The sequence below is a fragment of the Drosophila suzukii genome, unplaced genomic scaffold, assembly GCF_043229965.1.
Source record: "Drosophila suzukii unplaced genomic scaffold, CBGP_Dsuzu_IsoJpt1.0 scf_12, whole genome shotgun sequence".
Taxonomy (NCBI): Eukaryota; Metazoa; Arthropoda; class Insecta; order Diptera; family Drosophilidae; genus Drosophila; species Drosophila suzukii.
In genome coordinates, this window is record NW_027255899.1 from 446,947 (window position 1) to 519,035 (window position 72,089).

Genomic DNA, 72,089 nt, shown 5'->3' on the forward strand with positions numbered 1-72,089 from the left:
CACCAACACCCCTCTTACACTCCTACGCTCACTTTCCCATCTAATGCTCGCTAAAGAGGGGGAGGTTACCGAACTCACGCTTGTTTCACACCACAAAAGTATGCGGTCTAATATCCCTCAAACCAACACCTTTTGACCACAAGACCGTAGCCAGGTGTCACCTACAACCCTAATTGACTTAACAAAACGCCCACGCATAACGCCTTCTAACCCAAGTTAGAAGCAACATAGTGACCTGTGTGCAACCATTGCACTCCACAAAATCCAACGCATGACAAGACACCTCCTATCACACACGCACCTTTAGCGTGAGAAAAAGACAAGACAAAACAAGACATATCAAAACACCACTCTCTCACACTCCTACACACCACTTTCTAACCTCATTAAGTGACCTGTGTGCAACCATGCTCATCTAACTAGGGTCAGCAACACCCCCCTTTTTGACTTAATTATGCTATTTAGGTCATAAGAACACCTGTGTGCAACCATGCGTGACTAATTAGGGTCACCCCCACCTCCTTTTTTGACATGATTTATTACCTAGTGAGCCAGCTCCCGTATTAATCTACTACTGATATTCTCGAAGTCTACTCGGATTCTACACTCCGGATGTTTTCGGAGTCTACGGGGTTTCTACACTCCGGATATTCTCGGAGACTACGGGGATTCTATACTCCGGATATTCTCGGAGACTACGGGGATTCTATAGTGGGAGCTCTCGGCCGAGATGCGCCGCGTGGATGCGAAACCAAAACACGCACCGTTGATCTGGGTCGAGAAAGGGTAGAAGAAGGAGGAGGGGAGTGTAGGGGTAGAAATGACACACAAGGTTTTTTTTTAAGTTTCAGGTTTGTATTTGTAATTGATAAGAATAGTGGGGGCCCCGGCTGCTGCCCTCACAATGGGTATGCTTGCTTACGTGTATTTTTGGTGCGCTGGTCGGTGTTGCGCATATCGACAAGAGCCTAAAACACTAAACGGAAAAGGTGTGGCGTCGGGCGCGGGTTTGAAAACGCGCGTCCACTCTCGGCGAAAAGTCAAAACGGAAGAGGCCGAGCTTAGCAATCAGAGATCGCACTTCACGAGTGCGATAACGCGTTAGGGGGCTTTGTCTAGGGTGCGTGTCTTGGCTCAGAATTAATACTACTTTAATTAGTTTTCCCTAGTTTCTATGAAATTCATAACGTTGAACTTCATGTCCGATCTTAAAGCTAATAGAGAAACAATGACTATGATAACAATAAACTGAATATGAATGAATGGGATTTGTGCGCCCTTGAGTAAGGGCGTTACAAATGTAATATAATTTTTTGTCACAATTGTTGATATCAGACATTTTTGTTAAAGGTGCGTTCGCTACTAATTTTTACCTCGTTAAGAGGTGTTTTGTTTGTTATCAGAAGTTTTTTTTGCACAAGAGTTTTAGTACCCCAATACCAAGACTAGGAGTTGTCCCCATGAATATTAAACTTTTTAATAACAAGTTTTATCGCTTCAATTACCTATTTTAATAGCACAAGTTTGGAATCTGTATAGTTTCAGATTCCGTTTCTTATATTTCCCTCCGAACTAGCGGGTTATTCCAAAGTGGTAGAAAAAGTAGATCAAGTTTCCTATTTCGATTAGCTTCATGCAAGTAAAGGACCCTAAAACCATAACCGATTTTCCGTTTGAAAAAATCTAATAAGAATATTTTTCATCAAATTGGTTTTTTTCTTGTTTATTCCAATAAGTATGAAATATTTCGTATACGGATCTGAAACGAGTTGCACTTTTTATCGCTTAATATCTTCCAAACGGTAATTTTTAGGGCAAGAAGTGATATAAGTCAAAAGTTGAGGAATCTCAAGGGCTATATGATTTGAAATTTAAAAAAAATCGTTCGATTCAATTTTGAGAAAATGGTCAAAAAGTGGTTTTAAAAAATAACTTTTTGTCATAACTCGAAATCTATTTTATTCAGACAACTTTACTATATGAAAAGTCGTAGAACAAACGTTTTCTAATTCAAGCTACTTTATACACCCATAGGGTTGCCAAACCCTAAAACTTAGATGGGATGCATACAAACCCACAAACAATGGGACAAACATTTTCATTTTGTGAAGCGTTTCCGACCCCATAAAGTATAAACGATCTAGATCAAGATCACTAGCCGAGTCGATCTAGCCATGTCCGTCTGTAACTATAAGAGCTAGGCTATTGAGATTTGGCGTGCAGATTCCTGAGCTTCTTACGCAGCGCAAGTTTGTAGACAGCAGAGTGCCACGCCCACTCTAACGCCCACAAGCCACCCACAGCTGTGGCTCCTTCAGTTTTGATGGTAGAATAAAAATTTTAAGTGAAATGTGTTGTTCTCATCAATACCTATCGATTGACGAAAAAGGTTGCCACGCCCCCTTTAACGCCCACAAACCGCCCAAACCTGTGACGCCCACAATTTTCGTGCTAGATAAAAAATTTAAACTGAAATGTATTGTTCTCATCAACACCTATCGATTGACCCAAATTGCCAGCCCACTCTAACGCCCATAACGCTTAGATATGTCAACCGCCGGTAGGTGTCGCATTTTAATCTCGCTTTGGTGCTTGCATATCTCCATTTCCCTTTGGTCCCTATAGCTGAGTAACGGGTATCTGATAGTCGAGGTGCTCGACTATAGCGTTCTTCCTTGTTTCTCTTAGGATGTCGTCTATTGCTCTCTGAAAAATTCTTATTGCATTTGTTAGTCCGTATGGCATTCTTAAATATTCGTATTTTTCATTATATATTGAAAAAGATGTTTTTTCCACATCAGATTCTTTCATTAATATCTGATGAAAACCTGATTCCAAATCTATTGTTGAAAAATATCTTGCTTTTTCCAAATTAGATAGAATTACTGATGGGTCATGCATTGGGTACCTGTCAGGTATGGTACTTTCATTTAATTTTTTATAGTCAATGACGAGTCCTAATTTACGGCTTCCGTCTTGATTTTCTCCTTTCTTTGGGACTACCAAAACTGATGAATTATAAAGGCTTCGGCTAGGCCTTATAATTTCTTCTGCTAACATTTTACTGATTTCGCTATTCACGAGGTCGGTGACAAATAAAGCATACGGATTGTGAGGAGTTGAATAACTCCCCAAAAATATAAGCAGCAGCAGCAGCAGATGGCCGGCCGCTTACCAGATACGCGGCGAACTAGCGTAGTAACGGCACGGCGAGGAGAGGACGGAGAACGAGAGAGTTTGGAGACCAAGGATGGAGATCGAGAGAGTTTGGAGACCAAGGATGGAGAACGAGAGAGCTTGGAGACCAAGGATGGAGAATGAGAGAATGGAGACTTGGCGGGCAGGGCAAGAGTGCCGTGTGCAAAAGCGGATAACGGAACTCCACAGGACTTTGAACTCTCCCGTGAACTTTGGACCGAGAGAAGAAGTGCCACATCTTGGCATTGGAGCGGCACACAGGCGTGCCACAAGCATCACGAGAATCAGCGGGACGGCAGCAATGGGCAGAACATCGGTTGGAAGCGGTACGTGAAGGACAAGTGGGTCAACCAGGAGTCACGGACCTTGGACCCGGAGTGGAGAGATCCAGCGGGCCGTGCGCAAAGGGAAATAACGGTTTCCGGAGGCCCGATATAAGGCCGCAGAGCGCTGGCAGCTGGATCAGTCGATCACAAGGAGTCAAACCATCAAGATCAATCAGATATCAAAGTAAACAGTTGATCAACCAGATAGTCTACAAGGGAGCAACAGCAAGTCGAGTCGTCGGAGGAGCAGCGCCGTGGGAGCCTACGAGGAGCCAGATTGCTACGTCGAGACGTTTGGGATTGGGATACCAGGAATCTCCGAATTGAAACGCAGGTAGCTGAGGTCCAGAGGGCATCACACGGCTAGGTCAAGGCGGTCGTCTTCACCCTATCAACAAAGTCCTGGCGTTACGCCTGGAGGCCAACAAGTATAACAAGCCAGAAGGGAGGTTTCGACTTGCGAGGTCCCGGAGCGGCGTGTCCGAATACCAAGTACAACAAGCCAGAAGGGAGAGCGGTCGATCGGTACGGTCTCGAGTGGAGTTGTTCAGGAGAGCCCTACGGTTTTGACTTGCGAGGTCCCGGAGCGGCGTACGCCCGAACACCAAAAGCCACGCTGCGCCCAGCCGCGCAGCCAGCACCACCAGGAGCAGTGCGCAAGATAGAGCGAGCCACGCGGAAACGTCCCAGACCACACGCAGAAGGGTGAGGTTAGGGTGGAACGTTCGTTTACACTAGGCGTAGAAGCAAAGTACAGCGCGAGGCAGCTCCCTGGCGTTCCGCCTTTACTGTCCGCGCGGGCTGAGCAGAAATCCCAGTGGGACCATCCGGGACAAAGCAAGGGACAGGCGGCGGTGCGTCGAAAGGAGTGATCCTGGAGAGCGCAGCTTCTGTTCACCCTAGTCTGAGAACGGTGACGCTTCCCTAAGCCCGTACGGCTGATCCCCTCGTGAGTCCGAGTCGTTATCAGCAGTCACCAAGTTAACGCGTCAGGGGCGAGCAGCGAGCGAGCATCTTCAGGGAGCTGCGAGGATCTTCAGGGAGCTACAGGACTCAAGCACCGAGTCATCAGGGCGAGAGGTCGTCAAGACAACCAGGACTGTCGGAAGTACTGAAGGTCACGAGTGACGAGTCAAGGCCAACCAAGCTACCAAGACATTTGTAATAATATGCCCGCAATAAACCCACTACGATCCCGTGAATTCTGTGCTTTCTCACTGAGCTACTGGGCGGTCACGTTTATATAAATTTGGTGGGACGATCACAAAATCTACTGAGCTAGCCGCACGAATCTCGTAGCCAGCAGACAACAAAAATCAGTTCGTTACAAGTACTAAGAGTCAACCTCCGAGGACTGAGTGCTGGTCAAATTGCTGACACTGCATTTGACCGGGCGCTTGTGCGTAGCCGGCAAACACAGCATATTTGCGTGGCCGCTATGAAGTTATCTTTGTTAGCTTTAAGTTGGTTCCATTTTGGCATTCATTAATTAAAGAACATTGGTTCTCAGCAAAATAACTTTGGCAACTGCCGTTAAATTTGTATTGATTTGATCTTGACAGAGTCTCTAGGCCAGCAAGAAAGGGAGGATAGTTTCCTTCCAGCCAAATCATCATAATTCTGCAATAGGTGATCTACGACCAACCGGCCCGTCTAAGAAAAAACTATAGCAAGGACAACCCTCGCGGCAAGCTACGTGTTAACGTAGTTCTCTACTAGTACATCAACTCTGCATTGGATTACCAACGGCCAGCCGGCCCTTCAGTATAGTGACTTTAGCGAGGGACTACCCCCCTCGCCCACATACGTGTATCGGCCAGCCACCCGGCTGGCCAGCCTTAACTCTAGACTGCTGCGCGGGATCACGTCAGCACCGAAAAGGAAATACTAAAGTTAATTGGCTCTCAACAAATAAGTCGGTATTCAAAAAAAAAAAAAAAAAATTTTAAATCTGCGTTATGGGCTTTGTGCCAAACTTATACGCTCGGCAGCTTCATTTTAAAATTTAAAAACAAGTAATATTTTAATAAATAATTTAAAAAAAAAAATTTACTTAGTGAAAATGAAAAATCCTCAAAGCTGGATTTAGAATTTGATTGACATATCAGTTAATTTCACTGTTACTAATGCTTAAATAAAGAAACATTTAAATATCGCACCATTCACACACGACAATATTAAATAGCATTTCTATTTAATTTATATTTAATTATACCAGTTACTCGTAGAGTAAAAGGGTATACTAGATTCGTCGGAAAGTATGTAACAGGAAGAAGGAAGCGTTTCCTACCCCATAAAGTATATATATTCTTGATCAGGATCACTAGCCGAGTCGATCTAGCCATGTCCGTCTGTCCGTCTGTCTGTCCGTCCGGATGAACGCTGAGATCTCGGAAACTATAAAAGCTAGGCTATTGAGATTTGGCGTGCAGATTCCTGAGCTTCTTACGCAACACAAGTTTGTTTCAGCAATGTGCAACGCCCACTTTAACGCCCACAAACCGCCCAAAGCTGTGGCTCCTACAGTTTTGATGTTAGAATAAAAATTTAGCTGAAATGTATTGTTCTCATAAATACCTATCAATTGACCCAAAAAAAAGTTTGCCACAACTTTTTTCATGCTAGATAAAAAATTTTAACTGAAATGTATTGGGCTCGTCAATACCTCCACTCCAACGCCCATAACGTTTAAGTCTGTCTGCCGCCGGTAGGTGGCGCATTTTAATCTCGCATTGCTGCTGGCATATCTCCATTTCCCTTTGGTCCCTTTAGCTGAGTAACGGGTATCTGATAGTCGGGGTACTCGACTATAGCGTTCTTCCTTGTTTTCATTAATTTCGATACACTTATTGGAATGCAGTGAATTCAATATAATATTTCTTGCAGCGGCGCATACATTCTTTCACGCTGCATACATGTCGTTGTTTTTGTTGCCCCGAGGAAATCTGAGCCCCACAGTCAACTTTGTCTTTGTTTTTAATAGCGTTTTCGCTGACGCACACGGGATTCTGTGCAGTTAAATTCTTCTGCCCATGAGTTCTCCGTTCAGCCAATGTAGAAATAATAAACAATACTCGAGCGACTCAGATTCCGAGAGTGAAGAGAGGATCTATACGACATATAATCCAATACAGGCAACGTTCTTCATCTTACCAGACCTAACCTTCTTTGACGCGATCATCGCCCTGGACTTATTGAAGCAGGTTGGCGTATCGCTTTGCCTAGCATCCGGTCAGCTCAAATGGGGCACCGAGGTAGAGCAAATTGACTTTCATACTTGTCCCGATTTCAATTTCACTAACGTAGATTGCTCGGACGCACCGCCCTCGGTAAAAAGCGTTTTTTAAGTTGCTAGAAAAAAGAAAGAAAGCCTTTGCAGATCCGAACGAAGCTCTTCCTTATAATACTACCGTGGTCGCCACAATCAGGACGGTTAGCGAAGACCTCATTTATGCTAAGTTATACCCATACTCTATGGGAGCAGCTGACTTCGTCAACGGCGAAATTCAGGAACTGCTTAAGAACGGCAAAATCCAAAAGTCGAAGTCCCCTTACAATAACCCAATATGGGTCGTAGATAAAAAGGGTACTGATAAAGATCCTTCTAGTACTGGACTTTCGCAAGCTTAACGAAAGGACGGTACCCGACATGTACCCCATGCCGAACATCTCAAGGATATTGGGGAACCTTGGCAAAGCCAAATACCTTACTACGCTCGATCTGAAGTCCGGCTACCATCAAAATACGCTCGCTGAACGCGACCGTGAGAAAACATAGTTCTCGGTAAACGGAGGGAAGACTTTCCGAAGACTTTCATTTTGGGCTCAGAAATGCGGCACGCATCTTACAAAGAACAATTGACGACAACCTACGAGAGCAGATCGGCAACTTCTGCTACGTCTATGTAGATGATGTAATCATCTTTTCCGAAGATGAGAATGCCCATGTGGGTTTTAAGGGACCTATATGATGCAAAAATGGGGATATCGGCGCAGAAATCTAGTTTCTTTAAGAAAAGCGTCAGCTTCCTAGGGAAAAGTAAAGGCCGTTCAAGAAATTCTAGAACCCAAAAATGTGTTTGAGGTAAGGTCATTTCTAGGTTTTGCCACCTGTTAACAATACATCATAAAAGACTTTGCATCAATAGCGAGATCCATTTCAAACATACTGAACGAAAGGTGAAAATGGATCCAGATTATAAAAAAGCGTTTGATCTAACGACAGATGCTACAGCCTACGGCATTGGCGCAGTGCTGTCCCAAGAGGGACGCTCCATCACAATGATCTCTAGGACATCAAGTGAAGGGAGGTTAACTATGGTACCAATGAAAGGGAGCTGTTAGCCATAGTATGGGCACTAGCTAAGTTACGACACTATCTATACGCGCTCAAAGATATAAACATCTTTACCGAGCATCAGCGAAAATAAAGAGGTGGAAGGAACGCATCGATGACTCCGGCACGCGAATTTTTTACAAGCCCGGCAAAGACAACCACGTTGCGGATGCTCACTCAAGACAACAACTCTATGTTGCTAGAAGCCAGGAGTCAAAATCGTGTCCAGCCACGAACACAGTGAGCTCTCCCTGACCCACAGCATTAATTCCACGGACAAGCCGCTGAATTGCTTTCAGAACCAACAAGTTCTTGACAAGGCGCGCTCCCCATTGAAACGCAGATTCATACTGTTTGCAAATGTTCCGCCCCTTCTTGGTGTTTCAAGCGGACAGATAGAGCGGTTCCACAGTACCCTATCGGAACTCAGTCAGTGCTTAAGCACCGACAGTGGAATAACCGACACCGTGGAAATAGTCCTATTAGCCGTAACAATACACAACAAGTCAATTCACTCAGTAATTGGCGACCAACCGATGTTGTGTAATCGCAACCGGACGATCCTCAGACAGACGTTCAAAACAAAATCAAAAGTGCGCAAACCGCATTCAGGTAAAAAACGCTTCCCGACAGAATAGAACATTTGAAGTCGGTGAAAAAGTTCTTGTAAACTCCAACCGAAGACTCGAAAATAAACACACACCTTTGTGTGAGGAGCGAACCGTTGAAGCGGACCTGGGGAACACAGTCCCTATTAAAGGCAGGGTGGTCCACAAAGACAACCTTAGATAGAGAAAATATTTTCTATTTAACAAGCTACTTGGCTAAATGGCGTTGGCGTACATCACAGACTACTCCCAAGCCAAATACATTCCTGTTATGGACGGTAAAATTAATTTATATTTAATTTTCATTAATTTCGATACACTTATTGGAATGCAGTGACGCAAATATTTTTCGCTTTGTATTCAATATAATTTTCATGCAGCGGCGCATACATTCTTTCAAGCTGCATACATGTCGTTGTTTTTGGTGCCCCGAGGAAATCTGAGCCCAACAGTCGACTTTGTCTTTGTTTTTAATAGCGTTAAATTAGTTAAATTCAGATGCCCATGAGTTCTTCGTTCAGCAAATATAGAAATAATAAACGAGCGACTCAGAGTCCGAGAGTGAAGAGAGGATCTATCCGACATAAAATCCAATCAGCTTACCAGACCAAACCTCCTTTGACGCGATCCTCGCCCTGGACCTATTGAAGCAGGCCGGCGTATCGCGTTGCCTAGCCTCCGTTCAGGTCAAAGGGGGCACCGAGGTAGAGCAAATTAACTTTCATACTTGTACCGATGTCAATTTCACTAACGTAGATTACTCGGACGCACCGCCCTCGGTAAAAGGCGTTTTTTTAAAAATGCTAGACAAAAGAAAGAAAGCCTTTGCAGATCCGAACGAGGCTCTTCCTTATAATATTTCCGTGGTCGCCACATACAGGTCGGTTAGCGAAGAACTCATTAATCTAAGTTATACCCATACCCTATGGGAGCAGCTGACTTCGCCAACGGCGAAATTCAGCAACTGCTTAAGAACGGCATAATCCAAAAGTCGAAGTCCACTTACAATAACCCAATATGGGTCGTAGATGAAAAGGCACTGACGTATCGGGCAAGATATAGGTGCGTTTGGTACTGGACTTTCGCAAGCTAAACGAAAGGACGGTACCCGGTACCCACCCTCGCGCCCACCTACGTGTTAACGTAGTTTTCTAGTAGTACATCAACTCTGCATTGGATTATGGGCCAGCCACCCGGCCGTCCACAATTCACTACTGCTGCTCCGGGCCTCCCCGCGCCCACGATCTCACTGCGCGCGATTAATTAGCCAGCCTTAAACCTAGACTGCTGCGCGCCATCACGTCAGCACCGATAGAGGAATACTAACGATAATTTACATGTGCTGTTTCTAAGAATTGCTTTAAACCATTAATATATTAGTTCCTGTAAGATTAGTTTAAACTCAGCAATAATAGTCCTATTAAATCTGTTTTGCTTATAATGTAATTTACATGTCGATGTAATTATTATTTCCTTTTTTGCACTTTGCCTACACTTTTCAGTTTCTTTCTAAACAAGATGGGCAAAAGCATGGAAGACATCTGTATTTTCGCTGATTCCTAGGCCGTCAACGGAGAACACACAGTGTTTTATTGTATAAAATTCGCCCAGTCACAAATATTCTGTCAAGAGCAATCGGACCGATTACGCCGGAATTTGTAGTCACCAAGAAGTGCAGAGGCATAGGGAACTGGAGGGCAGTAGCCCGATGAAAGGGTATAAAAAGGGCTGGCTGGGAGCAGACCATCAGACGGGCCTTGGTGGTCGCCTCTCCATGGGTTAAAATGGATATCTACTGTGGTATACATTGCCATTTAAGTAGAGACGAGCCTTAAAGCTTTGTATGGGGCAAGAGGAAGGGGGTCAAGAAGTGGATAAAGGCCTGATGAAGGGGGTTTTTAGTGGGTGCAAGCCCCACATACCACACCTAAGACGGTAGTGTAAGATCCATAAAGCATTTTCCCCCTCAGCCACAATAAAAAAGTTATTATTACTATTCTTAATATTGTTATTGTGATTATTAATATTGTTATGATTATTATACCCGTTACTCGTAGAGTAAAAGGGTATACTAGATTCGTCGGAAAGTATGTAACAGGCAGAAGGAAGCGTTTCCGACCCCATAAAGTATATATATTCTTAATCAGGATCACTAGCCGAGTCGATCTAGTCATGTCCGTCTGTCCGTCTGTCTGTCTGTCCGGATGAACGCTGAGATCTCGGAAACTTTAAGAGCTAGGCTATTAAGTTTTGGCGTGCAGATTCCTGAGCTTCTTACGAAGCGCAAGTTTGTTTCAGCAGCGTGCCACTCCCACTTTAACGCCCACAAGCCGCCCAAAACTGTGGCTCCTACAGTTTTGATGCTAGAATAAAAATTTTAACTGAAATGTATTGTTCTCATAAATAACTATCGAATGACCCAAAAAAAAGTTTGCCACGCCCACTTAAACGCCCACGAACAAAAAAAAAACAAACAAATTTTAACTTAAATGTATTGGCCTGTTTGTCGATTGATCCAAAAAAAAATTTGCCACGCCCACTCTAACGCCCATAACGCTTAAATCTGTCTACCGCCGGTAGGTGGCGCATTTTAATCTCGCTTTGCTGCTTGCATATCTCCATTTCCCTTCGATCCCTATAGCTGAGTAACGGGTATCTGATAGTCGAGGTACTCGACTATAGCGTTCTTCCTTGTTTTTATTATTATTTTTTATATTGGTGCTGCATTTGTTTGTCTTTTCATTCATAAGATTTTCTGCAATTACATTCAAAGGTTTTGTAATTAGCTTAGAGTTATTTTTCAACATATTAATTTGATCCATTACATTCTACTTCAAGCTCTTTAATTTTATATTTAACACTTCTCTTGTTTAAATCAGATCATTCAAGTTATTAGATTTTTTAATTTCCCCATATTTTTTTTTGTTGTTGTTTGTTTTAAATTCAATTATTTACTGCTCAAAAAGACTATATTATCATTGCAATATATATCTGATGTAGAGCTGATCAAAAGTTATTACAGAGGTGATCCAGAGCTGATCAATAGCTGGTGTAGAGCTCGTCAATAGCTGATACAGATCTGATAGTAGAGCTGATCCATAGCCCTTCATAAATGTTTAAAACTATCGAATCCTTTTCTATATCGCCTCTTGTGAATATCATTATCATTACTTATAACAACAAATTCAAATTTATTCTTCCAGCTTTCCCTGGCCGAGGGTATAATGATTTCCGTCACAAATGAAGACGTTTCTGACCCCATAAAGTATAAGTAAAGACAAGACTATTTTCCGTTTAATTTATAATTTTTATTCTTTAAAAATCCGTTTGGATAACTTTAGTTTATTTCTGTTTAAATATATAATATTTATTATTTGTAAATCCGCTTGGAAAACTATAAAATATTTATTGTTGGAATTTATCCCGGAATCCGTTTGGATTCTTTGCGAGTCTGTTTAAAACTAATTAAAGCTAACTAAGAATTATATAAGAAGCCAGGCAGAAGGCCCGACGTCGGCAGCGGCGGTCAGAATTGACGGCGGGGCTATGGGCAGAGTGCTGACCTTGTACACTTCAGTAAAAATTTTTAGCATCAAAACTGTAGAAGACACAGTTTTGTGCGGCTTGTGGGCGTTATATTGGGCGTGTCACATTTCTGAAACAAACTTGCGCTGCGCAGGAATCTCAGGAATCTGCATGCCTAATCCCAGTATTGTAGCTCTTATATTTTCCGAGATCTCAGCGTTCATACGGACAGACGGACATGGCTAGATCGACTCGGCTAGTGATCCTGATCAAGAATATATATACTTTATGGGGTCGGAAACGCTTCCTTCTGCCTGTTACATACTTTCCGACGAATCTAGTATACCCTTTTACTCTACGAGTAACGGGTATAAAAATTAGAGTTTTCGTTAAAAAGGTTTATTTTAAATTTTTTTTCCATGTTAATGGAGCCATGAAGGGATGAGACCATAAAAGGTTCCTCCACGTTTTTTATGCTTTAGGCTTACATACGGAAGCATGGACTCCGCTCTAAAAAATTGCAGTCTTCGGTTGGGAATATATCATCTTCGAATTCTCCTATATTGTCTTTAGCATGTTTGTCATAATCATCGGAGTAGTAGGATAATACGGGAGCTGGCTCACTAGGTAATAAATCATGTCAAAAAAGGGGGTGGGGGTGACCCTAATTAGTCACGCATGGTTGCGCGCAGGTGTTTTGAGGACCTAATTAGCATAATTAAAACAAGGAAGAACGCTATAGTCGAGTACCTCGGCTATCAGATACCCGTTACTCAGCTATATGGAGATATGCAAGCAGAAAAGCGATATTAAAATGCGCCACCTACCGGCGGTATACAGATTTAAGAGTTATGGGCGTTGGAGTGGGCGTGGCAAATTTTTTTTTTGGATCAATCGATAGGTATCGACGAGACCAACACATTTCAGTTAAAATTTTTTATCTAGCATGAAAATTGTGGGCGTCACAGGTTTTCGCGGTTTGTGGGCGTTAAAGTGGGCGTGGCAAACTTTTTTTTGGGTCAATCGATAGGTATTGATGAGAACAATACATTTCAGTTAAAATTTTTATTCTAGCATCACAACTGTAGGAGCCACAGTTTTGGGCGGTTTGTGGGCGTTAGAGTGGGCGTGGCACTGTGCTGAAACAAACTTGCGCTGCGTAAGAAGCTCAGGAATCTGCACGCCAAATCTCAATAGCCTAGCTCCCATAGTTTCCGAGATCTCAGCGTTCATCCGGACGGACAGACAGACGGACAGACGGACAGACGGACATGGCTAGATCGACTCGGCTAGTGATCCTGATCAAGTATATATACACTGTTGGGTGTTGGTGGTGGTGGTTCCTAACAAAAACGTTGTTTTGTTATGCATGGGCGTTTTGTTGATTCAATTAGGGATAGTTTTAATAGGGTAGATTCAATTAGGGTTGTAGATGAAATCTGTTAGTGTAACCTGTCTACGGTCTTGTGGTCACAATGGTGGTGGTGGTTGTGGTTCCTAACAGAATATACACAAAAACCAATGAGATCGTTTATTTAGTCATGTAATGAACAATATGGAAAGTGATTTCCATCCATTATTTTTAGAGAGGGAAAACCAATTTCATCAATGTTAATTACATCATCAATTTTTAAAAATTTTTGTAGGAATAACCTTTCTTGATATCCCTTACAAATTATTTCCTGTTTTCTAATTATTTCTCTTAAATACATTTGTGTTTCTTTGAAAAAGTATACTCCATCATTTCAATAAATTTTATGATGTTTTTTGTTAGCCAAGTAGCTGTTTTTCTACATTTCTTATTCAATTCAATAAAATCATGACTTTCCACATGATAAAATTATAATTCAAGATTTTCTCGTTTTTGAATACGACTCCAATTTCTTTTAGAATAAATTTATTATTATTCCCAAGAAATCCTTGAACATCAATTGCAACAATTTCTTCACTCATGATTGATTGATTGATTGTTAGACAATCCGCTGAGCTAGACCATTCAACGGGTTATATTCAACTAAACGATCATGTATGAGCACGCAATATACTTGAACATTTTCGATAGTGGGCTTGGTAAGTACCATTTCATTTTGATATGATAAGTCAAATACGATAATTGGAGCTTTAGTTTTAAGCTCTGTAGGTGATAGTAAAGGAGATTCACTTCGGTTATAGTAGCTAGATTGAAACTTGCAATACATTTCATATAGGTGAGCAAATCGATCTTTTTCAAAGTCCAAGTTTAAGTCATCGTAGGGATATGTTTCAGAGTTTAAGTAGACCTTTAGATTTCTTAAATTGTTTGTAATTAGATGGTGGTTATCTTTAAATCCAATTAAAGCAAATCGTGGACGTTCTCGGTTAGCAGCTAATTTAACATTCCAAACATGATTTGTTCCATTACATAGTTTAAGATTAATGTATGTATCCCAACTACGGAATGCAATCGGTAGATTGGTTCCACTTTTTATAATATCATACATTTTAATTTTCGTTGAATCGCTGGGTGTTATATGAGGAATTTTCCATGTAACATTAGTTATATTGAGATGATATTTTCCGACTAATTGTGCACTCTCAAATTTATCTTGCTCAAGTACATCATTAAAAGTTTTTGATATTAATAGTACTAGTTCATGTTTACAATTTAATAATACTTTTTTGAAATCTTCAGCAAATCCAAGTAGATTTTTAAGGGGTATTGAAAAGTTGAAGTTGGGGGTTAAATTGAAATCGGGTCCTCCACTCCATACAGAATTGTAAAGTCTCTTGCTTTCAAATTGATTTAAAGAAACAAAGTTTTTTATTGTAGAAGTAATACCACTAAATCTTGTTCTATCTATCTCAACACCATTTATTTCATAGCGTATTTCATTTAAAAAGTATGCCATACAATTATTTCTCATTCTCGCAATAACATTTTGAGTTTCTACCGCTCCCCCTTCCTTAATTAGGGTAATATCTCCTTGAAAATTTAGAAGACTCTCATGGGGGAGTACATATAAATCTTGATTTTGGATTGTAATTCTTATCTCATCATTTGGTTTAAATGATTGTTGATAGGGTTGATAGATGTGATATTCCTTCTTTGATATACTTTCATCAGAGAAAGGTTTTTCCCGTAATGCCAATATTTCATTCAACCCCATGACTTTAGTTAAACTCGCACTTTGAAGCCCAATGATTTAAGCATTGACTTATTTTTTAGTGTATGTGTGTCTGTTTGGTTTCGATCCTCTTCCTATAACTTTATGTTTTAAAGTGTGCTGATGATGGTAAGTATCGCCTCTTTTATTGTATATAATCATTGTATTAATCTTAAGTGTATACGTATTGTTTAGTTTTCACCGCACAAATTTATTAATTCACCGTTCCGATCAGTTATGTGTATAGAGAGTGTACTTATTTCTCTAGTGTTGACTGGTAAGTAAATAAGATTGTGTGGTGTGATATTCGTTTTATAGCCTGGTGGAACATTAATTCCAAATTCGTATAATGAATGATCTTGTCTACTATCAATATATGACCCGCTTACAATATTACATACTAAGCGTATTGTGTTTATTTTTAAAATGTTGACAGGTTGATCAGATATATATGTTTTTTTCAAGTCGGGGTAAATTATTTTTTTATTGAAACCAAGCAATTGTCCAATGGAGTTGTTTTTTTTAAAATAAATAGGTTCCTTGGTAGTTGTAATATGAACTTGAAGTATGTTATTATTACTCTCCATTTGAAATGTTTTCTCAAGATCATAATCTTTTAGTTTATTTTTTAGAAAATCATAAATATCATTGAGTTCATATGATCCAATTGGAAGTTGAATTACTTTATCACCAATATGAAATAGATTATTATTTATATCAACATTGGGTATGATTACAAATACTATAAAAACAAAACAAAAAATTCGGTATGGGTGTGAAAAAGGGAACAAAGAGAGAGTGTAAGAAAAGGAAATCAAAGGTAAAGAGTTTTTCAAATGTTATCCAAACAGGAATACGGGCATTGAAAACTCGGAAGCCACTAGATCTAATGAGTGCGATTAAGGTTGCACGTAAAGCTGTCAATAAATCAATTGGTAGAAATAAAAAAATATTAAGATTCCTCGTATTATTAATGTACCGAAAATTTGTGGTTTTTTACCTATTGTACCCATTCTGACTGCACTAAGTGCATAAAGTAGTCTCGCCTCTGGTAGTGCAGCCATTGCTAAAGCTCTCAATAATGCAAATATGGGGAAAAAACAATTAGAAGAGAGTAAACAACATAATAAGAAAATGGAAAGTATTAAGGTGGGGGTGAAGGTATGTTTCTTAAACCTTATAGAAAAGGTTATGGATTATATCTTAATCCATTTAGAGGAAATCCCAAAAACTAATTACTAAGCTATCTAAAAAACCTCTTTCAAATTTCGAAATTTTGCTCAAAAGTACATTCCACATTTCCGAGGTGTGTTTATGAGAGACTCACTACCAAAATCTCCTTGGAGAGAAGAGTCAGGAATTATAAACCTAGATGATAGTTCATCAGATGGTACACATTGGGTAGCTTATAACAAAAATAAAAAAAGTATACATTACTTTGATAGTTTTGGAAATTTATAACCTCCAAAAGAAATTGTGAAATACTTGGGGAATAACATTAACTATAACTATGAGAGAAGACAAGCCTTTAATAGTACCAACTGTGGACACCTGTCCCTCCAATTCTTACTCTCTATCCCACCCTAACTTTTTCTTTATGATCAAGTAATTTCTCTATGATTCTTGAAACCCACCCTATTTACATGATATTCACTGCTATGATTGGTCGATTCTAAATCAAGAATGAGATAGAACAGGGAAGGTTAGTTTACCTCAAGGTATAAAAACTCGATCAAAAGTTATTCTAACTCACATTTAAAAACCACCTGCAAACAGTCTTAACCTTAAAGTTTCAAGCTAAAACGTTCTCAACCTAAAGTTTCAACCTAAAAAATCTTGCAATCATCAAAATCAACAACAACAAGAACAACATCAAAAACAGTTAAAACAGTAAAACAACAAAAACAATTAAAACAGATACAACTGCTAAAAGCAGCTGAAAACAACAACAAAACAGCTATATCTGCTAAAAAACAAGTAAAATCAACAACAAAACCACACCTGCTAAAAAAACAAGTAAAATCAACAACAAAACCACACCTGCTAAAAAAACAAGTAAAATCAACAACAAAAACAGCGACAACTACTAAAAAACAGGTAAGAGCAACATCAAAAACAGCTACAACTGCTAAATATAGGTGAAAGCAACAAAATCAACGAAAAAAACTACAAGAAGAAACAACTACAAATGGTCAATCCGGGGATGATGAAAGTACTCAAGGATTTTAATGGAATCGGAGGTGTGCTACCCTATTCGATGAGCTCAACGTAAGAAAACCAGCTTTGGGATGGCCATCACTCTTGAACTTGAAGAGTATATGCTGTACTTGCCGGAACGATACTCAACTTTAGAGGATTCAACAATTGAATATATAAAAAATATTCTTTTTTGTATTATTAAAAGGAATGATAACCATTTTTATTTAGAATTAAATAAAGCTTAAAATGTATTCATTTTAAAATTTATTAATGTATCTATTTTGATAAATAAAAATAAAAATAGAAATAAAATTTCATAGAACTCAAACTCAAACCCCTTGTTATAAATATTTAAATTATACTACATTTTTTTCAGTAGCACATGAGTATCAGAGAAAACAACAACAATGAAGCGTAAGCTTTTAGAACAGTTGACGAAAAGTAGAAATTCATTAAAAAGAAAATTTGATGAATTGAAACAATTAAAAAATGAGAACGTATCAAATTTGGAGGAAACTTTTAAACCTATTACAGAACCTTTACATGAATTACTCACTGAAAATAAAAAATTGAATAAAAAAGAATATATTAATGATACACATGATATTAAAACTAAGTTCAAGAAAGTGAAAATAAGAGTACCTAAAAGTAAAAAAGAAAAAAGGGTACACGAGAGAGTAATCGAAAGTGATAGTGAGAGTGATGCTTATGTTGATGCTTTTTCACAACAGTCTCTTATAGATGAATCCGATGTTTTACAACAATCTCTTATAGATGAATCCGATGTTTCACAACACTCTCACACAGATGATTTAAATGAAAGTAAGAAACCGGATTGAAGTACAATCTCAACATTAATCAGTTAAAGCAAGAAAAGATTTTAGACAATACTTATGGACAAAGACAAGAAAATAATATTGTAATGTTGGGTAATACAACACTTAAAATTAAAAAAAATTTAATGGAATTAGGAAGTGGAAATTTATGGACTCTATCGCCAGGACTATACTCATTAATTTTTCATAATAGTCCTAAGGATTATACTAAGAATGATTTAGAATCATATAAAAACATTTTAATTGAAACAAGTGCTCACAAATGAAACTAACAACCAGATGGTCAACTAAAAGGAAATCGTTCTAAAAAATACTCTTCAATTATTAAACCATTAATATCATCTTCAGTAAATGAAGAACATACTAATTCTGGGTATATGAGACTACAAAAAATACCACCAAACTATGTATATTGGGATAATGTTAATGAACTTGTTGAAAGATTGCAACTCTTAATGGCATCAAGAGCTGCTGGTAATAATAACCATACTAATGAAATTTTTTCATTTATATAAGAATTGCGGGAACCAAAAATAATATATTAATAAAATAGAAAACATTTTCTCATTTTGTTTAATAGTAAAATGTCTATTGACAAGTTTGGTCACTTTTCAAATTATAGACATTTTTCCTCGCTTTTCGAAAGGGAAGTTGAGAGTCTTACAGGTATATATCTAGACACTGATGGTCACATAAATGTTCAGAAAAAAAGAATTAAAATCTCTTCAAAACCAATAAATGGAAATGATTTGGCTATTAAATTTTATGTTGATGATAAAATTAATGAAGCGAAATCACATCAAATGGAAACTATAACTAAATCATTTCAACTACGAAATAAAAGAGTATCAGAGCTGGAAAGTAAAGTAATAAAAATGTTAATTCAAATGGAGTATATACATAATTCAATAAAAAAGCTTGTTGATAAATTGGAAAATTTTAAAAAATTCATAAACCAACATTTAAAAAAACCTCCACCAATCATTCGTTCTGATCAGACACAAATAGATGGAATAATACTTCGGAAAAGTCCATTTGCACATCGTGTAAACGAAGAAGAAGTTTTAACAATTAATGTGGATCATACATAAATATACCACTCTTTCATTATTTATTTTATAATTAAAATGTCAGTTGATAAGTTTGTTCGTTTTTTATATGAGAAAGAGTACTCAAGAGATATAACAAAAGGTCTAGAAAAATTCCAAAGTATACTAAATGATTATGATGGACATTTAAATGTTCAGAGGAAACGATTTAAAAATTCCCTACCCCCCATTCATGAAAATGATATTGCAACAAAGATTTATATTGATGATGAAATAAGTAAACTAGTACGGAATACATCTAATAAAATTTCTAAGCAGCCGCAGAAACAAGAAATATTTAGATTAAGAACTCGAATCAATAATATTGAGGGAAAAGTGAGTAAAATTTCTAAAAAATTGGAATTTCTCATGAAAACTTTTAATAGGATAGTGGAGGATATGAATGAAATAGAAATTAACATTTTCAATTATATACTTGCACCAACCTCAGTTTTAAAAGGTGAAACCCAGATAAAATAAAGCTATGAGTAAACGAGATATTGTAAATGAGTTACATCGCCCATCATTCAAGAATTTCCCAAGACGTAGAGTTATAGTAAAGGGCTGATTTGGTTGAAATGGGGGCATATACAACATCAAATAAAGGCTATAGGTATTTGTTAACAGTAACAGATACATTTTCTAAATATGGGTGGGGTGAAGCAATAAAATCAAAAAATGCAGAAGAAGATACAAAAGCAATGGAAAAAATAATGAAATCTGGTCGTGGAGTACCAAAGAATTTACAAACAGATAATGGAAATGAATTCTATAATAAACAATTTAGAGAATTGATGAAAAGATATGAAATTAATCATTACTCAACATTTAGTACTCTTAAAGCATCTATTGTGGAACGTTTTAATAGAACGTTATAAGAACTTATGTGGCGTGAGTTTAGTTTTAATGGAAAATATACTTGGCTTCAAATATACAAAGAATTGATTAATAATTATAATAACAGGAAGCATAGAACGATTAAAATGAAGCCCATTGACGTCAATGCTAAAAATGAAAAACAAATTTTGATGAGATCATACAATCATCTAAAAATATTTACAAATGGGGACTTTAAAGAGGGGGATCATGTACGAATAAGTAAATATAAACATGTCTTTGAAAAAGGCTATACCCCAATTATTATGTGCTTGTGCGTTGGCTAGGCTTTTCAAAATCAGAAGATAGTTGGATTCATAAAAACGAAATTCTATAAAGAACAAGTGGAAGCAATTAAAATATAGGGATTGACGTCAATGCGTGAAAATAAATTATGTTTCTTCTTCACAAAAACGCAGTTTCTATTTATAAAGTGTGAAGAAAAGCATGTACAGATAAGAATTTGAATGGAACTTGATTATGAGCTTGTGCGTTGGCTAGACTAAAAGAGTATATACAGATAAGAATTTTGGAGGGAACTTGATTATGTGCTTGTGCGTTGGGTAGGCTTTTCAAAATCAGAAGATAGTTGGATTCATTAAAACGAGATTCTATAAAAAACAATTAAAATGTAGACATTGACGTCAATGCGTGAAAATAAATTATGTTTCTTCACAATCACGCAATTCCTATTTATAAAGTGTGAAGAAAAGCATGTACAGATTGTGAGGAGTTGAATAAATCCCCACAAATAGAAGCAGCAGCAGATGGCCGGCCGCTTACCAGATACGCGGCGAATTCGCGTAGTAACGGCGCGGCGAGGAGAGAGTTTGGAGACTTGGATAGAGAACGAGAGAGTTTTAAGACAAGGATGGAGAGCGAGAGAGTTTGGAGACCAAGGATGGAGAGCGAGAGAGTTTGGAGACCAAGGACGGAGAGCGAGAGAGTTTGGAGACCAAGCATGGAGATCGAGAGAGAATGGAGACTTCGCGGGCAAGGCAAGAGTGCCGTGTGCAAAAACAGGATAACGGAACTCCACCGGACTTTGGACTCTCCCGTGAACTTTGAACCGGGAGAGGAAGTGCCACATCTCGGCAGTGGAGCGGCACACAGGCGTGCCACAAGCATCAGGGGAAAACGGCGGGACTGCAGCAGTGGGCGGAGCATCGATTGGAAGCGGTACGTGAAGGACAAGTGGGTCAACTAGGAGTCACGGACTTTGGACCCAGAGTGGAGAGATACAGCGGGCCGTGCGCAAAAGGGAAATAACGGTTCCCGGAGGCCCTATATAAGGCCGCAGAGCGCTGGCAGCTGGATCAGTCGATCACGAGGAGTCAAACCTTCAAGATCAGTTAAAGTACCAAGTAAACAGTCAGTCAAGCAAATAATCTACGAGGGAGCTACAACAAAGCGAGTCGTCGGAAGCAGCGCCGTGGGAAGCACACAAGGAGCAAGATCGCCACGTCAAGTCGTTCGGGATTGAGACATCAGGAATCTCCGAATTGAGACACAGGTGGCTGAGTTCTGGCCCGGCGGGTCTGTCAGAGGCAAGCAAAAGAGTCCTACAACGAAGAACCGTCAGCTTGGGGAGGAAAGTTGTCTGCGACACAGCGTACCGATCGTATCGATTTGTGGTTTCAAGAGGCGGCCGCCTGGAGAGCCCTGCGATTACCGGCGAAGTTCCCGAACAGCAATCGCCCAACTCCCCGAGTGCCAGAACGACGAGATACTGGTCAGAAGACAGCGCAGAGAACATCGACAGCGACGCCAGCAGACATTTCCGGCAGCCACGTTACCATCGACGCGCGGAGTTCATTGGGGAGCGTAGGAGCGTCGCGGACGTCACGCATTAGGGCGAAGCCGGGTGGAACGTTCGTCTGCGCTAGGCGTAAAGCGAAGTGAACCGCTAGACAGCTTCCTGGCGGCAGCCTTGACTGTCAGCGCGAACTGAACAAGAACCTAGCGGGACCGTCCGGGACAGAGCAAGGGACAGGTATTGCCTCGAAAGGCGTCGGCCTGGAGAGCAAGGCTTATTCACCCTAGTCTGAGAACGGTGACGCTTCCCTAAGCCCACAAGGCCGAACTCTCTGCAGGTCTAAGGCGCGACAAGCGACCCCGAGGCAGCGCGACGGCAAGCAAGCAGAGGCGGCCACTACGAGCGTCCCGAGACCCAGGATCCAGAGGAAGACGAGTCAACGCGTCGAGGAGCCAGAAAGAGGAGCGCAAGCAGCCGGCGGAACCAGAGCCAGGAGATACCGAAGCCAACCCAGCCACACCCGCTGTACTAATACCACGAGAATAAATCCCACTGTTACCATTTGAACCCCTTTGTTTTCTCACTGATCTACGGGCAATCACGTCATATAAATTTGGTGGGACGAAAACACAATCTTCTGAGCTAGCCGCACGAATCTCGTAGCGAGCAGACACACAAAATCAGTTCGTTACATCTGGCGCCCAACGTGATTGTCCCAACAGTGAGAACAGCATAGTAAAAATGGGAAAGAAGTGGACTTACCGCCTCAAGAAGGAAGACTTCGCCCATGTCGCACAGAGGCTCAACGACGCCCTGGAGAGCAGGCTAGACGACATGAGGAAGGCACTATCGGAATACTACTCCGAAACAGAGAATGATCCACAACTCGTCGACATCTGGGCCGAGCTGGAGGCGACATACTACGACAGAGCCGGCCCAAGCATTACGTTAACGAACGCTGAAGGGGACAACCTGGTGGCAAGCCTGAGCATTGACAACATGCAAAAAGAGGCCCACAGGAGAGAATCAAGCCAAGAAAAGGAAGCAGCAGCGCTGACCCCGAGACCAAGCCAGTCGGACTATGCAAAGGTCGCTAAGCAGGTCCGCGAATGGTCGTTCAGGTTCGATGGGGAGGAAAAACCATTCGAGTTCCTGGAGCAGGTAGAATGGTCCGCCAACACGTACGGTTTGGAGCTTGATATGATCCCTCGAGCGATGCCGGAGTTGCTAAAAGGAAGGGCTTTGAAATGGTTCATCGCCAACAATAAGCAGTGGAGAACTTGGGCAGAATTCATTGAAAGTTTCCACACATATTTCCTGCCAAGAGATTTCTTCACCAGGCTGGCGGACCAGGTCCGGCAAAGGAAGCAAGGCTTCAGCGAGTCGTTCAAGGACTACATGATCGACATGCAGACAATAGTGAGGCCACCTAACTATTCTACGAAAGAGACGTTAAGGGTCATTAAAGAGAACTGCATAAGAGCATACAAAGTGTCGGACCTGGAGACGCTAATGATCCTAGCCGATGAGTACGAAGAACTTGAAAAGGAACGGGAAGTCTTCGCACAGGAGAACAAGTTCTCAAAGACAAAGTCGGCGTCACCAACACAGGTGAAATGCAGGAGATGCGAGGAGGTAGATAACCAGAACTCACGAGGAAACGATCAATGGTCACCACCACGCCAAGCCAGACGACAGCAGGTAACAGAGGCCATTGGGCACCACCCCCACAACACACAGAGGCCACAAGATGCCACCCATATCACAGACCCGCAGGAGGCCTGTCGAAAATGCGGTGGGAACGGACACTGGGCTAGAGATATGCGGCAAGGTGGGTGTCAGGAGCGTCGATTGCTGCCAACGATCGGGAAACTAATCTCCAAACTAACGGGCAAGCTAATCGAGGAGGAGCAGCAGTTGTCCGCAGCTGTGATGATTGGTGGGAACAGCTACAAGGCCACAATCGACACCGGAGCAACGGCAAGCTTCGTGAGCGAAGAATTGGCGGACAATATTGCTGCTCTAGGAAAGATTACAAAGACGAGACGGCAAGTTAGCTTGGCAGATGGAAGGTGCGGCGGAATTGATGCGCAGCTCGAGGTGGAGGTCAAATTCGGCAACAAACAAGAGACCATGAGCCTGTTGATTTTACCCAGAGTAGTGGATCCATTAGTGTTGGGATGGAACTTCCTGAAACAAGTCGGAACCGAGATAAGGTGTGCTGGACACGAGATAATAATACCAGCCAGGAACCGACACAATGGATGGCTTGAGGAGAAGCTATCAGTAGCAGTCGTTCAACAAGTAAACGAGTTGGACGATACTACAGCGTTCCTTGAAGCAGAGCTGGCAGACTTCAGCACAATGACGGGAACATCGAATATGGCAGAACACCAGATCAAAATGAAGGATGACAAGCCAATCAAGCAGAGATACTACCCCAAGAACCCGAAAATTCAAGGGGAAATCAACGTAAAGGTGGACGAGCTTCTCCAAATGGGGTTCATAGAGCATTCAAAGAGCCCATACAGCTCCCCCATCGTGATGGTGAAAAAGAAGACAGGCAAGTGGAGACTGTGTGTCGACTTCAGGCAGATCAACGCGAAGTCAGTTAAGGATGCCTACCCAATGCCTCGCATAAACTACATCCTGGACCAACTAAGGGAAGCGCGGTACATCAGCAGTTTGGACCTGAAGGATGGATACTGGCAAATCCCACTGGAAGAGAGTAGCAGACAGTATACGGCGTTTACGGTACCAGGCAAAGGTCTGTTTCAGTGGAGGGTAATGCCGTTCGGACTTCACTCGGCGTCGGCAACGTTTCAGCGAGTTTTGGACCAAGTAATTGGCCCCAAAATGTCACCTCACGCATTCGCTTACCAGGATGACATAATAGTGATCGGTCGCACGCTGGAAGAACACAAAAGAAACCTGAAGGAAGTGTTCCGGCGTCTAAAGGAGGCAAACCTGAGGCTGAATCCAGAAAAATGCCAATTCTTTAAAAAGGAACTACTGTACCTGGGACATCGAGTGACAAGCGAGGGAATAGGAACAGATCCAGAAAAAGTAGGCGCCATCGCCGAACTGGAACCGCCATCGACCGTCAAAGAACTTCGGCAATACCTAGGAGTAGCGTCGTGGTACCGCCGATTTGCACCAGATTTTTCCAGAATCGTCAAACCCCTGAATGACCTGCTGCGCAAAGGCAGTAAGTGGGAGTGGACACCAGAGCACCAGATGGCGTTTGAGGAAGTAAAGGCAAGACTCGTGGCGGATCCGGTGCTAGCATGCCCGGACTTAAGTAGAACTTTCATCCTGTAAACAGACGCCAGCGACTACGGCATCGGAGCAATACTGACCCAGGACACCGAAAAGGGTGAAAGAGTAATCTCCTATTCGAGCCGAACACTGAACGGCGCGGAGAAGAACTATTCAACAACGGAGAAGGAGTGCTTGGCGATCGTCTGGGTGATCCGGAAGCTCAGGCCATATCTGGAAGGTTACCACTTTAAGGTAGTAACCGACCACATGGCCCTGAAGTGGCTTAAAAGCATCGAAAGCCCTTCAGGAAGGATCGCCAGATGGGCCCTGGAGCTACAACAGTACGACTATGAGATAGCGTACAGAAAGGGTCAGCTAAACGTGGTAGCCGACGTATTATCAAAACAACCACTACCAGAGACGCTACGAGGATTAAAAGAGGCGTCGGCAACAATAACTTCAGGAGGGTGCAGCTGGATCAAGGACATGGGCGAAAAGATAAGGACCCAACCGCAGAAGTACCCGGGCTATGTTATGGATGGAGAGACACTGTACAGAAACATACCTCACCGCTCAGGCAGTGAAGACGTCGCGTCATGGAAGATGTGCGTCCCAAAGTCGCTACGAGAAACAGTGTTGAGGGAAAACTACGACGCACCGTTTGCGGGACACGTAGGAAGCCGAAGGACAATTGTACGGTTGGCAGCCCTATACTACTGGCCAGGCATGCATAGAGACGCCCGAGCCCACGTACGAAAATGCGAGATTTGCATGCGGTTTAAGCCCAATCCGATGCAGGCGGCCGGGAAGATGTTGACCCAAGTGCCGGAGGAACCGTGGGCCACGGTATGCGCAGACTTCGTTGGACCCCTACCAAGATCTAACCAAGGAAACCAAATGCTGCTGGTCATGATAGACAGGTTTTCGAAATGGACGGAACTGGTGCCCCTGCGCAGTGCGACAGCAGAGTCGCTCAAGAAGGCGTTTAGGGAACGCATAATCGCAAGGTACGGGGTCCCGAAGGTGGTCATAACGGACAACGGAGTTTGCAAGCCGCATCTTTAAAGGTTTCCTGGCTGAGATGGGTATCAGGCAACAATTCACCGCACCATACACATCACAAGAGAATCCAACCGAACGAGCAAATAGAACGGTCAAGACCATGATTGCGCACTTCGCAGGGCAGGGCCAGAGAAACTAGGACGAGAAGTGGCCGGAGATTATGCTAGCCGTGAACACGAGCACATCGGAATCCACCGGCCATACACCGGCGTTTCTTACCCAGGGAAGGGAACCACGTCTACCCAGCAGCCTATATGATAAGGAAACCCTAGGCACTGGACGAGCTACGGAGACCCCTGAGGAAAATGCCAACAAACTAAGAGAGGTATTCGAGATCGTGCGGCGAAATATGGAAAAGGCGTCCCAGGACCAAGTCAGACACTACAATCTGAGAAGGAGGCAATGGTCACCAGCGGTGGGCGACATAGTGTGGGCCAAGATTGTATTGTATTGTAGATTTCGTCTCTCCAGTGATCTGTAAAATTCGCCACACACAGTCGAAGAAAGAAACGACAGTTCACGTTGTCGAGCTCAAGCAACAAAACGAGCAGACAGCAGAAACGTCAGATGTCTAACAACAGGTACGAGGCGATAGGATTAGGCGTCAGGCCGAAGCGAGAGTCATCCATACGCCACACGGACAAGACAATCAGGATAGAGCAAGGACATGGATAAGGATCTCATGGTGATCCCGACAGCGAGACCACAGGATTAAGCGTCAGGCCGAAGCGAGAGTCATCCACACGCCACGCAGAAAGGTCAACCATAAGGGTAGGGCACAAGGACGTGGATAGGGATGGATGGTGATCCCGACCGCAAGGCAACAGGATTCAGCGTCGGGCAGTTGCCAGAGTCATCCGCGATAACGCCAGGCGGAAGGGACACTTACAAAACGGTACAAGGATACGGGTAACGTAGAAGAGAGTATGCGCGGAAGGAGACAAGCAACACAAGTCGCGCAGTCCAGACATACACCGCAGCATCCGGAGATTCTATACGGAATGCGCCTGACGAGCTCGTCTAGTTGTTACCCGAGGAAAAGGGGAGGACGGTGCAGAATCAGATCTACACCGTAGCCAGCTGGTCACAAAAGACAGAACACGCACCACACCAACAGTTAACTAAAAACAAGAAGAAGAACGGGGCATGTATGGGCCGCGCCAGCAAAATGAAATTTAAAGGGGGCTTAGTGCAGGAAGCAGAAACGGACATCATAATACTAACCTGCTGTCCTGGTTGCAAAGTGAATGCGAAGTCCTCTCCGCACCCGCTCTCGAAAGCTGACAATGGTGAGACAGATGCTGCCAACAGAGGACGAGTGAAGGGCGAGAGAGCACGAAAGGATGAGATGAAAAGGAGTGAAGGAAATTCAAAAGAAACTTACCAATGAAAGTTGCAAAATCACCACGAGCCACGGAAGGGGGCGCCTCGATAGGCGATCGATTCGCACTGGACGATAGTGCGATCGATGGGCACACGATGGAAATATCGGCCAAGGTAGAAATATCGCAACGAGCAGGTGGCAACTCCGCACCGTCGGTGTCGATATGCGAATAAACATCGATCACGCACGAATGGTGTGACCAGGCGGAGGAAACATGGAAAGCAGTGAGACGCAGCAATGAGCAGCGAGCTGGGGATCGATACCCCATGATTATCGATGTCCCAGTGGAAACACAGGAAATATCGGCGCGGGAGATTTAAAGTTGCTACGTGGAGGATGACCAGCGCTGTAGAAACTCAAGGGAGTTAAGAGCGTCGAGGGAGCATCGAGGGAGCAACCAGGGAGCGCCGCGGGAATCACAAGGACTCGAAGGCTAGGACATGCAAGGAAACGCCGGAGAGTAGAAACAAGTTTTAAATGTTTCCCGAAGTAAGGGGGGAATGTGAGGAGTTGAATAACTCCCCACAAATAGAAGCAGCAGCAGATGGCCGGCCGCTTACCAGATACGCGGCGAATTCGCGTAGTAACGGCGCGGCGGGGAGAGAGTTTGGAGACTTGGATGGAGAACGAGAGAGTTTTGAGACCAAGGATGGAGAGCGAGAGAGTTTGGAGACCAAGCATGGAGATCGAGGGAGAATGGAGACTTCGCGGGCAAGGCAAGAGTGCCGTGTGCAAAAACAGGATAACGGAACTCCACCGGACTTTGGACTCTCCCGTGAACTTTGAACGGGGAGAGGAAGTGCCACATCTCGGCAGTGGAGCGGCACACAGGCGTGCCACAAGCATCAGGGGAAACAGCGGGACTGCAGCAGTGGGCGGAGCATCGATTGGAAGCGGTACGTGAAGGACAAGTGGGTCAACCAGGAGTCACGGACTTTGGACCCAGAGTGGAGAGATACAGCGGGCCGTGCGCAAAAGGGAAATAACGGTTCCCGGAGGCCCTATATAAGGCCGCAGAGCGCTGGCAGCTGGATCAGTCGATCACGAGGAGTCAAACCTTCAAGATCAGTTAAAGTACCAAGTAAACAGTCAGTCAAGCAAATAATCTACAAAAGAGCTACAACCAAGCGAGTCGTCGGAAGCAGCGCCGTGGGAAGCACACAAGGAGCAAGTTCGCCACGTCGAGACGTTCGGGATTGAGACATCAGGAATCTCCGAATTGAGACACAGGTGGCTGAGTTCTGGAAGGCGTCACGCGGCTAAGTCAAGGCGTTTGTTTTCCAACTTTGGCACGACCACACCCTGGCGAGTCGCCCGGCGGGTCTGTCAGAGACAAGCAAAAGAGTCCTACAACGAAGAACCGTCAGCTTGGGGAGGAAAGTTCTCTGCGACACAGCGTACCGATCGTATCGATTTGTGGTTTCAAGAGGCGGCCGCCTGGAGAGCCCTGCGATTACCGGCGAAGTTCCCGAACAGCAATCGCCCAACTCCCCGAGTGCCAGAACGACGAGATACTGGTCAGAAGACAGCGCAGAGAACATCGACAGCGACGCCAGCAGACATTTCCGGCAGCCACGTTACCATCGACGCGCGGAGTTCATTGGGGAGCGTAGGAGCGTCGCGGACGTCACGCATTAGGGCGAAGCCGGGTGGAACGTTCGTCTGCGCTAGGCGTAAAGCGAAGTGAACCGCTAGACAGCTTCCTGGCGGCAGCCTTGACTGTCAGCGCGAACTGAACAAGAACCTAGCGGGACCGGCCGGGACAGAGCAAGGGACAGGTATTGCCTCGAAAGGCGTCGGCCTGGAGAGCAAGGCTTGTTCACCCTAGTCTGAGAACGGTGACGCTTCCCTAAGCCCACAAGGCCGAACTCTCTGCGGGTCTAAGGCGCGACAAGCGACCCCGAGGCAGCGCGACGCCAAGCAAGCAGAGGCGGCCACTACGAGCGTCCCGAGACCCAGGATCCAGAGGAAGACGAGTCAACGCGTCGAGGAGCCAGAAAGAGGAGCGCCAGCAGCCGGCGGAACCAGAGCCAGGAGATACACGAGAATAAATCCCACTGTTACCATTTTAACCCCTTTGTTTTCTCACTGATCTACGGGCAATCACGTCATATAAATTTGGTGGGACGAACACACAATCTTCTGAGCTAGCCGCACGAATCTCGTAGCGAGCAGACACACAAAATCAGTTCGTTACAAGATAAGAATTTGAACGGAACGGGATATATTTATATATACAAATCTGGAGGGTATAAAGGCGGAAGAATTTCAAAAAGTATTCAGTTTCCATCTATTCGTTTGCTTATTCATTCGTTCGTTCGTTTGATCGATTGTCAAAAAAAAACAAAAAAAATAAAAATGACGGTTTTTATAATATTTTTTGTAATACTGAAAATGGTACCACTCCCCAATGAAATGACTTTAATTGAAAACCCATCGACTTCCAATAATTCGATTGGGTTATTTATCAATGTTCCAAAACTAAAAAAAATCATTAATATTGACTTAAAATTTGAGATCCTAGAGGACAGTAATATTTTTATGGATCTCATAAACAAGACAAGTGATGAAAGTGAGAAACCAAACTTAAAAAGTGAACTCGATACTAAAATATTTAATGCTATTAATGGAAGCATGAATGACTTAACAGCAAGTACAAGTGCAAGCACAGTTGAAGAAACAACTACAACAACAACAACATCAACTACAACTACAACTACATCTGCCTCAACTGCAACATGTGCAACTACACCTACAATGAGAAGGGGAATTCTGGAGGAGGAGGAGAAGGAAAAAACAACAACTAGAACAGCAGCAACTACATTAAAAAGAGAACTTCTGGAAGAAGATACAACAACAACAAAAACAGCTACAAACACTACATCTGAAACAACTACAATTCCACCATTTTAATAGCGAAAATACAAATATTGATCACATAGAAAATAATAACATAGGAGATGAAAATTCAGAAAAAATTGATATGGGTATAAATGATAGTGAGAGAGAATTTGAAAACGTAAGTCGAGCACCTACATTTAGTAACACGTCACAAGAATTCGTGTTGGGGATCAGTGATAGTGATGCATTATTTGAAAGTGTAAGTCGGGTTCCAATAAAAAGGAACACTACTCATAAATTAAAAAGCACTGAAAACATGCACAGTTCACAAATCGAATTTACAAAGAGGGGGATAATAGAGAATTTTAAGCAAAAATTAGTTGAAAATGAAAGGAGAACATGGATTTAGGAAGAAGGGGTCTAAACAGATTCTTCACCGTCCAATACAAAAGTGCTACGGTAGGAGTTAAATGTCATTACAATAACATATATAGAAGAGCACATTCTAGGCGAAGTCTAAGTATAAATAAACGGACAAATTTTAAATATTTATCTAGTCGCCACCGCCACCGAAAATCTAAACGCAATACTAATACCCCCCTAGCAACGTTAAGAATTAATTGTTTTAAATTTGCAGAAGTTTTATTCCATTCAGTAATTAATGCAGAGAGACGGAAAGATAGGAATGTTTATGACAAAATATTTAAAGATGCTGATCTTCTCTCCAAACAAGAGAGTAAAAGAGAAGAGATAGAACAAGAATAATCAGGTTATCTTAGCGATGGTCCACAAATCCACGAAATGAAAATAGAGGAAGCAGAAAGAATTAATGGGCTATATTTAAGAAAGAGAAATTTAGCAGCTCAAATGATGATTGAATATTTAAATAAAAAAGAAAGTCAGATTAGCACAGATAAAATACCAATGACGATATTAACGATTTCAAAATAACTAATAGTGATATTATATCATAATCTGATTGAGTAGGGAAATACGTTTATTTTTGCAGAATATATAAATAGAAGATGAAAATAATAGTTCGAGAAAATTAAAAAAGGTGAGTTTAATATATATATTTATTTAATTATATATGTATACTAATAATATATATATATTTTCAGAACTCCAAAACATTAATAAAAAAGTTGAAAATAATATTTTGGATGGAGCTCAAAAAGGTTGGTTGAATACATATAAAATAATATTTTTATGTTTACTTATAATATTTATATTTTCAGAACTCCGAAACATTAATAAAAAAGAGGTTAACAAATTTTCTCTTCATTTGTATGGTGATGATGATGATGACCATGATACAATTCTTTATGATGATGAAAATCCAGAACCATGTATTCCAAGATCATCTAGTGAGGATGAAACTATTGTTGTTGAGGGTGGTATAGATAACTAAGTTCAAACTATACCGTTTAATTTAGATGAAGATAATGATAAATACATTAAATCAATTCCTTTAAGAAATGTGACAATAAAGTGTATAGATTAGAGGGTGGTATAGATAACTATAAACAAACTATACCACTAAATATAGAAGAAAGTAAGCAAATTGATTGTAATTTAATTAATTAATGTAATTCGTAATACTGTAATTCTTCTGTTAAATTCAAACTACATAATGTGCTGAATTGTTTTATTTGGTTAATACATTTTCATAAATTTTAACATTAACCTGTAAGTAAAAGCGATGTTTTTTCTGTTAAATAAAAATTGTATAATAATAATATTGTGAACTGTAATATTTGGTTAATACATTACCTTAAATTTTAATCTTTAAATAAAAAAAAGCGATGTTTTACTTACAATTATAGGTTACATTTATTAATTTTTTTCACAATTTAGTAAATTTAATTTTAATTCTGAATAAAACATTTAAAATGTACAATCATCTATATTTTTCTTAAATTTTTCTATTTCAATCTCTTGATAATTATTTCTATTAGGACAATTCTCTATTTCTTTTATTCTTTGTTCATAAACATAAATATTTGAATCTATTTCATTAAGTTTATTTTCTAATCTTTTTTCTTCTATTTTATAATGTCCATATTGTAGTGTATTAATTTTATTGTCTTGTATAAGAACCTTTGTGTCTTTATGACTGAGAACTACTTTTTTACATTTAATTGTTGATAAAATATGATTTTTAGATCTAATCATTGACATAGAGCCTACCACTTCCTCTTCCGAAAAAAACATTTTTTAAAACTATTAAAAGTTAAATGATCTATTGCACTTCTTTTAACACCCTTTGATTTTTTCACTGTTTTTTCAGAGCTGTCATTACTATAAGATGTTTTAAAGGCATACATTTTCGATCTCAAAACAAACAAATTCAGTTATAGGTCTTCCATTGAGTTCATCTTTAAAAAAATCCAAACTTTTTTATTAGCTTTAGGAAAATTATAGAGATTAAGTAATTCATCAGAATAATCTGATGTATCGAACTTCATCTCAACATCATTCTGAATATCTTTATAAAAATCTTCAGTGTTAATAGTATATATAAAATAATCTGTATCCATATAATTTAATTGAACATTTTCATTGTATTTAGTTTGACATAATTATAATGAAAATCATACATTTTCCATTTCGATAAATCTAATACAGCAAAACCTAAATATAAAGGTTTGTTGTACAACACATTTAATCTTTTCATTTGAAAGGCAAAGAAGTTTTCTAAAAACTGTTTGACACTATGGAAGTTTGACTTTGAAAAAAGGGATCTACCACAATGCCTTTTTGGACCAGAAGAATCGGATGGTGAAGCACTTTCCCATTCAGTAATTAATTTAATATTAAGGCGCTTTTCGACATTTTCCATTGTTTTTCCGTAGACAGCATTATTTAAAAGTTTAAAAAAATCTTTTTCAAATGTATTTTTTGCGTTAGTTCTATGGAATGTATTCAAATCAATATATGTTTTTAGCCAAGGCTTCTGAAAGAAGCGAAGACCTCTATGAATTTTTGTTAGAATTAATCCGTTTTCTATACACTGTTGAAGATTTTTATAATGAATTATATATTTTTCTTTATCCCTTAAATCAGCAATTAATTTTTTTTATTTTGTCTTACTTTGTTGGTAACTGATTATTACAACAAATTGAAAATCATTGTGTTTATTGTGCAATTTTAAAGGATATTTTAAATCTACCTCAAAAATGTATCCATATTCACTATCATCTGCAATCTCTGTAATGTTTATACTATCAAGTTCCCCTTTTGAAATCCATTTAAAACCTCCATATGGTAAAGATTGTGACAAAGCCCAACCATACAAATTATTTGCATCCAAATAAATCAAATATGATGATTTTTGAGTACTATCAAAATTCTCATCATATTTATTATTTGCTTAAGCATATCTACATGTACATTGTACTAAGCCACCACGAATACCACTTTGAATAAATGTATACTGATCTATATCGGTTATTAAATCTAATTCAATTTTAGTACATTTTAACATAGCTTCCCATGATAATCCTGGTGTAGTGAAAAAATGTGCCGGATCAAGTGAATAAATTTTACTACAAAGACTTCGAAAGTTTTCAAAGACATCAGACATTAATAAAACATCTGTTCTTAAATAAAATTCTAAATAATCTTAAAGATTCTTATCTTATCTTAATATTATGAAATTTTAAAACAAAAATAAATACATAATAATGGTATGATAAATCAACTCACTTTGAGAGATTTTTAATCCAAGTATAATAGGCTTTACATCCTTCCTCCAGTATCAGCATATTTATAGAATTTGTCCTCACTTCAGGGGAGTAAAATATAGGTCAAAATATAACTCCATCGTCGAACCCGAAAAGTGTAACATTTATATCTTTATTTATTTCCATAAATTTAGATATATCTGCAGGCTTAAGTGGAAATTCCAATCCAGTGAAATTTTATGTGATCCCAATGACTTGAATGAGTTCATCATTTATATTGACTTTATAGGTTGTGCATCTGCTTGCAATCTTATTCAGATGCTGCCATTTAAAATAATATCCATCATTTATGTTTTTTGCATTTTTGCTTTCTTAGCTTCCAAACAAGAGGGTAGTTTAAGGTATGATGATCCTCTTAAAGGTGAATATTGAATTATATTCATCTCCAATCGAATGAGATGAAGTAAAGTCCATCCACTATCCCTTTCTTGGAATTCTTCCATCCTCGCCAAAATTTGTTCCATATGTTCCTTATATTCATTTTCTATATTGGAGTAGGCACTAATCATTGTCATCTTACTTTGAAATGACTTTATTTCAATGCATTCCTTTTCTTCCTTCAAAAGTCCGTACTCTCCAAAAAGTTCAAAATTTATTTTCACCGATGATTAACTTTCCAACAATGGGAACAAGTGAGGTAGAAAAGCTTCTACTGCTTCCTCCATAAAATGTGTTGGATAAACTACATCTTTGTTGGTGTTTTTATAGAGGTAGTGAATAATCCTTCCTTGGAATCCAGAACTGATTTTTTTAATCCTTGAATCCACTGGTTCAAGAACATTCTTCTTATGTTTCTCCGTTCGCAGATGAGTCCACGAAATGTTACCCGATAGGGTAATGTTGCACTGTGCACAATACTTATTAATTTTTCTTTTTTGTTTTGATTTTTTTTGTTTTTGGAAGTATTGTTTTGTATTGTTATTTGTACTTTTCACTTTATTAAACTTTACTTTAACTGTAAAGTATTTTACTTTTTATCAATTTGATAAGTTCACACATCACAAATCTGGGTAGTTCACAATTCACACAACTTTACTTTACAGTTAGTAAAGAATTTTAATTTTTATCAATTTGATAAGTTTACACAAATCGAATTCGGGTGGAACGTAAATTAACACGACTCTACTTTAGCTTGGAATTACCGGAGGGTTCGCACGACGATTGTAGATTTTTCGCTCAACTCAAATAGTTTTCTAAAACTGAACTACTTTCCACATTTCTCTTAACACATATTTTGTTTTTAAACCTTAGAAGGTAAACGTTTTCTCTTTCTATAAGCGCGTGAGAAAAAATTTTCAAATATGATTAAATGAAAACGTATTTGACTAAATAAACGATCTAATTGGTTTTTGTGTATATTCTGTTAGGAACCACAACCACCACCACCATTTTGACCACAAGACCGTAGACAGCTTACACTAACAGATTTCATCTACAACCCTAATTGAATCTACCCTATTAAAACTATCCCTTATTGAATCAACAAAACGCCCACGCATAACAAAACAACGTTTTTGTTAGGAACCACAACCACCATTTTGACCACAAGACCGTAGACAGGTTACACTAACAGATTTCATCTACATCCCTAATTGAATCTACCCTATTAAAACTATCCCTAATTGAATCAACAAAACGCCCACGCATAACAAAACAACTTCCCCTCCGCCTAAATATAGTTTTACAAATTCATACGCATGACAAAACACCCCTCCAAGACAAAACAAGACATATCAAAACACCCTTCTCTAAGTAAGAACGTTTTTAACTAAATAAACAAACTCATTTGATTTTGTGTATATTCTGTTAGGAACCACCACCTCCACTATAGAATTGAAACATTTAAGATTACCCTCCCCTTAACTTAATATAAGTTAGAAGCAACATACTTTAAGTGACCTGTGTGCAACCATTGCACTCCTACATGACATTTGCACCCCTCACACACAGCAATCACAAATTCATACACATGACAAAACACCCCTCTTACACTCTTACACACCCTATTCGGGTAAAGATCACTCTAAACAACCACAAAATGCTACACATGTCATTTGCACCCCTATCACACACACACCTTTAGTGTGAGAAAAAGACAAGACAAAACAAGATATATCAAAACACCCCTCTCACACACTCCTACACACCCCTTTCTAACCTCATTAAGTGTCGCCACCACCACCAACCCCTTTTTCTAATCATTCTAATAAGGTCATTAAAACACCTGCGCGCAACCATGCGTGACTAACTAGGGTCACCCCCACCCCCTTTTTTGACATGATTTATTACCTAGTGGGCCAGCTCCCGTATTAACTAACTACTCGTCGGTGTATTCTTGTTCCTGAGCTGTGATATTCACTTTTTGTCTGTTAGTCGGGGCATTTCCCCTATATCCTTTATAGGAATTTTTCATATGAACGCTGAGATCTCGGAAACTATACAAGCTACAATACTGGGATTAGGCATACAGATTCCTGCGCAGCGCAAGTTTGTTTCAGCAGAGTGCCACGCCCACTCTAACGCCCAACTGTGGCTCCTACATATTTGGTGCTAGAATACGCCCTCTCTAACGCCCACAAACCGCCCAAGCCTGTGGCGCCCACAATTTTCATGCTAGATAAAAATTTTTAGCTGAAATGTATTGGTCTCGTCAATACCTATCGATTGATCCAAAAAAAAATTGCCACTCCCACTCTAACGCCCATAACGCTTAAAACTGTCTACCGGCGGTAGGTGGCGCATTTTAATCTCGCTTTCCTGCTTGCATATCTCCATTTAGCTGAGTAACGGGTATCTGATAGTCGAGGTACTCGACTATAGCGTTCTTCCTTGTTTTATTATGAATTATTCTCGCACAAGATTTTTGTTGAGATTTTTCGTAAATTTATTTTATCTTTGGCGGCCGCGTAGAGCAGTTAGTCTCTAGAATTTTTTATTAAACAAATGTTTCGTTTACATAAAAAAAAGTCGAGCTTTCGTTAATTTCACTTCTCGCACAAGTTTCTTTGTAGATTTTATTTGTAAGTTTTCCTTTTTTTAACGTGTTCGCGTAAACTTGGTTGGTCGCCGGTAAAGACAAGACTATTTTCCGTTTAATTTATAATCTTTATTCTTTAGAAATCCGTTTGGATAAATTTAGTTTATTTCTGTTTAAATTTATAATATTTATTATTTAGAAATCCGTTTGGATTATTATTATACCCGTTACTCGTAGAGTAAAAGGGTATACTAGATTCGTCGGAAAGTATGTAACAGGCAGAAGGAAGCGTTTCCGACCCCATAAAGTATATATATTCTTGATCAGGATCACTAGCCGAGTCGATCTAGCCATGTCCGTCTGTCCGTCTGTCCGTCTGCCTGTCCGGATGAACGCTGAGATCTCGGAAACAATGGGAGCTAGGCTATTGAGATTTGGCGTGCAGATTCCTGAGCTTCTTACGCAGCGCAAGTTTGTTTCAGTAGAGTGCCACGCCCACTCTAACGCCCACAAACCGCCCAAAACTGTGGCTCCTACAGTTTTGATGCTAGAATACAAATTTTAACTGAAATGTAATGTTCTCATCAATACCTATCGATTGACCCAAAAAAAAGTTTGCCACGCCCACCCTAACGCCCATAAACCGCCCACAAACTTCAAAAAATCGTAAATATGAACGTGGATATCTCGGAAACTTTCAAAGATAGAGAATTGGGATTTCAGATTTAGATTCCGTAGCCTTATACGCAGAGCAAGTTTGTTACGCGAATATGCCACGCCCACTCTAACGCCCACAAACCGCGAAAACCTGTGACGCCCACAATTTTTTGCTAGATAAAAAATTTTAACTGAAATGTATTGGTCTCGTCAATACCTATCGATTAGTCTGCCATTAGTTTGCCACGCCCACTCTAACGCCCATAACGCTTAAATCTGTATACCGGCGGTAGGTGGCGCATTTTAATCTCGCTTTGCTACTTGCATATCTCTATTTAGCTGAGTAACGGGTATCTGATAGTCGAGGTAATCGACTATAGCGTTCTTCCTTGTTATACCCGTTACTCGTAGAGTAAAAGGGTATACTAGATTCGTCGGAAAGTATGTAACAGGCAGAAGGAAGCGTTTCCGACCGCATAAAGTATATATATTCTTGATCAGGATCACTAGCCGAGTCGATCTAGCCATGTCCGTCTGTCCGTCTGACCGTCTGTCCGTCTGTCTGTCCGGATGAACGCTGAGATCTCGGAAACTATGAGAGCTAGGCTATTAAAATTTGGCGTACAGATTCCTGAGCTTCTTACGCAGCGCAAGTTTGTTTCAGCAAAGTGCCACGCCCACTCTAACGCCCACAAACCGCCCAAAAATCTAACTCCTACAGTTTTGATGCTAGACAAAAAATATTAACTGAAATGTATTGTTCTCATCAATACCTATCGATTGACCTAAAAAAAAGTTTGCCACGCCCACTTAAACGCCCACAAACTGCGAAAACCTGTGACGCCCACAATTTGCATGCTAGATAAAAAATTTTAACTGAAATGTATTGGTGTCGTCAATACGTATCGATTGATCCAAAAATAAATTTGCCACGCCCACTCTAACGCCCATAACGCTTAAATCTGTCTACCGCCGGTAGGTGGCGCATTTTAATTTCGCTTTGCTGCTTGCATATCTCCATTTCCCTTTGAGTAACGGGTATCTGATAGTCGAGGTACTCGACTATAGCGCTCTTCCTTGTTATTATTATTATTGTTGGAATATATCCCGGAATCCGTTTGGATTCTTTGCGAGTCTGCTAAGAACTAATTAAAGCAAACTTAAGAATTATATAAGAAAGCCAGGCAGAAGACCCGACGTCTGCAGCGACGGTCAGAATTGACGGCGGGGCTATGGGCAGAATGCTGACCTTGTACTTCCCATCCGCTGCATTACTTGGCCGCTTTATCCAACGGCACTAGCGTCGGACCGCTGACTTAGTGTCTCGTGCCCGGTGCATTCCCCAACCACTCGGCGACTCGGGTTTTGGATTTCATTCTTTCAGACTGCTGATTTGAAGAATTGCATTCGGTCTTGCAATACTTTTGGGTTCCATGTTAACTTATATATATTCCTTATCAACGTGACTAGGCGAATCGATCTAGCCATGTCCATCCGTCCGTCTGTCCGTTTCTACGCAAGCTAGTCTCTCGCTTTAAAGCTATCGAGATAAAACCTTCCCAAAACTTTTATATATATTGCAGGTAGTACTTGAGTCAAATCAAGCCGGATCGGAAAAATTAAAAAAAAAAAATTTGCAATAATTTAAAGAAACTTAAACATCAGGTTTTTTTAATATATTAACTTTTTCTCTTGGAGATATCATTCTTTTAATATTTTAGAATTTCAGTTAAAATTTAAAACAAATCGAACGACTTTATTATATAGCTGCCATAGAAACTATCGGATAATTAATGTCAAAATAAATATATACGGTAGCAAGTTAAAATAAAACACTCTCTTAAAATTGTTGTAATTAGTTTTTAGTTTTCTAAAAATCGGAACGCTATGTACACATACAATGCTCTCATGGGAACGACCTGCAAGGTTTTAGAAACTTCGGCGTGCCGAGGCTAGCTTCCTTGTTATAAAATATTAAAAAGTCATATCGCCTTTTATAACAAAATGTTAAAAAACAATAATTAAATAAGCATTGTTGCGCATTTATTGTTTTGCTATTTGTGCAGAAGTTTGACATAGATAGAAAGAGTCTTTATGTTTATGATGACAAATACAAAAATAATCTCTGTTTGTTGTTTTGTTATCATATCAAACTTTATCAAATATCAATATTGAATGCGGTCTAGCTCTGGATTTACAACCTTTTCCTTGTCTGAAAACGTAAAAAGTTTCCCACGCCCACGCTAACTCCCACAAACCGTTATAAAAGCAAGGCTGTTGAGATTTGGCATTCAGATTCCTAAGCTTCTTAAGCAGCGCAAGTTTGTTTCAGCAGAGTGCCACGCCCACTCTAGCACCCACAAACCACCACTGTGGCTCCTACAGTTTTGATGCTAGAATAAAAATTTTAACTGAAATGTATTGTTCTCATCAATACCTATCGACTGACCCAGAAAAAAAGTTTGTCACGCCCACTCTAACGCCCACAAGCAGCCCAAGCCTGAGGCGCCCTCAATTTTCATGCTTAATAAAAAATTGTAACTGAAATGCATTAGTCTCGTCCAAACCTATCGATTGATCAAAAAAAAGTTTGCCACGCCCACTCTAACGCCCACAAACCGCCCAAACCTGTGGCACCCACAGTTTTCATGCTAGATAAAAATTTTAACTGAAATTTATTAGTCTCGTCAATACCTATCGATTGACCCAAAACTGCTCTCATAACCATATATTGTGATCCGGGGTATGTCTCTCTTTGCTGCTTGCATATCTCCATTTCCCTTTTGTCCCCTTAGCTGAGTTACTATATATTCTGTTTCATTTAATATGTTTTTCAGATAAACAGAATAGACAGACCTAACTATACACACACACACACAAACACATACGAATACATGTGCAATAATAACAATAAAAATAATAAATATTGAGTACAAATTATGAACTGAAATTAGATTCATGTTAGTACCTGACAGTGGATTCGTCAAGAACTTTACTACCCGTTGAGCATCACTTGCCTGGATATCAATTGTGTGGACCAAGGCCAAAACTTGTTGAGCGCTTGGAACGGGACGACAAAGGTGTTGATCTATTAAATGCAGAGTGAAGAGAACACGGTATTTCATATTCACAGTTCAAAGAAAGATCTGACAATTCAAATTCGCGCCGATAATAAATTGGCGGAAAAAGCCTGGGAACGTGATAAAACAAAAGATTAGAACTTTAAAAAACGTTCTGCTGCAAAAGTTAAGTTCGGACTACATATAAGGAAGAAAATGAAGAACAAATCTCGTCAGCAACGAAAGAGGAAACTAGTAGAAGACGTCCTCATTAACAACGTCGTCAATAATAAAAAATCATCACTGTGAGCCAAACAAGACGGATCTTAAAACAAAGAAGGTCAATGACACATTGCTACAAATTGGGTAGCATATTATGAAAATGAAAATTATAAAGAATATTTTCATAGTTTTGGAGATTTACAGCCACCGATTGAGATTGTTAATTACTTACAGAGGGTGGCTGAATATAACTAACAAAATTAAGTAAAATTCAACATGAATAATTGTGGTGAAATATATTTAAAATTTTTATTTAGAAAAATACGAAATGTGATATAACAATTTTGTGTTTTTTTGTTCTACTTATAAAAAGGTTCGTTTGTGGTATATCTGTATGACCCCACGCAAGAGTGTCTGTATTATTGTTTTTTATGTATCGCTCATTATCTAAACGGTTCAATGTATCCTTTGTATCTTCTTTTGTATAAATTTTGTGTAATTTCGTATTAGATAAGTACATTGTTCAAATACATTTTTGTTTTTTTACATAGACACTCACGAAAATCATAAATAGTTAAATTTCAAGTTACCCTTTCCATTTTTGATTTCAGTTAAAATTTAAAACAAATCGGACGACTTTATTATATAGCTGCCATAGGAACGATCGGATAATTAAAGTCAAAATAAACATATACGGTAGTAAGTTGAAATAAAACACTCTCTTAAAATTGTTGTAATTAGTTTTTAGTTATCTAAAAATCGGAACGCTATGTACACATACAATGCTCTCATGGGAACGACCTTCAAGGTTATAGAAACTTCGCCGTGCCGAGGCTAGCTTTCTTGTTATAAATTATTAAAAAGTCATATCGCCTTTTATAACAAAATGTTAAAAAATAATAATTAAAAAAGCATTGTCGCGTATTTATTGTTTTGCTATTTTTGCAGAAGTTTGACATAGATATAAAGAGACTTTATGTTTATGATGACAAATACAAAAACAAGCTTTGTTGGTTTTTTTTGTTATCATATCAAACTTTATCAAATATCATTATTAAATGCGGTCTAGCTCTGGACTTACAACCTTTTCCTTGTCTGAAAACGTAATCAAGTGTATTCTCTTAATTTTTTAAGGCAATTTCAACAAATATTGTTACTTGGGTTGATACAACGGTTTTGAATAGATGAAAAAACCTTCGATTAAACTTGTCATAACATATGTCCTTCCACAACTTTATGAGCTCACAAAAAGGGCACTTATGGAATTGGGTAACGCTGAGATCTCAGAAACTATCAGAGCTATGCTATTGGGATTTGGCATGCAGATTCCTGAGCTTCTTGCGCAGCGCAAGTTTGTTTCACCAGGGTGCCACGCCCACTCTAACGCCCACAAGCCGCCCACAAACTTCATAAAATCGTAGGTATAAACACGGATTTCTCGGAAATTATCAAAGATAGAGAATTGGGATTTCAGATTTTTATTCCGCAGCCTGGTACGCAGCGCAAGTTTGTCACGCGAATATGCACCGCCCACTCTAGCGCCCACAAACCGCCCAAGCCTGTGGCGCTAGATAAAAAGTTTTAACTGAAATGTATTAGTCTCGTCAATTTCTACCGATGGATCAAAAAAAAGTTTGCCACGCCCACTCTAAGGCCCACAAGCAGCCCAAGCCTGTGGCGCCACAGTTTTCATGCTTGATTAAAAATGGTAACTGAAATGCATTAGTCTCGTCCATACCTATCGATTGATCAAAAAAAAGTTTGCCACGCCCACTCTAACGCCCACAATCCGCCCAAACCTGTGGCCCCCACAGTTTTCAATACCTATCGATTGACCCAAAACTGCTCTCATAACCATATATTGTGATCCGGGGTATGTCTCTCTTTGCTGCTTGCATATCTCCATTTCCCTTTTGTCCCCTTAGCTGAGTTACTATATATTCTGTTTTATTTAATATGTCTGTCAGATAAACAGAATAGACAGACCTAACTATACACACACAGTACCACTTCAACATCCGAAGAGACAAGTCGTATTACAACAGCATCGATCCCGCGTTTGCAAAAACCCATTGAGCTTATCAGCAAAATTTCGAAAAACAAATATTAACCACAAAACAAAACAAAAAAAGACAAAAACAAAAAACACACCATTTCTTACCACTCGGGCGCAAGCCCTTTACAGGCAACCATGCACGAGCCACCAGACATAGCAAAATACACTACGAGATCGTATCAACTAGGAGAATCCAAATTTATAGTAATTAAAATTAAAAATTAAACCTCATTTTAAACTGTTTCACCTTTTATTATCGAAAAATCTGTGGACTTTGCCGGCGGAGGAAGAGTTGAATCACTGAAAAAAACCAGAAACGGCGGACTTTTGATAAAAACTAAAAACAACACACAAGCCACAAAACTTCTAAAACTTACCAACATCGCAGATATGGAAATAACAGCAACCGAACACAAGACGCTTAATTTTTCAAAGGGCGTTATCTACTGTAATGACCTTAGATATATAGATGAAGAAACAATCCTCCAAAAATTAAAACCACAGAAAGTAATTGAAGTAAAAAAAATCATGAAGAGACAAAACACCATTAATAACACCAACAACTACAACTACACAACAACAACAACAACTACAACAACAACACCAACAACTACAGCCTAACAGAAACCGGACTCATAATAATTACATTTGAAACCCATCAACTCCCTGAAATACTGCGAGTTGGCTACGAAACTGTTCGCGTACGCAACTACATCCCTATCCCACTACGTTGCAGAAAGTTCCTACGTTTCGGACACCCTGCACCCATATGCAAGAGCACAGAAAAATGTCTAAACTGCTCAGATGAAAAACACACCAGCGAAGGAGAACTCTGCAAAAACGACAAAAAATGCCTAAATTGCGTAAACAATCCCGAACTTGGCTCTCAACATAGCCCTTTGGATCCACATTCTGTAAACAATAAGAACTTACTGCTAAAGACTACCGAAAAAGTCGATCATAGAACTGCTCTGGGTATATACTTTGAGCGACGCGGATACAAAACAAGAGATTCTTATGCAAACACACGTACAAACACCACAACCACAATAAGAACCCGATCTTCAAACACTCTCGCATCAACATCTTCAAATGCACAGACTACATCCACATCCTGCGATCACAGCCGATCAAACACACCTACAACCTCATCTGCATCAATCAAAACAACACTGGCACCGAAAAAAATTCTCCAAAACCACAACCAAGTAGATAGGTAATACGGGAGCTGGCTCACTAGGTAATAAATCATGTCAAAAAAGGGGGTGGGGGTGACCCTAATTAGTCATGCATGGTTGCGCGCAGGTGTTTTAATGACCTAATTAGCATGATTAGAAAAGGGGTTGGTGGTGGTGGCGACCCTAATTAGTCACTTAATGAGGTTAGAAAGGGGTTTTTTTTTTTTTTTTTTTTTTTTTTTTAACTTTATTACTACAACTAATAAATATACATTTAGAAGATAAATGGGCGTAAACTGCAGATGTTGTGCGGTACGGCCGCAAAGCAATGCTTCGCACAACCACGGCAGCTTACGTGTCCAGGCCTCTCCGCTCTCTCTCAGCTATCCTGAGTTTTCGCATTACAGACGCAGCGAATTTGGTCGTCGCGTCCCACTCCGTTTGGCCTCTTAGCATGGTTGGCACTAGCGTGCTGGGGCTAGTGCTGACACCGGTCGCTATTTCCAGGGCGGTCCTGTCCTCTACAAACCGCACGCACTCGAACAGGACGTGGCGTGCGTTCTCCTCGATTCCAGAGCCGCAGGATGGGCATCCGTCACTCGTGTCGTGACCGTACTTCTTCAGGTACGACCGGAAGCATCCGTGCCCACTCAAGATCTGGGTCAGGTAGAAGTCCACCTGCCCGTGCCTCCTTTCCAGCCACGGACTCAAGACGGGAATCAGATCGTGGGTCCAGCGTCCAGAGGTTGCGGAATCCCACCTCTCCTGGATCTCTCTCTCGCGGGCCGTCTTGCCTCGCGCCTAGTTTGGTCGTCCGTGGTCGTGACCGTTTCCTCCACTTCTACCGCCTCTCTTACCAGTTCTTGCATCGGAACTAGACCAGCTATGACCAGCGCAGCTTCCTCAGAGATTGTCCGGAAGGCACACGATATCCTTGTTGCACATAGTCTGTGCGTGCGAGCCACGCCACTCATATACGAGGGCGTCGTGGCGGCTTTAGCCCATACCGGGGCGGCATAAAGTACTTGGGACGTGACGACGCTCGCTATGAGTTTCCTCCGTTCCTGCTTTGGGCCCCTTGTGTTCAGGAGAATCCGCGCGAGCGATCTGGCGGTCGCAGCGGCCTTCTTATTGGCGTACTCTAGGTGTAGGTGTTGTAGGACAGCCTGGTGTCTATCATGACGCCTAGGTATTTTATGGCTCTTTGCGAGACAATGTCAACCCCTCCGACCGTCAGCTTGGCCGTCTCGACGAGTTGCCGGCTGCTTATAAGGACGGCCTCTGTTTTATGTGCCGCGAGTTGGAGCCCGGCGAGTGAGAGCCATGATTCCACCTTCCTCACCGCAGTGTTTGCCATGTCCTCCACTTCGGCTATCGTCTTGGCCACGATCGTGATGGCGACGTCGTCCGCGAAGCCAGTCACGTGGACGTTTGCAGGCATGGGAAGCCTCAGCACTCCGTCGTACATAGTGTTCCACAACAGGGGGCCCAGGACCGATCCTTGTGGAACCCCAGCAGTTACGCAGTACTCTTTCGGGCCGTCGCTCGTATCGAAAAGCAGCACCCTTTCGCCGAGGTAGCTGTCGACTATCCTGGTGAGGTACTCCGGAATCCGTAGCCGCCTTAGTGCCTGCATGATCCTCGTCCAGTTCGCCGTGTTGAACGCGTTTTTTTTTTTTTTTTTTTTTAGAAAGGGGTGTGTACGAGTGTGTGAGAGGGGTGTTTTGATGTCTTGTTTTGTCTTGCCTTTTTCTCAACCTAAAGGTTAGTGTGAGGGGTGCAAATGTCATGTAGGAGTGCAATGGTTGCACACAGGTCACTTAAAGTATGTTGCTTCTAACTTGTATTAAGTTAAGGGGAGGGTAATCTTAAATGTTTCAATTCTATAGTGGAGGTGGTGGTTCCTAACAGAATATACACAAAAAAAATGAGTTCGTTTGTTTAGTTAAATACGTTTTTATTTAGAGAAGGGTGTTTTGATATGTCTTGTTTTGTCTTGGAGGGGTGTTTTGTCATGCGTATGAATTTGTAAAACTATATTTAGGCGGAGGGGAAGTTGTTTTGTTATGCTTGGGCGTTTTGTTGATTCAATTAGGGTTGTAGTTGACATCTGTTAGTGTAACCTGTCTGCGGTCGTGTGGTCAAAAGGTGTTGGTTTGAGGGATATTAGGCCGCATACTTTGTGGTGTGAAACAAGCGTGAGTTCGGTAACCTCCCCCTCTTTAGCGAGCATTAGATGGGAAAGTGAGCGTAGGAGTGTAAGAGGGGTGTTGGTGGTGGTGGTTCCTAACAAAAACGTTGTTTTGTTATGCGTGGGCGTCTTGTTGATTCAATAAGGGATAGTTTTAATAGGGTAGATTCAATTAGGGTTGTAGTTGACATCTGTTAGTGTAACCTGTCTAGGGTCATGTGGTCAAAATGGTGGTGGTGGTTGTGGTTCTTAACAGAATAACAAAAACAAATGAGATCGTTTGTTTAGTCAAATACGTTTTTATTTAATCATATTCGTGTTAAATTAGTTTACATTGAGTCTTTTAAATAAATGAAAGTATCTTTCCATCAATATTAAGGCGTCTTCTTCTTTCTTTTTAACATGCATACACCTGCAAGTGTCAGGTCCAACTTTACAATCATCATATGCCCATGCACAGGATGATAGGTGTTCTCCATACTTTGAATGAATTACTGGGGTGGCTTCTACATCTTTAAAAAATGTATGAAATGATTTCAATTTCGTAACATGTTTCTTGAAGATCTCACTCCCATGCTCCCTTAAGAACTCTTCAATTTTTGAGGAAATCATTTTTTCTCTCAACGTAATAGTCTGAATGTTTATCTTCAACTAAAGTTTGGTAGAGATAAATCGTTGTATTATACTTAGAAGACAGATGTTAAACAAGGAAGAACGCTATAGTCGAGTACCTCGACTATCAGATACCCGTTACTCAGCTAAATAGAGATATGCAAGTAGCAAAGCGAGATTAAAATGCGCCACCTACCGGCGGTATACAGATTTAAGCGTTATGGGCGTTAGAGTGGGCGTGGCAAATTTTTTTTTGGACCAATCGATAGGTATTGACGAGACCAATACATTTCAGTTAAATTTTTGTATCTAGCATGAAAATTGGGGGCGTCACAGGTTTTTGCGGTTTGTGGGCGTTAAAGTGGGCGTGGCAATCGATAGGTATTGATGAGAACAATACATTTCAGTTAAAATTTTCTATCTAGCATCAAAACTGTAGGAGCCACAGTTTTGGGCGGTTTGTGGGCGTTAGAGTGGGCGTGGCACTGTACTGAAACAAACTTGCGCTGCGCAGGAATCTCAGGAATCTGCGTGCCCAATCCCAGTATTGTAACTCTCATAGTTTCCGAGATCTCTGCGTTCATACGGACAGACGGAAAGACGGACAGACGGACAGACGGACATGGCTAGATCGACTCGGCTAGTGATCCTGATCAAGAATATATATACTTTATGGGGTCGGAAACGCTTCCTTCTGCCTGTTACATACTTTCCGACGAATCTAGTATACCCTTTTACTCTACGAGTAACGGGTATAAAAATGCAACAGCTGATGATAGACCCACCCTCGAAAACAAACTCAAAACAATAGACAATTTTTTTTTGGGTTTTCTCTTTATTTTAGAATTTCAATATATGATGAAATTACTTTTCTAACTCTATATTGTTGAATTACAAAATTAAAACAAGCACAAGTTTCTATATTATCATTAGAAAATGTACATAAATTTAAATGTTCTCCAAATGTTGTTTTTATAAACTCCTTTACGTCAGTACCCATGAACATGTTCCTTTTCTCCAGTAGTAATTTCAAGTCCTCTTTTGAAATCATATTTCCAAATGTATTAATAAAAAAATTAATTTTATTTATTAAAGAAGAATAAGTCGGTATATTAAGATTGTTATTAGAATCAGTCATTTCGTAAACTTATTTCCCCGACTCTCAAAATGTGAATGAATGGTTAAAAGGTGTCTAGGAGTTTTCGTTTGTGTAAAAGTTTAAGATTTTATGAGCATTGTTCAGAGAGCAGACACCATCCCGAGCATGTAATGAACAATATGGAAAGTGATTTCCATCCATTATTTTTAGAGAGGGACAACCAATTTCATCAATGTTAATTACATTATCAATTTTTAAAAATTTTTGTAGGAATAACCTTTTTTGATATCCCTTACAAATTATTTCCTGTTTTCTAATTATTTCTCTTAAATACATTTGTGTTTCTTTGAAAAAGTATACTCCATCATTCCAATAAATTTTGTGATGTTTTTTTGTTAGCCAAGTAGCTGTTTTTCTACATTTCTTATTCAATTCAATAAAATCATGTGGAGAGTGTATGATAAAATTAGAATTCAAGATTGTCTCGTTTTTGAATACGACTCCAATTTCTTTTAGAATAAATTTATTATTATTCCCAAGAAATCCTTGAACATCAATTGCAACAATATCATCACTCATGATTGATTGATTAATTGTTAGACAATCCGCTGAACTAGACCATTCAACGGGTTATATTCAACTAAACGATCATGTATGAGCACGCAATATACTTGAGCATTTTCGATAGCGGGCTTGGTAAGTTCAATTGAAATCCTTACATCAATGGGTCCCGATTTAACCATTTCATTTTGATATGATAAGTCAATTACGATAATAGGAGCTTTAGTTTTAAACTCTGTAGGTGATAGTAAAGGAGATTCACTTCGGTTATAGTAGCTAGATTGAAACTTTCAATACATATCATATAGGTGAGCAAATCGATCTTTATCAAAGTCCAAGTTTAAGTCATCGTAGGGATATGTTTCAGAGTTTAAGTAGACCTTTAGATTTCTTAAATTGTTTGTAATCAGATGGTGGTTATCTTTAAATCCAATTAAAGCAAATCGTGGACGTTCTCGGTTAGCAGCTAATTTAACATTCCAAACATGATTTGTTCCATTACTTAGTTTAGGATTAATGTATGTATCCCAACTACGGAATGCAATCGGTAGATTGGTTCCACTTTTTATAATATCATACATTTTAATTTTCGTTGAATCGCTGGGTGTTATATGAGGAACTTTCCATGTAATATTAGTCATATTGAGATGATATTTTCCGACTAATTGTGCACTCTCAAATTTATCTTGCTCAAGTACATCATTAAAATCTTTTTATATTAATAGTACTAGTTCATGTTTACAATTTAATAATACTTTTTTGAAATCTTCAGCAAATCCAAGTAGATTTTTAAGGGGTATTGAAAAGTTTAAGTGGGGGGTTAAATTGAATTCGGGTCCTCCACTCCATCCAGAATTGTAAAGTCTCTTGCTTTCAAATTGATTTAAAGAAACAAAGTTTTTTATTGTAGAAGTAATACCACTAAATCTTGTTCTATCTTTTTCAACACCATTTATTTCATAGCGTATTTCATTTAAAAAGTATGCCATACAATTATTTCTCATTCTCGCAATAACATTTTGAGTTTCTACCGCTCCCCCTTCCTTAATTAGGGTAATATCTCCTTGAAAATTTAGAAGACTCTCATGGGGGAGTACATATAAATCTTGATTTTGGATTGTAATTCTTATCTCATCATTTGGTTTAAATGATTGTTGATAGGGTTGATAGCTGTGATATTCCTTCTTTGATATACTTTCATCAGAGAAAGGTTTTTCCCGTAATGCCAATATTTCATTCAACCCCATGACTTAAGTTAAACTCGCACTTTGAAGCCCAATAATTTAAGAATTAACTTATTTTTTAATGTAAGTGTGTGTCTTTTTGGTTTCGATCCTCTTCCTCTAACTTTATGTTTTAAAGTGTGCTGATGATGGTAAGTATCACCTCTTTTATTGTATACAATCATTGTATTAATCTTAAGTGTAAACGAATTGTATAGTTTTCACCGCGTAAATTTGTTAGTTCACCGTTCTGATCAGTTATGTGTATAGAGAGTGTACTTATTTCTCTAGTGTTGACTGGTAAGTAAATAAGATTGTGTGGTGTGATATTCATTTTATAGCCTGGTGGAACATTAATTCCAAGTCCGTATAATGAATGATCTTGTCTACTATCAATATATGACCCGCTTACAATATTACATACTAAGCGTATTGTGTTTATTTTTAAAATGTTGACAGGTTGATCAGATATATATGTTTTTTTCAAGTCGGGGTAAATTATTTTTTTATTGAAACCAAGCAATTGTCCAATGGAGTTGTTTCTATTAAAATAAATAGGTTCCTTGGTAGTTGTAATATGAACTTGAAGTGTGTTATTACTCTCCATTTGAAATGTTTTCTCAAGATCATAATCTTTTAGTTTATTTTTTAGAAAATCATAAATATCATTGAGTTCATATGATCCAATTGGAAGTTGAATTACTTTATCACCAATATGCAATAGATTATTATTTATATCAACATTGGGTATTGAGTTGTACATATGAAAGTCAATGAGCGCACACTTCTATTCACCATTTGTCAGTTCAATGGGTGGGAAATAAGAAATGTTTGTAATGGGTTCATTACCATTTAATGTAAGAGTGAATGATCTACGCATTTTGGGATCTAATAATGTACTGTGAAAATATAGCTTACAGAATGAAACTTATATTCTCAAATAATTATATATTCATTAAAACCCTTCCTGTATCTTCCTTCTTCCATATCGTTATATTGTTGAACGTTGATGCACTAAGAGCAGTACAAACAAGTGGCCCAAACGACACCAAGCACGTGCTTGTTACGCGCGGGCCCATTTTTATTTCGGGCAAATACGGTTCGCGAGGAAGGTACATAGAACAAATAAAGACAGGACAAAACATAGATCAACAAGATTAAAGCAAATGAGCTAAGATTTTAGTTTTTAGTACAGGGATAGAAGTTGAGGAACAAATTAAATGATACAGGTTGTTATAATTATTAGAAAGAACGCGAAAGGGCTCATGCTGACTAAAATTAGATGAACCTCGTGGCAAGTTAATAGGATGGTAGTTTCGCATTAGTCTAACAGGAACATTGAAACTTAGGCCGCTTACCAAATCTACAGAATCAATATCGCCTCTGATAAGATTATTCATAAAAATAGTACCAAGCATAATTCTACGGCTTACTAGAGTAGGCAAATTAATTAATAGCAATCTACTCGAGTAAGAAGGCAACATGACGTTTTGATCCCAGTTCAAACCACGTAAGGCAAAAAGAAGAAATTGTTTCTGTACGGACTCTATACGGTCAATGTGCACTTGATACTGAGGACTCCAAACGGAAGAACAGTATTCTAAATTAGGTCGGGCAAGTGAGGTAAATAATAATTTGGTAGTGTATGGATCATCAAATTCTTTGGACCAACGCTTTATAAACCCAAGAACACTCATAGCTTTATTTACAGTAGAGGTTATGTGGGAGTCAAATTTAAGTTTAGGATCTAGGAGAACACCTAAATCGTTTACTGAGTATATTCGGTCCAAGGACATGTTCTGAAGAGAGTAACTCATGAACGTTGGCGTACCCCTATAAAAAGTCATAACGTTGCATTTAAGATAGTTTAAATTCCAAAGGTTGTTACTACACCATTCCTGGAATCTATTAATGTCTGTCTGCAAGCAGAAATCAGACTCAATATTATTATATGAAAAACAAAGCTTAACATCATCAGCATACATTAGTACACGAGAGTGAGTTACGATAGAGGGAAGATCATTTATAAACAGAGTAAACAGCAAAGGGTTTATATGACTGCCCTGAGGTACTCCAGATGTTACGTTGATCATCATGGAAACAGCGTTTTTGAATAAAACCCTCTGAGATCTACCATTCAAATAACTTGAAATCCAAGTTAACAGATTATTCGGAAACCCAAGCTGATCTAATTTGAATAAAAGAAAAGAGTGGTTAACAGAGTGAAAGGCTTTACTAAAATCTGTATATATAACGTCCGTCTGCAATTTTTTGTTAAATCCATCTAGTACAAAAGATGTCAATTCGAGCAGGTTAGTGGTAATCGATCTACGCTTAACAAAACCATGTTGACACGGCGATATTAAAGAGGAGCACAAATGTTGCAACTGAGAGGTAATAATGCGCTCAAATGTTTTAGGAATTGCAGACAATTTGGAGATTCCTCTATAGTTCTGAGCATCAGCCTTCGCACCCTTTTTGTGGAGTGGAATAATAAAAGAATCTTTCCAGATAGTAGGAAAAACAGATGATGAGATAGACAAATTAAAAAGTTTCAGAATGGGTTTACAAATAGTTCGGGCACAAAACTTACGAACACACCCAGGGAGTCCATCTGGCCCCGGAGAATAGGTTGGCGTTATAGTTCCTAAATCCCTTAAGAGAGAACTCTCGGTGATTACAGGAGAAAAAATACAATTTGCCCTGTTTAAGTGATTAGGGTAGCTAGAATTAGACCATGAAACTGAACTATAAGTAGATTGGAAGAATTCAGCAAATAAATCTGCAATTTCGGGATCCGTAGATGCCTCAATAGAGTTTAATGGCGGATGATGGCAATGCTGAAGACTTTCGCTTAGCATTGACAAAGTTATAAAATTGCCTCGGATCCTTTGAAAATTCAAATTTACATCGGTTCAAATACATGGAATAGCAATGACTGTTAAGTACATTAAAATTAGTACGAGCCACCACATATCTTCAAAAATCGGATGGCCTACCCAACTTTTTGTACTTTTTATAGAAGTTTGTTTTTAGGTTTCTAAGTCTTTGCAACTGATTGGTAAACCAAGGTGGCCTGTCTAACTTAGGAGGAAAACTGTCAGGAAAACATTCACTGAAAAAAGAGTTTAGGACACTATAAAATAGTTCCGTAGCACTTTCAATATCCAAGCAATTATATAAATTTGTGCAGTTATATTGTGAAATCAAGTTGTTGAGTTTACTAAAGTCACATTTACGAAAGCATCTACATTTATTTGGAGAAAGTGAAGGAGAGAGGGTATCAACGCTGGGAAGACAAATTGTAAGTTCTAATGTGGGATGATACTGGTCTTCAGGCACAACTAGTGGGTCAATTCTAGATACAGTGACTTCAGACGGATTGTAACGAACTGATTTTGTATGTCTGCTCGCTACGAGATTCGTGCGGCTAGCTCAGAAGATTGTGCGTTCGTCCCACCAAATTTATATGACGTGATTGCCCGTAGATCAGTGAGAAAACAAAGTGTTCAAATGGTAACAGTGGGATTTATTCTCGTGGTATTGGTACAGCGGGTGTGTGGCTATGCTGGCTTCTGTATCTCCTTGTTCTGGTTCCGCCGGCTGCCGGTGCTCCTCCTTCTGGCTTGTCGACGCGTTGACTCGGCCTCCGCTTGGCTCCTGGGTCTCGGGACGCTCGTAGTGGCCGCCTCTGCTTGCTTGCCGACGCGTTGCCTCGGGGTCGCTTGTAGCGCCTTAGACCCGCAGAGAGTTCGGCCTTATGGGCTTAGGGAAGCGTCACCGTTCTCAGACTAGGGTGAACAAGCTTTGCTCTCCAGGCTGACGCCTTTCGAGGCAATACCTGTCCCTTGCTCTGTCCCGGACGGTCCCGCTAGGTTCTTGCTCAGTTCGCGCTGACAGTCAAGGCTGCCGCCTAGCGCAGACGAACGTTCCACCCGGCTTCACCCTAATGCGTGACGTCCGCGACGCTCCTGCGCTCCCCAATGAGCTCCGCGCGGCGATGGTAACGTGGCTGCCGGAAATGTCTGCTGGCGTTGCTGTCGATGTCCTCTGCGCTGTCTTCTGACCAGTATCTCGTTGTTCTGGCGCTCGGGGAGCTGGGCGGTCGCTGCTCGGGAACTTCGCCGGTAATCGCAGGGCTCTCCAGGCTGACGCCTTTCGAAACCACAAATCGATCTACCGCTCGTCCGTCACGCCAGGTCCTGCTTGGTCGGGCAAGGTACGCTGGGTCGCAGACAACTTTCCTCCCCAAGCTTATGGCTCTTCGTCGTAGGACTCTTTTGCTTGTCTCTGACAGACCCGCCGGGCGACTCGCCAGGGTGTGGTCGTGACAAAGTTAGAAAACAAACGCCTTGACTTAGCCGCGTGATGCCTTTCAGAACTCAGCCACCTGTGTCTCAATTCGGAGATTCCTGATGTCCTAATCCCGAACGTCTCGACGTGGCGATCTTGCTCCTTGTATGCTTCCCACGGCGCTGCTTCCGACGACTCGCTTGGTTGTAGCTCCCTCGTAGATTATTTGCTTGACTGACTGTTTATTTGGTACTTTGATTGATCTTTGCCTTTGAGTCCTTGTGATTCCCGCGGCGCTCCCTCGTTGCTCCCTCGATGCTCCCTCGACGCTCTTAACTCCCTTGAGTTTCTACAGCGGGGGTCATCCTCCTCGTAGCAACTTTAAATCTCCCGCGCCGATATTTCCTGTGTTCCCACTGGGACATCGATACTCCTGGGCTATCGATCCCCAGCTCGCTGCTCATTGCTGCGTCTCACTCCTTTCCGTGTCTCCTCCGCCTGGTCACACCATTCGTGCGTGATCGATATTTATTCGCATATCGATACCGACGGTGCGGCGTTGCCACCTGCTCGTTTGCGATATTTCCACCTTGGCCGATATTTCCATTGTCGTGTGCCCATCGATCGCACTATCGTCCAGTGCCAATCGATCGCCTATCGAGGCGCCCCCTTCCCTGGCTCGTGGTGATTTTGCAATTTTTCATGGGTAAGTTCCTTTTACATTTCCTCTACTCCTTCTCATCTTATCCTTCTCTCTCCTTTCGTCCTCTCTCGCCCTTCACTCGTCCTCTATCGGCTGCATCGGACTCCATTTTGGCAGCTCTCGAGAGCGGGTGCGGAGAGGACTTCGCATTCACTTTGCAACCGGGACAGCAGGTAAGTAATTGGCGTTCATTTCTTCTTCCTGGACTAAGACCATTCAACTTACAGGTTGCTGGAGTGGCCCATGCATGCCCCGTTCTTCTTCCAGCCACCCCAATCAAACTCTGGGCCCCGTACCCCTTCTCTTGTTGTTTTGGAAAACCCTTGTGTTGTTTTGTGATTTTTTTTCATTTATTGTGCGAAAACCCGGATGCCCGCGACTCCGAGCCTCACCCGGTATCTCCTCCCGCCATCGCAGACCAGGACGCACCGCCTGCCGCCCTTCCGTCGTGCCGTCGCGACCGCGGGTGCTTCCTCAATGCCCACCGGCCACTCGCTCCTGGCGACCTCGCGCCAACCGCCTTCCTCCGGCGCCGATACCTGCCGCATGAACTGCGGCCGCGGGCGCGTTGATCCGGGCGTCGAATTTTGTCGTTGTAGTGGAGGCCTTTGGGTGGCCGGTGGCTCGGGCCACACCCATGGTCCTTTCTCCGGTGACTCCGCCTCCCCCGTCGTTGCCGTCGTCGCCGGTGTTGGCGGGCCCGTGCTTGGTGTCGGCGGGACCCATGCATCCTGCCGGCTCCTCGTCCGGGGGTCTCGAGGGTTCACCTTCGGTGCCCCCTCCTCCCATATCCTGGGCACCTCCGTCGTCGGTCCTGTCGCGGGCCCCTCGGGCCACGTCCACGTCACCGTCTGCTGCCGCCACCGCATACCCTCGGCCTCGAACGACCGTGTGCTGTGGCTCACGTGCGCGGCCGGCACCTCCGTCCGCACCACCGACGGCTCGTCCGCCCTTGCCTGGTGGACGTCCTCCTCCTCCGGTTGCGGCATCGGCTGCGCGGTCGACTCCTCGCTCGGCGTCTGCTCCTCAGGTCGTCGTGGCTCCGCGTATCGCGGCGTGGGTGGCCGGGCCGGCCTCCACGGCGGCGTGGCCAACGGTGCTCCATCGTCGCCGTCCGTGAGCCACTCCCCCTCGTAGCGGGGAGTGGGTGGCACCTCGGGTAACCACCGCGGAGGGGATGGCGCGCGTGGTTCGTCCTCGTCCTCGTCCCTCGGGCTGCGTTCCTCGGCCGCGTATCTGGGGGTGAGTGGCACCTCCCACGCGTCCTCCACCTGTGCCTCCCACAGCCGCCGCTCTTCTTCTTCCGCCTCTCGCAAGCGGGCATGCCACCGCGCCGCCGCCGCCTCGTGGTCCTGCCGCAGCCGCGCCTGCCTTCTCGCCTCCTCCTCCGTCGACCGTTGCTGCTCCTCGTCCGACGGCTCCCGGTCTCGGAACCGCTTCCGAGACTCCTCGGTGGCCCGACAGACCGCCTCCGAGTGGCTCCTCGGGAGTTCCTCTCCTCCGACGTCCGTCGTCCCGTGCGGTATGCGACCGCCCGCCGCCGCCTTCCGGAGTCGCCACTCTCTCTCCTCGACGGCGGGATCGCCGATCACCTCCACGTCGCTGTCGTCGCTCACCGTGGGTTCCGGTGCGGAGTCCTCGCCTCGAGTCCGCTCCAGGGCCCGCCGCGGAGCTCGGGTAGGCCGGGTCTCCGACCATCCTTGCCCCGGGCGAGGTTCCTGGAGGGCCGCCATCCTCCTGCGTGTTTCGGCTCTGGTGACGCGTGTGCTCATGATGATGTTCTGAATTTTAGTGCTCGACCGTCGCCAGGCTCCCCATACATGAAACCTCGGTTGCGCGCCTTCCTTTTGCCCGATATCGTTATGTCCTTTCTTTGGGCGCTCGCTCTCTTACGGTACAGCTCTCTTTGCTGTACCGTCTTCCCCCTTTCTTCGTAAACCACATGTTGTATTCCCTCAGATCACCGTGGCCCTCTGGATGCTGCGGTGCGTTGTACCTCCCGGTTCCGTAATTGACTTGATCACCTTTGGTGAGTATTCTTGGAAGTTGTCCTTGGGCCTACACCTTGCTTCGGGGCGTTCCTGGTTGGTATCCTTGGTGTCCTTGGGTTATTATTGGGGTATCCTTGAGGTGTCTTTCGAGTCCTATTGGGGTATCCTTAGGTATCCTTGGGGATCGTTGGGCTATCCCTAGTGTATCCTTTGGGTGTCCTTTGGGTACACTTAGAGGTATTGTTGGGGCGTCCTTCGGGTATAGTTTGGGAACACTTAGGGTATCCTTCGGGTATAGTTTGGGCACACTTAGGGTATCCTTCGGGTGTCCTTTGGGTATCCTTTAGAGGTGTTGTTGGGGTGTTCTTTGGGTATATTTCGGTCACACTTAGGGTATCCTTCGGGGTCCTTTGGGTACGTGATGTGCTTTCGGTACTGTTTTGTCGACCTTGTCCGTTTCCTTCCCGCTTGGCCTAAACCCGGATGACTCTGGCAACTGCCCGACGCTGAATCCTGATGCCTTGCGGTTGGATCCCTACATGTTACCCGTGTCTTTGTGTCGTCCTCGTAAGTGTCCCTTCTGCCTGGCGTAAACGCGGATGACTCTGGCCACTGCCCGACGCTGAATCCTGATGCCTTGCGGTTGGATCCCCATCCATCCTTATCCACGTCCTTGTGACCTATCCTTGTAATTATCCTTTCTGCGTGGCGTGTGGATGACTCTCGCTTAGGCCTGACGCTGAATCCTGATGCCTTGTGGTTGGATCCCCATCCATCCTTATCCACGTCCTTGTGACCTATCCTTGTAATTGTCCTTTCTGCGTGGCGTGTGGATGACTCTCGCTTAGGCCTGACGCTGAATCCTGATGCCTCGCGGTTGGATCCCCATCCATCCTTATCCACGTCCTTGTGACCTATCCTTGTAATTGTCCTTTCTGCGTGGCGTGTGGATGACTCTCGCTTAGGCCTGACGCTGAATCCTGATGCCTCGCGGTTGGATCCCCATTCATCCTTATCCACGTCCTTGTGACCTATCCTTGTAATTGTCCTTTCTGCGTGGCGTGTGGATGACTCTCGCTTAGGCCTGACGCTGAATCCTGATGCCTTGTAGACTGGATCAACGTGAAATCCTTATCCATGTCCTTGCGACCTATCCTTATGGTTGATCTTTCTGCGTGGCTTGTGGATGACTCTCGCTTAGGCCTGACGCATAATCCTGTAGCCTCGCAGTCTGGATCGACGTGAAATCCTTATCCATGTCCTTGCGACCTATCCTTATGGTTGATCTTTCTGCGTGGCTTGTGGATGACTCTCGCTTAGGCCTGACGCATAATCCTGTAGCCTCGCAGTCTGGATCAACGTGAAATCCTTCTCCATGTCCTTGTGCTACGCTGACTGTCCTTTCCGTGTGGCGTATTGGTTACATACTGTAACGAACTGATTTTGTATGTCTGCTCGCTACGAGATTCGTGCGGCTAGCTCAGAAGATTGTGTGTTCGTCCCACCAAATTTATATGACGTGATTGACCGTAGATCAGTGAGAAAACAAAGTGTTCAAATGGTAACAGTGGGATTTATTCTCGTGGTATTGGTACAGCGGGTGTGTGGCTATGCTGGTTTCTGTATCTCCTTGTTCTGGTTCCGCCGGCTGCTGGTGCTCCTCCTTCTGGCTTCTCGACGCGTTGACTCGTCCTCCTCTGGATCCTGGGTCTCGGGACGCTCGTAGTGGCCGCCTCTGCTTGCTTGCCGACGCGTTGCCTCGGGGTCGCTTGTAGCGCCTTAGACCCGCAGAGAGTTCGGCCTTGTGGGCTTAGGGAAGCGTCACCGTTCTCAGACTAGGGTGAACAAGCTTTGCTCTCCAGGCTGACGCCTTTCGAGGCAATACCTGTCCCTTGCTCTGTCCCGGACGGTCCCGCTAGGTTCTTGCTCAGTTCGCGCTGACAGTCAAGGCTGCCGCCCGGAGGCTGTCTAGCGGTTCACTTCGCTTTACGCCTAGCGCAGACGAACGTTCCACCCGGCTTCACCCTAATGCGTGACGTCCGCGACGCTCCTGCGCTCCCCAATGAGCTCCGCGCGGCGATGGTAACGTGGCTGCCGGAAATGTCTGCTGGCGTTGCTGTCGATGTCCTCTGCGCTGTCTTCTGACCAAAATCTCGTTGTTCTGGCGCTCGGGGAGCTGGGCGGTCGCTGCTCGGGAACTTCGCCGGTAATCGCAGGGCTCTCCAGGCTGACGCCTTTCGAAACCACAAATCGATCTACCGCTCGTCCGTCACGCCAGGTCCTGCTTGGTCGGGCAAGGTACGCTGGGTCGCAGACAACTTTCCTCCCCAAGCTTACGGCTCTTCGTCGTAGGACTCTTTTGCTTGTCTCTGGCAGACCCGCCGGGCGACTCGCCAGGGTGTGGTCGTGACAAAGTTAGAAAACAAACGCCTTGACTTAGCCGCGTGATGCCTTTCAGAACTCAGCCACCTGTGTCTCAATTCGGAGATTCCTGATGTCCTAATCCCGAACGTCTCGACGTGGCGATCTTGCTCCTTGTATGCTTCCCACGGCGCTGCTTCCGACGACTCGCTTGGTTGTAGCTCCCTCGTAGATTACTTGCTTGACTGACTGTTTATTTGGTACTTTAATTGATCTTGAAGGTTCGAATCCTCGTGATCGACTGATCCAGCTGCCAGCGCTCTGCGGCCTTATATAGGGCCTCCAAGCACCGTTATTTCCCTTTTGCGCACGGCCCGCTGGATCTCTCCACTCTGGGTCCAAAGTTCGTGCCTCTTGGATGACCCACTTGTCCTTTATGTACCGCTTCCAATAGATGTTCCGCCCACTGCTGCCGTTCCGCTGATTCCCGTGCCGCTTGTGGCACGCCTGTGTGCCGCTCCACTGCCGAGATGTGGCACTTCCTCTCCCGGTCCAAAGTTCACGGGAGAGTCCAAAGTCCAGTGGAGTTCCGTTATCCCCTTCTGCATACGGCACTCTTGCTCTGCCCGCGAAGTCTCCATTCTCTCTCGATCTCCATCCTTGGTCTCCAATCTCTCTCGCTCTCCTTCATTGGTCTCCAAACTCTCTCGCTCTCCATCCTTGGTCTCCAATCTCTCTCGCTCTCCTTCATTGGTCTCCAAACTCTCTCGCTCTCCTTCGTTGGTCTCCAAACTCTCTCGATCTCCACCCTTGGTCTCCAAACTCTCTCGTTCTCCCCGCCGCGCCGTTACTACGCGAGCTCGCCGCGTATCTGGTAAGCGGCCGGCCATCTGCTGCTGGTTCTATTTGTGAGGAGTTATTCAACTCCTCACATTCCCCCCTTACTTCGGGAAACATTTAAGACTGGTTTCTACTCTCCGGCGTTTCCTTGCTTATCCTAGCCTTTGAGTCCTTGTGATTCCCGCGGCGCTCCCTCGTTGCTCCCTCGATGCTCCCTCGACGCTCTTAACTCCCTTGAGTTTCTACAGCGGGGGTCATCCGCCTCGTAGCAACTTTAAATCTCCCGCACCGATATTTCCTGTGTTCCCACTGGGACATCGATACTCCTGGGCTATCGATCCCCAGCTCGCTGCTCATTGCTGCGTCTCACTCCTTTCCATGTTTCCTCCGCCTGGTCACACCATTCGTGCGTGATCGATATTTATTCGCATATCGATACCGACGGTGCGGCGTTGCCACCTGCTCGTTTGCGATATTTCCACCTTGGCCGATATTTCCATTGTCGTGTGCCCATCGATCGTACTATCGTCCAGTGCCAATCGATCGCCTATCGAGGCGCCCCTTCCCTGGCTCGTGGTGATTTTGCAACTTTCATACTATGAAATTCATAGGTAAGTTTCTTTTGCATTTCCTTCACTCCTTTTCATCTCATCCTTTCGTCCTCTCTCGCCCTTCACTCGTCCTCTGTTGGCAGCATCTGACTCCACATTGGCAGCTTTTGAGAGCGGTTGCGGAGAGGACTTCGCATTCGCTTCGCAACCAGGACAGCCGGTAAGTATTTATGATGTCTTTCTGCTTCCTCCATTAAGCCCCCTTTAAATTTCAGGTTGCTGGTTCGGCCCATGCATGCCCCGTTCCTTTTCTTGTTTTTAGTCAACTGTTGGTGTGGTGCGTGTTTCTGTTTTTTTTTTGTGACCAGCTGGCTACGGTGTAGATCTGATTCTGCACCGTCCTCCCCTTTTCCTCGGGTAACAATTAGACGAGCTCGTCCGGCGCATTCCGTATAGAATCTCCGGATGCTGCGGTGTATGTCTGGACTGCGCGTCTTGTGTTGCTTGTCTCCTTCCGCGCATACTCTCTTCTACGTTACCCGTATCCTTGTGCCGTATTGTAAGTGTCCCTTCCGCCTGGCGTTATCGCGGATGACTCTGGCAACTGCCCGACGCTGAATCCTGTTGCCTTGCGGTCGGGATCACCATCCATCCCTATCCACGTCCTTGTGCCCTACCCTTATGGTTGACCTTTCTGCGTGGCGTGTGGATGACTCTCGCTTCGGCCTGACGCCTAATCCTGTGGCCTCGCAGTCTGGATCAACGTGTGATCCTTATCCATGTCCTTGTTCTATCCTGATTGTCCTTTCCGTGTGGCGTATGGATGACTCTCTCTTCGGCCTGACGCCTAATCCTGCCGCCTCGTACCCGTTGTTAGACATCTGATGTTTCTGCTGTCTGCTCGTTTACTTGTTGCTTGAGCTCGCCAACGTGAACTGTCCTTTCTTTCTTCGACTGTGTGTGGCGAATTTGGCAGATCACTGGAGAGACGAAATCTACCACCTGGTAAGGGCCATCGTACCTCGGGGCTAGTTTTGCAGCGAATCCTTCTGCCGCTTTGAACAGGTGATGTTCCTTGGCCCACACTATATCGCCCACCGCTGGTGACCACTGTCTCCTTCTCAGATTGTAGTGTCTGGCTTGGTCCTGGGACGCCTTTTCCATATTTCGCCGCACGATCTCGAATACCTCTCTTAGTTTGTTGGCATTTTCCTCAGGGGTCTCCGTAGCTCGTCCGGTTCCTAGGGTTTCCTTATCGTATAGGCTGCTGGGTAGACGTGGTTCCCTTCCCTGGGTAAGAAACGCCGGTGTATGGCCGGTGGATTCCGATGTGCTCGTGTTCACTGCTAGCATAATCTCCGGCCACTTCTCGTCCCAGTTTCTCTGGTCCTGCCCTGCGAACTGGGCAATCATGGTCTTGACCGTTCTGTTTGCTCGTTCGGTGGGATTCTCTTGTGGTGTGTATGGCGCGGTGAATTGTTGACTGATACCCATCTCAGCCAGGAAATTTTTAAATATGCGGCTTGCAAACTGTACTCCATTGTCCGTTATGACCACCTTCGGGGCCCCGTACCTTGCGATTATGCGCTCCCTAAATGCCTTCTTGAGCGACTCTGCCGTCGCACTGCGTAGGGGCACCAGTTCCGTCCATTTCGAAAACCTGTCTATCATGACCAGCAGCATTTGGTTCCCGTGCTTAGATCTTGGTAGGGGTCCAACGAAGTCTGCACATACCGTGGCCCATGGTTCCTCCGGCACTTGGGTCAACATCTTCCCAGCCGCCTGCATCTGATTGGGCTTAAACCGCATGCAAATCTCGCATTTTCGTACGTGGGCTCGGGCGTCTCTATGCATGCCTGGCCAGTAGTATCGGGCTGCCAACCGTGCAATTGTCCTTCGGCTTCCTACGTGTCCCGTGGACGGTGCGTCGTGGTTTTCCCTCAACACTGTTTCTCGTAGCGACTTCGGGACGCACATCTTCCATGACGCGACGTCTTCACTGCCTGCTCGGTGAGGTATGTTTCTGTACAGTGTCTCACCATCCATAACATAGTCCGGGTTGCGGTTGGGTCCTTATCTTTTCGCCCATGTCCTTGATCCAGCTGCACCCTCATGAAGCTGTAGTTGCCGATGCCTCCTTTAAACCTCGTAGTGTTTCCGGTAGTGGTTGTCTTGATAATGCGTCGGCCACCACGTTTAGCTGACCCTTTCTGTACGCTATCTCAAAGTCGTACTGTTGTAGCTCCAGGGCCCATCTGGCGATCCTTCCTGAAGGGCTTTCGATGCTGTTGAGCCACTTCAGGGCCATGTGGTCGGTTACTACCTTAAAGTGGTAACCTTCCAGATATAGCCTGAGCTTCCGGATCGCCCAGACGATCGCCAAGCATTCCTTCTCCGTGTCGAGTAGTTCTTTTCCGCGCCGTTCAGTGTTCGGCTCGAGTAGGAGATTACTCTTTCGCCCTTTTCGGTGTCCTGGGTCAGTATCGCTCCGATGCCGTAGTCGCTGGCGTCTGTTTGCAGGATGAAAGTTCTACTGAAGTCCGGGCATGCTAGCACTGGATCTGCCACGAGTCTTGCCTTAACCTCCTCAAACGCCATCTGGTGCTCTGGTGTCCACTCCCACTTACTGCCTTTGCGTAGCAGGTCGTTCAGGGGTTTGACGATTCTGGAAAAATCTGGTACAAACCGGCGGTACCACGACGCTACTCCTAGGTATTGCCGGAGCTCTTTGACAGTCGATGGCGGTTCTAGTTCGGCGATGGCGGCTACTTTTTCTGGATCTGTTCCTATTCCCTCGCTAGTCACTCGATGTCCCAGGTACAGTAGTTCCTTTTTAAAGAATTGGCATTTTTCTGGATTCAGCCTCAGGTTTGCCTCCTTTAGACGCCGGAACACTTCCTTCAGGTTTCTTTTGTGTTCTTCCAGCGTGCGACCGATCACTATTATGTCATCCTGGTAAGCGAATGCGTGAGGTGACATTTTGGGGCCAATTACTTGGTCCAAAACTCGCTGAAACGTTGCCGACGCCGAGTGAAGTCCGAACGGCATTACCCTCCACTGAAACAGACCTTTGCCTGGTACCGTAAACGCCGTATACTGTCTGCTACTCTCTTCCAGTGGGATTTGCCAGTATCCATCCTTCAGGTCCAAACTGCTGATGTACCGCGCTTCCCTTAGTTGGTCCAGGATGTAGTTTATGCGAGGCATTGGGTAGGCATCCTTAACTGACTTCGCGTTGATCTGCCTGAAGTCGACACACAGTCTCCACTTGCCTGTCTTCTTTTTCACCATCACGATGGGGGAGCTGTATGGGCTCTTTGAATGCTCTATGAACCCCATTTGGAGAAGCTCGTCCACCTTTGCGTTGATTTCCCCTTGAATTTTTGGGTTCTTTGGGTAGTATCTCTGCTTGATTGGCTTGTCGTCCTTCATTTTGATCTGGTGTTCTGCCATATTCGATGTTCCCGACATTGTGCTGAAGTCTGCCAGCTCTGTTTCAAGGAACGCTGTAGTATCGTCCATACTACATAGCCGCATACTACATAGCCCACGGCGCTGCTTCCGACGACTCGCTTGGTTGTAGCTCCCTCGTAGATTATTTGCTTGACTGACTGTTTATTTGGTACTTTGATTGATCTTGAAGGTTTGACTCCTCGTGATCGACTGATCCAGCTGCCAGCGCTCTGCGGCCTTATATAGGGCCTCCAAGCACCGTTATTTCGCTTTTGCGCACGGCCCGCTGGATCTCTCCACTCTGGGTCCAAAGTCCGTGCCTCCTGAATGACCCACTTGTCCTTTACGTACCGCTTCCAATAGATGTTCCGCCCACTGCTGCCGTTCCGCTGATTCCCGTGCCGCTTGTGGCACGTCTGTGTGCCGCTCCACTGCCGAGATGTGGCACTTCCTCTCCCGGTCCAAAGTTCACGGGAGAGTCCAAAGTACCGTGGAGTTCCGTTATCCCCTTTTGCATACGGCACTCTTGCTCTGCCCGCGAAGTCTCCATTCTCTCTCGATCTCCATCCTTGGTCTCCAATCTCTCTCGCTCTCCTTCGTTGGTCTCCAAACTCTCTCGGTCTCCTTCATTGGTCTCCAAACTCTCTCGTTCTCCCCGCCGCGCCGTTACTACGCGAATTCGCCGCGTATCTGGTAAGCGGCCGGCCATCTGCTGCTGCTTCTATTTGTGGGGAGTTATTCAACTCCTCACAGGATCTAAAACAAATACTAGATCTAATTGTCTGTTTAGTGAATTACGTATAAAGCTAACTTGCTGTAATGATAATTCTAACAGACCGGCAACGAAGTCATGGTCAGATAAAGGGGTAGAGACAAGTGAGTCAGTGGAAAGGGACCAAGAAATGTCAGGGAGATTGAAATCACCCAAAACAATTAAAAGATCCCTGTCGGAAATATGAGATAAAACAGTTTTTATTGCAGACGAATGTTGCTCATAAATTGTTAAGTCGGATCCAGGTGGAATATAAGAACAAGTTACATAAATAGAAAAAGATTTCAAAGAAACTTTAACGCCAACGAATTCTATGTCATTGGGATTAAGAAAGTATATTCTCTCCGATGATAAAGTAGAGGTAACGGCAGTCAGCACCCCACCCCCCCTATTCTGAAGGAGAGAGGGTATCAACGCTGGGAAGACAAATTGTAAGTTATAATGTGGGATGATACTGGTCTTCAGGCACAACTAGTGGGTCAATTCTAGATACAGTGACTTCAGACGGATCTAAAACAAATACTAGATCTAATTGTCTGTTTAGTGAATTACGTATAAAGCTAACTTGCTGTAATGATAATTCTAACAGACCGTCAACGAAGTCATGGTCAGATAAAGGGGTAGAGACAAGTGAGTCAGTGGAAAGGGACCAAGAAATGTCAGGGAGATTGAAATCACCCAAAACAATTCAAAGATCCCTTTCGGAAAGATGAGATAAAACAGTTTTTATTGCAGACAAATGTTGCTCATAAATTGTTAAGTCGGATCCAGGTGGAATATAAGAACAAGTTACATAAATAGAAAAAGATTTCAAAGAAACTTTAACACCAACGAATTCTATGTCATTGGGAATAAGAAAGTATATTCTCACCGATGATAAAGTAGAGGTAACGGCAACCAGCACCCCACCCCCCCTACGAGGAAAGCGATCAGTTCTATTAAAATTTTTGGACAGAACTTCGGAGTCTGATATCTCCGGTTTCAGCCAAGTCTCAGTAAAGGCCAGAATGTCTTCAGAAAAGGCAGAGGAGTCAGCATAAAGCTTAAATTTAAAAATTTTTGTAGGAATAAACTTTTTTGATATCCCTTACAAATTATTTCCTGTTTTCTAATTATTTCTCTTAAATACATTTGTGTTTCTTTGAAAAAGTATACTCCATCATTCCAATAAATTTTGTGATGTTTTTTTGTTAGCCAAGTAGCTGTTTTTCTACATTTCTTATTCAATTCAATAAAATCATGTGGAGAGTGTATGATAAAATTAGAATTCAAGATTGTCTCGTTTTTGAATACGACTCCAATTTCTTTTAGAATAAATTTATTATTATTCCCAAGAAATCCTTGAACATCAATTGCAACAATATCATCACTCATGATTGATTGATTAATTGTTAGACAATCCGCTGAACTAGACCATTCAACGGGTTATATTCAACTAAACGATCATGTATGAGCACGCAATATACTTGAGCATTTTCGATAGCGGGCTTGGTAAGTTCAATTGAAATCCTTACATCAATGGGTCCCGATTTAACCATTTCATTTTGATATGATAAGTCAATTACGATAATAGGAGCTTTAGTTTTAAACTCTGTAGGTGATAGTAAAGGAGATTCACTTCGGTTATAGTAGCTAGATTGAAACTTTCAATACATATCATATAGGTGAGCAAATCGATCTTTATCAAAGTCCAAGTTTAAGTCATCGTAGGGATATGTTTCAGAGTTTAAGTAGACCTTTAGATTTCTTAAATTGTTTGTAATCAGATGGTGGTTATCTTTAAATCCAATTAAAGCAAATCGTGGACGTTCTCGGTTAGCAGCTAATTTAACATTCCAAACATGATTTGTTCCATTACTTAGTTTAGGATTAATGTATGTATCCCAACTACGGAATGCAATCGGTAGATTGGTTCCACTTTTTATAATATCATACATTTTAATTTTCGTTGAATCGCTGGGTGTTATATGAGGAACTTTCCATGTAATATTAGTCATATTGAGATGATATTTTCCGACTAATTGTGCACTCTCAAATTTATCTTGCTCAAGTACATCATTAAAATCTTTTTATATTAATAGTACTAGTTCATGTTTACAATTTAATAATACTTTTTTGAAATCTTCAGCAAATCCAAGTAGATTTTTAAGGGGTATTGAAAAGTTTAAGTGGGGGGTTAAATTGAATTCGGGTCCTCCACTCCATCCAGAATTGTAAGGTCTCTTGCTTTCAAATTGATTTAAAGAAACAAAGTTTTTTATTGTAGAAGTAATACCACTAAATCTTGTTCTATCTTTTTCAACACCATTTATTTCATAGCGTATTTCATTTAAAAAGTATGCCATACAATTATTTCTCATTCTCGCAATAACATTTTGAGTTTCTACCGCTCCCCCTTCCTTAATTAGGGTAATATCTCCTTGAAAATTTAGAAGACTCTCATGGGGGAGTACATATAAATCTTGATTTTGGATTGTAATTCTTATCTCATCATTTGGTTTAAATGATTGTTGATAGGGTTGATAGCTGTGATATTCCTTCTTTGATATACTTTCATCAGAGAAAGGTTTTTCCCGTAATGCCAATATTTCATTCAACCCCATGACTTAAGTTAAACTCGCACTTTGAAGCCCAATAATTTAAGAATTAACTTATTTTTTAATGTAAGTGTGTGTCTTTTTGGTTTCGATCCTCTTCCTCTAACTTTATGTTTTAAAGTGTGCTGATGATGGTAAGTATCACCTCTTTTATTGTATACAATCATTGTATTAATCTTAAGTGTAAACGAATTGTATAGTTTTCACCGCGTAAATTTGTTAGTTCACCGTTCTGATCAGTTATGTGTATAGAGAGTGTACTTATTTCTCTAGTGTTGACTGGTAAGTAAATAAGATTGTGTGGTGTGATATTCATTTTATAGCCTGGTGGAACATTAATTCCAAATCCGTATAATGAATGATCTTGTCTACTATCAATATATGACCCGCTTACAATATTACATACTAAGCGTATTGTGTTTATTTTTAAAATGTTGACAGGTTGATCAGATATATATGTTTTTTTCAAGTCGGGGTAAATTATTTTTTTATTGAAACCAAGCAATTGTCCAATGGTGTTGTTTCTATTAAAATAAATAGGTTCCTTGGTAGTTGTAATATGAACTTGAAGTGTGTTATTACTCTCCATTTGAAATGTTTTCTCAAGATCATAATCTTTTAGTTTATTTTTTAGAAAATCATAAATATCATTGAGTTCATATGATCCAATTGGAAGTTGAATTACTTTATCACCAATATGCAATAGACTATTATTTATATCAACATTGGGTATAGAGTTGTACATATGAAAGTCAATGAGCGCACACTCATATTCACCATTTGTCAGTTCAATGGGTGGGAAATAAGAAATGTTTGTAATGGGTTCATTACCATTTAATGTAAGAGTGAATGATCTACGCATTTTGGGATCTAATAATGTACTGTGAAAATATAGCTTACAGAATGAAACTTATATTCTCAAATAATTATATATTCATTAAAACCCTTCCTGTATCTTCCTTCTTCCATATCGTTATATTGTTGAACGTTGATGCACTAAGAGCAGTACAAACAAGTGGCCCAAACGACACCAAGCACGTGCTTGTTACGCGCGGGCCCATTTTTATTTCGGGCAAATACGGTTCGCGAGGAAGGTACATAGAACAAATAAAGACAGGACAAAACATAGATCAACAAGATTAAAGCAAATGAGCTAAGATTTTAGTTTTTAGTACAGGGATAGAAGTTGAGGAACAAATTAAATGATACAGGTTGTTATAATTATTAGAAAGAACGCAAAAGGGCTCATGCTGACTAAAATTAGATGAACATCGTGGCAAGTTAATAGGATGGTAGTTTCGCATTAGTCTAACAGGAACATTGAAACTTAGGCGGCTTACCAAATCTACAGAATCAATATCGCCTCTGATAAGATTATTCATAAAAATAGTACCAAGCATAATTCTACGGCTTACTAGAGTAGGCAAATTAATTAATAGCAATCTACTCGAGTAAGAAGGCAACATGACGTTTTGATCCCAGTTCAAACCACGTAAGGCAAAAAGAAGAAATTGTTTCTGTACGGACTCTATACGGTCAATGTGCACTTGATACTGAGGACTCCAAACGGAAGAACAGTATTCTAAATTAGGTCGGGCAAGTGAGGTAAATAATAATTTGGTAGTGTATGGATCATCAAATTCTTTGGACCAACGCTTTATAAACCCAAGAACACTCATAGCTTTATTTACAGTAGAGGTTATGTGGGAGTCAAATTTAAGTTTAGGATCTAGGAGAACACCTAAATCGTTTACTGAGTATATTCGGTCCAAGGACATGTTCTGAAGAGAGTAACTCATGAACGTTGGCGTACCCCTATAAAAAGTCATAACGTTGCATTTAAGATAGTTTAAATTCCAAAGGTTGTTACTACACCATTCCTGGAATCTATTAATGTCTGTCTGCAAGCAGAAATCAGACTCAATATTATTATATGAAAAACAAAGCTTAACATCATCAGCATACATTAGTACACGAGAGTGAGTTACGATAGAGGGAAGATCATTTATAAACAGAGTAAACAGCAAAGGGTTTATATGACTGCCCTGAGGTACTCCAGATGTTACGTTGATCATCATGGAAACAGCGTTTTTGAATAAAACCCTCTGAGATCTACCATTCAAATAACTTGAAATCCAAGTTAACAGATTATTCGGAAACCCAAGCTGATCTAATTTGAATAAAAGAAAAGAGTGGTTAACAGAGTGAAAGGCTTTACTAAAATCTGTATATATAACGTCCGTCTGCAATTTTTTGTTAAATCCATCTAGTACAAAAGATGTCAATTCGAGCAGGTTAGTGGTAATCGATCTACGCTTAACAAAACCATGTTGACACGGCGATATTAAAGAGGAGCACAAATGTTGCAACTGAGAGGTAATAATGCGCTCAAATGTTTTAGGAATTGCAGACAATTTGGAGATTCCTCTATAGTTCTGAGCATCAGCCTTCGCACCCTTTTTGTGGAGTGGAATAATAAAAGAATCTTTCCAGATAGTAGGAAAAACAGATGATGAGATAGACAAATTAAAAAGTTTCAGAATGGGTTTACAAATAGTTCGGGCACAAAACTTACGAACACACCCAGGGAGTCCATCTGGCCCCGGAGAATAGGTTGGCGTTATAGTTCCTAAATCCCTTAAGAGAGAACTCTCGGTGATTACAGGAGAAAAAATACAATTTGCCCTGTTTAAGTGATTAGGGTAGCTAGAATTAGACCATGAAACTGAACTATAAGTAGATTGGAAGAATTCAGCAAATAAATCTGCAATTTCGGGATCCGTAGATGCCTCAATAGAGTTTAATGGCGGATGATGGCAATGCTGAAGACTTTCGCTTAGCATTGACAAAGTTATAAAATTGCCTCGGATCCTTTGAAAATTCAAATTTACATCGGTTCAAATACATGGAATAGCAATGACTGTTAAGTACATTAAAATTAGTACGAGCCACCACATATCTTGAAAAATCGGATGGCCTACCCAACTTTTTGTACTTTTTATAGAAGTTTGTTTTTAGGTTTCTAAGTCTTTGCAACTGATTGGTAAACCAAGGTGGCCTGTCTAACTTAGGAGGAAAACTGTTAGGAACACATTCACTGAAAAAAGAGTTTAGGACACTATAAAATAGTTCCGCAGCACTTTCAATATCAAAGCAATTATATAAATTTGTCCAGTTATATTGTGAAATCAAGTTGTTGAGTTTACTAAAGTCACATTTACGAAAGCATCTACATTTATTTGGAGAAAGTGAAGGAGAGAGGGTATCAACGCCGGGGAGACAAATTGAAAGTTCTAATGTGGGATGATACTGGTCTTCAGGCACAACTAGTGGGTCAATTCTAGATACAGTGACTTCAGACGGATCTAAAACAAATACAAGATCTAATTGTCTGTTTAGTGAATTACGTATAAAGCTAACTTGCTGTAATGATAATTCTAACAGACCGTCAACGAAGTCATGGTCAGATAAAGGGGTATAGACAAGTGAGTCAGTGGAAAGGGACCAAGAAATGTCAGGGAGTTTGAAATCACCCAAAACAATTAAAAGATCCCTTTCGGAAAGATGAGATAAAACAGTTTTTATTGCAGACAAATGTTGGTCATAAATTGTTAAGTTGGATCCAGGTGGAATATAAGAACAAGTTACATAAATAGAAAAAGATTTCAAAGAAACTTTAACACCAACGAATTCTATGTCATTGGGATTAAGAAAGTATATTCTCTCCGATGATAAAGTAGAGGTAACGGCAACCAGCACCCCACCCCCCCTACGAGGAGAGCGATCAGTTCTATACGTATTAAAATTTTTGGACAGAACTTCGGAGTCTGATATCTCCGGTTTCAGCCAAGTCTCAGTAAAGGCCAGAATGTCTTCAGAAAAGGCAGAGGAGTCAGCATAAAGCTTAGGTAGCTTCATATTGAGTCCCCTAACATTTTGATAGGCCAAAAATAAACTGCTCAGTTTTTTGGCGCAGGTACAGTCGTGGAAGGCCTATTATTAGTTCTCCGTCTGTTTGGAACAAATTCTTTAATGACCAATTCATCATTAAGCCAAAAACTTTTAGAATTTAGTACATTAAATACTTCCGGAGGAGCAGATATTTTAAATGAAGATATCATACGAACATATGGAAATTTAAACTTCTCCACTGTGATGTTTTGAGATGGGAATTCCTGTTGTATAAATTCCAAAACATCTGCAGATGTGGTTTCAGGTGTTAAACGAGACACAAATAATTGCTTCCTATATGGAACAACCGAGAGGCTCTTTCTTCCACCATTAGCAATCTGAACATCGTTCGTCTGATTATCAAGACTAGGGACTCCTATAGAGCTAACTTCACCAGTAGGCACAGAAAGCTGCATAGGGTTTGACCCCTTAGGCTGACTAGCAGAAACAGGGACTCCTCCAGAGCTTTTGGTACCTATGGGTACTGCTGTCAGAGAAACTTTAGGTCCCCCAGACCCAGTAGATGCCGACATAGCTGCCGATACCGATCGGGTAAA

The 72,089-nt window shown here is 41.9% G+C and overlaps 2 protein-coding genes across 2 annotated transcripts; both read right to left on the reverse strand.

Annotated features, from left to right (window-relative positions):
* Positions 1–7,393: 7,393 nt before the first annotated feature.
* On the reverse strand, positions 7,394–45,308 carry LOC139354652 (uncharacterized). Its single transcript, XM_070998898.1, has 3 exons — positions 45,192–45,308; positions 44,690–45,135; positions 7,394–7,487 (listed from the first exon to the last, which is right to left on the reverse strand). Exons 1-3 carry the CDS (start codon positions 45,306–45,308, stop codon positions 7,394–7,396), a joined length of 657 nt encoding a protein of 218 aa, XP_070854999.1.
* A 10,058-nt stretch (positions 45,309–55,366) lies between these two features.
* LOC139354653 (fibrous sheath CABYR-binding protein-like) lies at positions 55,367–56,749 on the reverse strand. Its single transcript, XM_070998899.1, has one exon. The coding sequence runs from the start codon at positions 56,747–56,749 to the stop codon at positions 55,367–55,369; it is 1,383 nt and encodes a 460-aa protein (XP_070855000.1).
* Positions 56,750–72,089: the final 15,340 nt, after the last annotated feature.

What these genes read in the sequence shown, in the direction of transcription:
- LOC139354653 (XM_070998899.1), bottom strand. Translation starts at nt 56,749, where the DNA reads ATGGCGGCCCTCCAGGAACCTCGCCCGGGGCAAGGATGGTCGGAGACC.
- LOC139354652 (XM_070998898.1), bottom strand. Translation starts at nt 45,308, where the DNA reads ATGAGTGGCGTGGCTCGCACGCACAGACTATGTGCAACAAGGATATCG. An exon ending in TAGTTCCGATGCAAGAACTG is followed by an intron (nt 45,136 to 45,191) that starts GTAAGAGAGGCG and finishes CGACCAAACTAG; the next exon opens with GCGCGAGGCAAGACGGCCCG. An exon ending in GAGCGGAGAGGCCTGGACAC is followed by an intron (nt 7,488 to 44,689) that starts GTAAGCTGCCGT and finishes TGCATCATATAG; the next exon opens with GTCCCTTAAAACCCACATGG.